General features: G+C 41.0%; 4 protein-coding genes across 4 annotated transcripts; all 4 read right to left on the reverse strand.

Annotated features, from left to right (window-relative positions):
- Positions 1 to 13812: 13812 nt before the first annotated feature.
- Positions 13813 to 19323, reverse strand: LOC138189336 (uncharacterized). The gene is made up of 2 exons (XM_069131398.1): positions 18459 to 19323; positions 13813 to 17669 (listed from the first exon to the last, which is right to left on the reverse strand). The coding sequence occupies exons 1-2, from the start codon at positions 19321 to 19323 to the stop codon at positions 13813 to 13815; spliced, it is 4722 nt and encodes a 1573-aa protein (XP_068987499.1).
- Positions 19324 to 20475: 1152 nt separating this feature from the next.
- Positions 20476 to 25986, reverse strand: LOC138189337 (uncharacterized). Its single transcript, XM_069131399.1, has 2 exons — positions 25122 to 25986; positions 20476 to 24332 (listed from the first exon to the last, which is right to left on the reverse strand). The coding sequence occupies exons 1-2, from the start codon at positions 25984 to 25986 to the stop codon at positions 20476 to 20478; spliced, it is 4722 nt and encodes a 1573-aa protein (XP_068987500.1).
- Positions 25987 to 27138: 1152 nt separating this feature from the next.
- LOC138189338 (uncharacterized) lies at positions 27139 to 32649 on the reverse strand. The gene is made up of 2 exons (XM_069131400.1): positions 31785 to 32649; positions 27139 to 30995 (listed from the first exon to the last, which is right to left on the reverse strand). The coding sequence occupies exons 1-2, from the start codon at positions 32647 to 32649 to the stop codon at positions 27139 to 27141; spliced, it is 4722 nt and encodes a 1573-aa protein (XP_068987501.1).
- Positions 32650 to 48970: 16321 nt separating this feature from the next.
- LOC138189339 (uncharacterized) lies at positions 48971 to 54481 on the reverse strand. The gene is made up of 2 exons (XM_069131401.1): positions 53617 to 54481; positions 48971 to 52827 (listed from the first exon to the last, which is right to left on the reverse strand). The coding sequence occupies exons 1-2, from the start codon at positions 54479 to 54481 to the stop codon at positions 48971 to 48973; spliced, it is 4722 nt and encodes a 1573-aa protein (XP_068987502.1).
- Between the last annotated feature and the right edge of the window lie 17608 nt (positions 54482 to 72089).

Genomic DNA, 72089 nt, shown 5'->3' on the forward strand with positions numbered 1-72089 from the left:
GTCAGGGACCAGCAATTTCACGTCCTCCGTAATCCTGTTCGGCCCCGCGGGAGTGGACCCCACTGTTCAGTTGAGGTATTGCCTTCGTAATCCTGTTCAGCGGTCCCTCCCCGTGAGTGGACCCCACTGTTCAGTTGGGGCCTCGTGCCTTGGTAATCCTGTTCAGCGGTCCCTCCCTGTGAGTGGACCCCACTGTTCAGTTGGGGCCTCTTGCCTTCGTAATCCTGTTCAGCGGTCCCTCCCCGGGTTCCACTTGTTCAGTTGGAGTGTGTCAAGTTGCTGGCCTATGTGCTGGATCCACGGCTGAATTACTAGTCGATCACTGGCATCATCTGTCGGCGCCATCGACCGCGACTCGTGTAAGTTTCGAACGGCGAAACAGGAATCGAGTTACGGCCAATTCTTGGGCTTTCCGTTGAACCTCGGGGTTATCTCGTGTACGGGGGTACGTCGCGTAGGTTTGTTAGTTCTTTCGAGAGATCGCGATCTCGTCCGTTTCGGGACAGTGTCAGTAGCTTCATCTTCTTCTTTTCGCTCCAAGTTAGATAAATGTGTCTTTGATACCGAATGTTGCCAGTAGGGATGCGAATTATTGTTTATTTGTACTGATCGATGTAATCGTTGTGTGGGAGATAGATGATGCGTTACGTATGCCTTGTTCTACGTTTGTAAAGATTCATGTTAGCGCTGCGTTGGAGATATGTGTTTCGCAGTTAGACTACGAAACAACTATTTCTTTACGCAGGCCCATGGTCAAGTAGTGTCAAAACTGGACATTCTGCCATAGGTTGAATGTCGAGATCGATGTGTAGTGTTAAATAACCCATGGGCGGGTCTCGTGCGTAGTCACCTCCTCGTGGTGAGACCTGGTAATTGGCATCGTTTTCCAAAAATTAATCAGTCGATTAATCTTTGGAAAACGATACCAAGCCAAGAACTACGCAACAGTCCAGTTTGGACCACCAAAAGCCCCTAAGATCATTTTGGATGATCTACACTGGACTGCACTATTAATTTATAACATTTAAGCCATTAATTTACAATATTTACGTCATGAATTTACAACAATAAGTCACAAATTCATAACATTTAAGCTATTAATTTTTACATTCATACCATTAATTCCTAACACTCAAACTATTAATTTATAACACTTAAGCTATTAATTTATAACATTTAAGCAAATAATTAACAACGATTAAACTATTAATTTATAACAATTGAAACAATAATTGGCACATTTAAAACATTAATTTATAAGAATCAAACCATTCCTCGAGGAATCAGTATGTCTCGCGCTAATAGCCCAATACATCGATAGATTTAACGAAGAAATACGTAACCGCGATTACAACCAATTAGATCATATTATTTGCTACATAATTAATAACTGTATCACGTACAGCGATGCAGGCGGTATTGAAGAAATAAAGCCATTTTATGTTACAACTATAACGAGTAAATTTAATCGTTTAACTTGTGAAGAATTAAAAAGGTACCTGACTTCTAAATAAGCATTAAATAAGAATCTTAAATATCGCAAACAGTGATGTAGGTGTTACTCAAGAAAAAAGAACGTTTTATTTTTTAATTAGCACGAGTAAATGAACGAATATCGATAATATAATATAACGCTTAATATGAATTTTATCTGTCTGATTATTTAATAGCATAACTAATTTCACAGTAACGTCATCGACTGCCCTTAGGCTCTTTTCCCTTTTTGTCCGAACTAAACGATAGTCGAAAACTAGTATCATGTAGGTGTGAATATAGTCTTAGTTTGTAGAAACTATTAAAATGATAAAAATGGATATCGTATTAAATCGTAAAAGATGCCAATTTACGATAAAAATTAAGAAATCGTTCAATTTGATTTTGTTACAATGGAAAAACCGTCTCCTGCTATGTCAAAAAATCGTTACCGTTTGATTAACAAACCGACGCCTTGTTAAGTTATATAAGGAACACGGAAGTCGCGCGCGAGCTCTTTTGTGCCTGAAATTCCGGAGAGTGAACATCGAAGAAGAACATAAATATCAGGTAAGTAAGAAAAAATATCAAACAACAACATTGTAACTAGTAATTTATAACGTCTAAACCATTAATTTACAACACTTAAGCTATTAATTTATAACATTCAAGCCATTAATTTATAACATTTAAGGAATTAATTTATAACGTCTAAACTATTAATTTATAACATTTATGCTATTAATTTATAACATTTAAGCCATTAATTTCTAACTTTAGAACTGTTATTTTATACATTTAGCCATTAATTTATAACATTTAAACTATTAATTTATATCATCTAAGCCATCAAATTATAACATTCAAGCTATTAATTTATAACATTTAAACTGTTAATTTATAACATTTAAACCATTAATTTACAGCATTTAAAGTGTTATTTTATACATTTAAGCCATTAATTTATAACATTTAAGCTATTAATTTATAACATTTAAGCCATTAATTTCTAACGTTTGAACTGTTATTTTATACATTTTGCCAATAATTTATAACATTTAAACTTTTAATTTATATCATCTAAGCCATTAAATTATAACATTTAAGCTATTAATTTACAACATCTAAGCCACTAATTTACAATATTTAAACTATTAATTTATATCATCTAAGCCATTAATTTATAATATTTAAGCCATTAATCTAAAACAATTCCTCCATTAATTCTTAACAACTATACCAATAATTTATAACCATATTCTCCCATTAATTCAAAGTAATTGTGCTCTTAATTTATAACAGTTGTACCATTAATCGGAAGCAACTCTACATTCATTGATTTAAATCAGTACCATCAATGTGAGTGAATTAATGATTTATATTGTATTATTTTATTAACGAAATCTTTCAGGTCCCTGGATTGCTATTTTATTTCTATATAGCATTATTTTTTAATTTTAAATACAGTACTTAATTTCTCATTTCACTATTTTGTATAAAAGCAGTGGCAACGCAGAGTGTAATTTTAAGATGTAATTTTCCATGTCTGCTAAAAACCAAGGAAACAACACCATATTCATGGAATCAAGGAAGCAAGTGTAGTTTAACCGAAGGCAACGACATCTTATCTGTAGCTGCACATGAGTCATAGGACATTTCAAATAGTGTCGTTGTTTTGCCTCGGAGTACCAAAACCGTTAGATTACAAGTAATTTAAAAACAAATAAACTCCGGACAAAACAATGCCGCCGCTACAATGTCGCTTTATTATAAAATAATTTTACATCTCTGTTACGTCGCCTGAAACATCTGCGCTGCAGCTCTCGCGACCGGCCAGCCGACGGCCTGCGTAACGTCATTTCGACCCTCAATAAACCTGAGGACCAACCATAACTTTCTCTTGCATTGTGTACACGTGTATCTGCATTCCATCCGTCGTCCTGAAAGCTTTCTTAAGAAAGAAATATTAGAAATATTTGCGACGCACATCTGGTTTTTAGAGAGGTCCTTGGGTTTATTAGGTGCAATTAAAAACACGGAGAAAGCGGGTACGCGCCCATTAGGAAAAATCGAACATCTGTCTAATAGAACAGGCTGGGTTTTCCCATGCACAAGGTCACTCACGAACCACGTTGGTCGGAGGTTTCCTACTCGTCACTTCTCCTACGACTCTCGGAGAGTCAAGTCGCAGACTTCTCCTGCTACATCAGGAGGGTCAAGTCAACTTACTTCTTCTACATACGACAACGTCGAAGTCTAACATCAAAATCTAGTGTCTATCAAGTATCCTCTAGTGCTACGTCCACTAACATACGAAATTCGATTGTACGAACCTTGCTCTATTAGTCATATCTATCTCATATTCGTGCGACAAGGTGTTATCGACAATTTGTATCTACTCAACAGTGTAGTTTAAGTGTTGGAAATATATATTTTATAATTCTGTGAATCACAGTGTTATATAAACTTAATCACCCCTATTATCTTAACGGAAATCAAGGGATCGATCAACTCGTGGTGTCGATTAGTATAATCGTAACGGGAATTTACGACTCCCGTTGACGTCTCTCCTCGCGATTGCGTCTCCCCGCGATTGGTCGAAATAACATGGTCCTTCGAGCCGGATTTTGCGCCATTAAAAAGTGCATTGACCAGTGACTATACAGTGTCGCGTGAAATCCACATTCCAACGACTTAGGCAACTAGCAAAAGGAGCTGCCATCGGAAAGGAACTCCTTCCTCGCTCAGCACATACGCGAGCCCACACCGCACTGTAACGAGTAGCTACCGATTCCTAGATCAACGTCCATTTGATTAAGGTAAACTCGTTCCTGCCATTAGACTCAAATATGGCCCACGCTGAACCGATCAGCACACTGCGGCGGAGACGAAGCATCTTAGTCCGCCGACTCGCGACCACGAAGCGTCAACTCGACGAATATGAAGCGTCTGGACGGGTAGAAAAGAACTCCCTCATAGCATGCCGTAACTTCTTCGACGAGAATTGGAGGAAGATAATCGAGGTTCAGGACGAGCTGGAAGCGTTAGATGAGGGGGAAATTGCTCATGCAGACTCTTTATTGCGAGAGCATTTTAAGATTGACGTACGGATCCTGGACCTCTTTGACCTACTACCATCAACAAGCCCTTCGACATTAAAAGCACGCGATTCATGCGTGAAACGCCAGCCGACGGAGAATATCGCGTCGAACCTAGCGCCGATACCGTCGCCTGACATGCGGAGCTCATCGAGTGATACTCACAACGTGTCCCCCATACGCGACCTGACGACGACCACGTTCACATCGTCAGCATCACAACAATCTGATTCAACGACACAAAACGCCTTGAATCAGCAAACCGCTCAAGATACTCTGGACCAGAAGGAACTCAATCCCGTCCAGGACAACAGCGGCCATACTCCGCCGGCAGAAAACAACGCGTCGAATCCAACGTCGATATCGTCGCCTGACACGCGGATCTCATCGCCTAATCCGCGCGGCACATTGCGTGAAACTCGCACCTCATCGCCTACACGCGTCCTGAAGACAACACTTCACGATTCTCTGGATCAACAGAGAGAGAAAACCTCACCAGGCGACAAGATGTCGCAAACATTCTTTCCGAAGCTGTTACAGGATGGGCGATGCCCTGCAACTGTAATTCAAAACGACGAGAGTAGCGGGTCAAATCCCGTCAAGGATACCGAAGCCAATCTAGAAGCGAAACCTACAGAAGACTCTCCGAAATTCACGATGATAGAATTATCTGGGAACAGACGTTCCTTTATCAACACTTCGACGGTTAATAACCTGTTCTGCATACCGTCACACGCAACATTTGGCATAAACATCGTATCGGAGACTCTCATTCATTCTCCGGGACATTCCGTGAAGAGTCCTCACTCTCCATGGCCGACAGGGGCCACAGCTGCGAATAACCCGAAGCGAAATAATATCTACGTTATTGCTACCGTGAATAATTACGTAATTGATATTGATAGTTTTCAGAACACTCCTTCGGATCCGGCCACAGAGCGCTGCCTCGAACAAGTCTCTGATTTTGCCTTTTGCGGATAATTGGTCCACGCCGGTCCAACCACCACGCATCATCAAGACGGCGCGACACGAATGGGTCAGCGGGGGGAGTCCTGTTCCCCAACCAACCATAGATCTTCTTCACGTTTCCACAACGCATCTACATGCGAATTTCACTTTCCGTTGTGAAATCGGAGAGATATATAACGACACCTCCTGGGACGAGGTGTTCCACGACACTTCATGGGCCGAGCTGTTTCACGACACGTCCTGGTTCGTGAACTTCAACAGAAACTATCTAAGCAATGCCGAGGACCACGACGATCCAGAACGCAAGGAAGACAACATATCCTCAACGCAACGGTCTCTCGGCCGTATTATCGAATACATTCTGGCGGAGACGGCCTCATCCAGACAATCACAATCCACACGACAACGAGCCTCGCGGATCGAGGTGCCACGCAGCACGTCCTACGCTCGAGCTGACCCCATCCAGCAGACCACGGACAATCAGCAATCAACAAAGAGTTGGGCGGCAGCTCCAAGTAACTCTACCTACCAGAAATTTTGATCGGTACCCTCTCAACGGAGGGAGGATGTTACGTCGCCTAAAACATCTGCGCTGCAGCTCTCGCGACCGGCCAGCCGACGGCCTGCGTAACGTCATTTCGACCCTCAATAAATCTGAGGACCAACCATAACTTTCTCTTGCATTGTGTACACATGTACCTGCATTCCATCCGTCGTCCTGAAAGCTTTCTTAAGGCTAGAAATATTTGCGACGCACATCTGGTTTTTAGAGAGGTCCTTGGGTTTATTAGGCGCAATTAAAAACACGGAGAAAGCGGGTACGCGCCCATTAGGAAAAATCGAACATCTGTCTAATAGAACAGGCTGGGTTTTCCCATGCACAAGGTCACTCACGAACCACGTTGGTCGGAGGTTTCCTACTCGTCACTTCTCCTACGACTCTCGGAGAGTCAAGTCGCAGACTTCTCCTGCTACATCAGGAGGGTCAAGTCAACTTACTTCTTCTACATACGACAACGTCGAAGTCTAACATCAAAATCTAGTGTCTATCAAGTATCCTCTAGTGCTACGTCCACTAACATACGAAATTCGATTGTACGAACCTTGCTCTATTAGTCATATCTATCTCATATTCGTGCGACAAGGTGTTATCGACGATTTGTATCTACTCAACAGTGTAGTTTAAGTGTTGGAAATGTATATTTTATAATTCTGTGAATCACAGTGTTATATAAACTTAATCACCCCTATTATCTTAACGGAAATCAGGGGATCGATCAACTCGTGGTGTCGATTAGTATAATCGTAACGGGAATTTACGACTCCCGTTGACGTCTCTCCTCGCGATTGCGTCTCCCCGCGATTGGTCGAAATAACAATCTCTGCTTCCAATGCGTAAAAACTCATATGTAAATGGGACCCGAGCGTAGTTACCTCCTCGTGGTGGGTCCCGGTAATTGGTATCGTTTTCCAAACAATAATACACCAAGTACTATTTCGAATATTAGTATTATTATTCGAAAACGATATCAGGCTAAAAACTACTTGAATATAGTCTGGTCTTGATCACCCAAAATAGTTTTGGTGATCTAAACTGGACTAATACCCCCCCGCGGGGGCAACGTGGGACATCGTGGGACATCGCAGGACACCGTGGGATGCGAGCGTATTAGCTTTAATTAATCATAAGATAGATACCTATGTTATGTACATTGTAAGCTCATTCTGTACAAAGATACTTATCTATCTTGGAACGACAAATAAAGATCTCGTCTCTCTTGATCCCCTCGCTTACCATACTGGAAAAATTGTTCCCACGATATATCGGTTCGCGATCACTCAGTTCTTTCAAACTATCGCGTGGCGTACTCGCTCGCGTGTATTTCGGGTGCGTGCGGGTCAATGTGCTCTAGACAACTCTACGGATTCGTAAGTCGCCCAAGGACAGCTCTGTCTTGGTGACTGCTCAACGTTTGCATCGGATCACGGGAGTTGTCGTCGTGCCGGTGATGCTTGCTGATCTGTTGGGGATTCACTCGTGGATCTACAGTCCTGTCCGATTGGTACTTCGGTACTCGGTCAGGGACCAGCAATTTCACGTCCTCCGTAATCCTGTTCGGCCCCGCGGGAGTGGACCCCACTGTTCAGTTGAGGTATTGCCTTCGTAATCCTGTTCAGCGGTCCCTCCCCGTGAGTGGACCCCACTGTTCAGTTGGGGCCTCGTGCCTTGGTAATCCTGTTCAGCGGTCCCTCCCTGTGAGTGGACCCCACTGTTCAGTTGGGGCCTCTTGCCTTCGTAATCCTGTTCAGCGGTCCCTCCCCGGGTTCCACTTGTTCAGTTGGAGTGTGTCAAGTTGCTGGCCTATGTGCTGGATGCACGGCTGAATTACTAGTGGATCACTGGCATCATCTGTCGGCGCCATCGACCGCGACTCGTGTAAGTTTCGAACGGCGAAACAGGAATCGAGTTACGGCTAATTCTTGGGCTTTCCGTTGAACCTCGTGGTTATCTCGTGTACGGGGGTACGTCGCGTAGGTTTGTTAGTTCTTTCGAGAGATCGCGATCTCGTCCGTTTCGGGACAGTGTCAGTAGCTTCATCTTCTTCTTTTCGTTCCAAGTTAGATAAATGTGTCTTTGATACCGAATGTTGCCAGTAGGGATGCGAATTATTGTATATTTGTACTGATCGATGTAATCGTTGTGTGGGAGATAGATGATGCGTTACGTATGCCTTGTTCTACGTTTGTAAAGATTCATGTTCGCGCTGCGTTGGAGATATGTGTTTCGCAGTTAGACTACGAAACAACTATTTCTTTACGCAGGCCCATGGTCAAGTAGTGTCAAAACTGATCGATGTGTAGTGTTAAATAACCCATGGGCGGGTCTCGTGCGTAGTCACCTCCTCGTGGTGAGACCTGGTAATTGGCATCGTTTTCCAAAAATTAATCATTCGACTAATCTTTGGAAAACGATACCAAGCCAAGAACTACGCAACAGTCCAGTTTGGATCACCAAAAGCCCCTAACATCATTTTGGATGATCTACACTGGACTGCACTATTAATTTATAACGTTTAAGCCATTAATTTACAACATTTACGTCATGAATTTACAACAATAAGTCACAAATTCATAACATTTAAGCTCTTAATTTTTACATTTATACCATTAATTCCTAACACTCAAACTATTAATTTATAGCACTTAAGCTATTAATTTATAACATTTAAGCAAATAATTAACAACGATTAAACCATTAATTTATAACAATTGAAACAATAATTTGCACATTTAAAACATTAATTTATAAGAATCAAACCATTCCTCGAGGAATCAGTAAGTCTCGCGCTAATAGCCCAATACATCGATAGATTTAACGAAGAAATACGTAACCGCGATTACAACCAATTAGATCATATTATTTGCTACATAATTAATAACTGTATCACGTACATTGATGCAGGCGGTATTGAAGAAATAAAGCCATTTTATGTTACAACTATAACGAGTAAATTTAATCGTTTAACTTGTGAAGAATTAAAAAGGTACCTGACTTCTAAATAAGCATTAAATAAGAATCTTAAATATCGCAAACAGTGATGTAGGTGTTACTCAAGAAAAAAGAACGTTTTATTTTTTAATTAGCACGAGTAAATGAACTAATATCGATAATATAATATAACGCTTAATATGAATTTTATCTGTCTGATTATTTAATAGCTTAACTTATTTCACAGTAACGTCATTGACTGCACTTAGGCTCTTTTCCCTTTTTGTCCAAACTAATCGATAGTCGAAAACTAGTATCATGTAGGTGTGAATATAGTCTTAGTTTGTAGAAACTATTAAAATGATAAAAATGGATATCGTATTAAATCGTAAAAGATGCCAATTTACGATAAAAATTAAGAAATCGTTCAATTTGATTTTGTTACAATGGAAAAACCGTCTCCTGCTATGTCAAAAAATCGTTACCGTTTGATTAACAAACCGACGCCTTGTTAAGTTATATAAGGAACACGGAAGTCGCGCGCGAGCTCTTTTGTGCCTGAAATTCCGGAGAGTGAACATCGAAGAAAAACATAAATATCAGGTAAGTAAGAAAAAATATCAAACAACAACATTGTAACTAGTAATTTATAACGTCTAAACCATTAATTTACAACACTTAAGCTATTAATTTATAACATTCAAGCCATTAATTTATAACATTTAAGGAATTAATTTATAACGTCTAAACTATTAATTTATAACATTTATGCTATTAATTTATAACATTTAAGCCATTAATTTCTAACTTTTGAACTGTTATTTTATACATTTAGCCATTAATTGATAACATTTAAACTATTAATTTATATCATCTAAGCCATTAAATTATAACATTCAAGCTATTAATTTATAACATTTAAACTGTTAATTTATAACATTTAAACCATTAATTTACAGCATTTAAAGTGGTATTTTATACATTTAAGCCATTAATTTATAACATTTAAGCAATTAATTTATAACATTTAAACTATTAATTTCTAACATTTAAGCCATTAATTTCTAACATTTAAGCAATTAATTGACAACATCTGAGCCACTAATTTACAACATTTAAACTGTTGTTTTATACATTTAAGCTATTATTTTATAACATTTAAGCTATTAATTAACAACATCTAAGTCATCAATTTACAACATTTAAAGTGTTATTTTATACATTTAAGCTATTAATTTATAACATTTAAGCTATTAATTTATAACATTTAAGCTATTAATTTATAACATTTAAGCCATTAATTTCCAACTTTTGAACTGTTATTTTATACATTTAGCCATTAATTTATAACATTTAAACTATTAATTTATATCATCTATGGCATTAAATTATAACATTTAAGCTATTAATTTACAACATCTAAGCCACTAATTTACAATATTTAAACTATTAATTTATATCATCTAAGCCATTAATTTATAATATTTAAGCCATTAATCTAAAACAATTCCTCCATTAATTCCTAACAACTATTCCAATAATTTATATCCATATTCTCCCATTAATTCAAAGTAATTGTGCTCTTAATTTATAACAGTTGTACCATTAATCGGAAGCAACTCTACATTCATTGATTTAAATCAGTACCATCAATGTGAGTGAATTAATGATTTATATTGTATTATTTTATTAACGAAATCTTTCAGGTCCCTGGATTGCTATTTTATTTCTATATAGCATTATTTTTTAATTTTAAATACAGTACTTAATTTCCCATTTCACTATTTTGTATAAAAGCAGTGGTAACGCAGAGTGTAATTTTAAGATGTAATTTTCCATGTCTGCTAAAAACCAAGGAAACAACACCATATTCATGGAATCAAGGAAGCAAGTGTAGTTTAACCGAAGGCAACGACATCTTATCTGTAGCTGCACATGAGTCATAGGACATTTCAAATAGTGTTGTTGTTTTGCCTCGGAGTACCAAAACCGTTAGATTACAAGTAATTTAAAAACAAATAAACTCCGGACAAAACAATGCCGCCGCTACAATGTCGCTTTATTATAAAATAATTTTACGTCTCTGCTTCCAATGCGTAAAAACTCATATGTAAATGGGACCCGAGCGTAGTTACCTCCTCGTGGTGGGTCCCGGTAATTGGTATCGTTTTCCAAATAATAATACACCAAGTACTATTTCGAATATTAGTATTATTATTCGAAAACGATATCAAGCTAAAAACTACATGAATATAGTCTGGTCTTGATCACCCAAAATAGTTTTGGTGATCTAAACTGGACTAATACCCCCCGCGGGGGCAACGTGGGACATCGTGGAACATCGCAGGACACCGTGGGATGCGTGCGTATTAGCTTTAATTAATCATAAGATAGATACCTATGTTATGTACATTGTAAGCTCATTCTGTACAAAGATACTTATCTATCTTGGAACGACAAATAAAGATCTCGTCTCTCTTGATCCCCTCGCTTACCATACTGAAAAAATTGTTCCCACGATATATCGGTTCGCGATCAGTCAGTTCTTTCAAACTGTCGCTTGGCGTACTCGCTCGCGTTTATTTCGGGTGCGTGCGGGTCAATGTGCTCTAGACAACTCTTCGGATTCGTAAGTCGCCCAAGGACAGCTCTGTCTTGGTGACTGCTCAACGTTTGCATCGGATCACGGGAGTTGTCGCCGTGCCGGTGTTGCTTGCTAATCTGTTGGGGATTCACTCGTGGATCTGCAGTCCTGTCCGATTGGTACTTGGGTACTCGATCAGAGACCACCAATTTCACGTCCTCCGTAATCCTGTTCGGCCCCGCGGGAGTGGACCCCACTGTTCAGTTGAGGTATTGCCTTCGTAATCCTGTTAAGCGGTCCCTACCCGTGAGTGGACCCCACTGTTCAGTTGGGGCCTCGTGCCTTGGTAATCCTGTTCAGCGGTCCCTCCCTGTGAGTGGACCCCACTGTTCAGTTGGGGCCTCTTGCCTTCGTAATCCTGTTCAGCGGTCCCTCCCCGGGTTCCACTTGTTCAGTTGGAGTGTGTCAAGTTGCTGGCCTATGTGCTGGATCCACGGCTGAATTACTAGTGGATCACTGGCATCATCTGTCGGCGCCATCGACCGCGACTCGTGTAAGTTTCGAACGGCGAAACAGGAATCGAGTTACGGCCAATTCTTGGGCTTTCCGTTGAACCTCGGGGTTATCTCGTGTACGGGGGTACGTCGCGTAGGTTTGTTAGTTCTTTCGAGAGATCGCGATCTCGTCCGTTTCGGGACAGTGTCAGTAGCTTCATCTTCTTCTTTTCGTTCCAAGTTAGATAAATGTGTCTTTGATACCGAATGTTGCCAGTAGGGATGCGAATTACTGTATATTTGTACTGATCGATGTAATCGTTGCATGGGAGATAGATGATGCGTTACGTATGCCTTGTTCTACGTTTGTAAAGATTCATGTTAGCGCTGCGTTGGAGATATGTGTTTCGCAGTTAGACTACGAAACAACTATTTCTTTACGCAGGCCCATGGTCAAGTAGTGTCAAAACTGGACATTCTGCCAATAGGTTGAATGTCGAGATCGATGTGTAGTGTTAAATAACCCATGGGCGGGTCTCGTGCGTAGTCACCTCCTCGTGGTGAGACCTGGTAATTGGCATCGTTTTCCAAAAATTAATCAGTCGATTAATCTTTGGAAAACGATACCAAGCCAAGAACTACGCAACAGTCCAGTTTGGATCACCAAAAGCCCCTAAGATCATTTTGGATGATCTACACTGGACTGCACTATTAATTTATAACATTTAAGCCATTAATTTAGAATATTTACGTCATGAATTTACAACAATAAGTCACAAATTCATAACATTTATGTAAATTCGGCCAATCGCGGGGAGACGCAATCGCGAGGAGAGACGTCAACGGGAGTCGTAAATTCCCGTTACGATTATATTAATCGACACCACGAGTTGATCGATCCCCTGATTTCCGTTAAGATAATAGGGGTGATTAAGTTTATATAACACTGTGATTCACAGAATTATAAAATATATATTTCCAACACTTAAACTACACTGTTGAGTAGATACAAATCGTCAGTAACAACTTGTCGCACGAATATGAGATAGACACGAATAATAGAGCAAAGTTCGTACAGTCGAATTTCGTATGTTAGTGGACGGGAGAGTTAGATGCTACACGTCGACGTTGTTTTTCTTTCTACTAATTGTCGCCCTTAGGCTAGCACGGAAGAAAGCTCGGTGTGGGTGTGCCCTTTGCATGAAGAACGCGGATTCGTTATTCACGTTGTTCGTCAGGAAAAGTGAGGGCAACGATCCGCGATGTCGATTGGCTGTGACCCATGCTGAAACCTGAAGGAGTGAGTCGGAGTCCTCCTACCAACGTGGTTCATAAATGACCTTGCACATGGGAAAACTCAGCCTGTTCTGTTAGACAGATGTTTGGTTTTTCCTAATGGGCGCGTACCCGCTTTCTCCGCATTTTTGATTGCGCCTAATAAACCCAAGGACCTCTCTAAAAAACCAGATGTGCGTCGCAAATATTTCTAGCCTTAAGAAAACTTTCAGGACGACGGATGGAATGCAGATACATGTGTACAGAATGCAAGAGAAAGTTATGGTCGGTCCTCAGGTTTATTGAGGGTCGAAATGACGTTACGCAGGCCGTCGGCTGGCCGGTCGCGAGAGATGCAGCGCAGATGTTTTAGGCGACGTAACATCCTCCCCCCGTTGAGAGGGCACCGATCAAATTCTGCCTGTGGAGTCAGGTGCGTCGTTTGTCCATTTCCTTCGCTCCGGGTTGATGCTCGGATTCATCTGTTTCTGGTTGAATGGGTAAGGGGACCAATCTTTTGACACCACGGTCCAGGATACTCGTTGCCGTCTGCACGGTAGCGGTCCGTATGATTCCGTCGGCTCCTGGATGGACTTTGATTACGCGGCCCAAAGGCCACTGCATGGATGGGACGTTATCCTCCCTGAGGATTACGACGGTGCCTTCACGGATGTCGTGTTTTCCCTTGTCCCATTTGTTGCGGCGGGTCAGCTCGTTGAGGTACTCTCGATTCCACCTGCTCCAGAAGTACTGCTTGATCTGGTGGATGCGCTGCCAACTAGATAGCCGGCCTGATGGAACTGTCCTGAAATCACGCTCCCGTAAACTCGTTAATGTATCGCCGATTAGAAAGTGACCGGGAGTGAGGACAGGGGGTTCTTTCGGATCGGACGAGATGGGAGTCAGTGGACGTGAATTGAGAATTGCTTCAATCTCAATCACAAGGGTGTTAAGGTGTTCAAAGGTCAAGAGCTCCGTGCCGACGACGCGGATGAGGTGACGTTTGAACGATTTTACGGCGGCTTCCCATAAACCGCCAAAATGTGGTGAGTTTGGGGGGTTGAAACGCCATTGTATCTGTCGGTCGGCGAGAAAATTCTGCACCTTTTCCTTGTGGTCGTCGGACTGTAATAGGGTTCGGAGTTCTTGTAATTCCCGATTAGCTCCGACGAAATTGGTGCCATTGTCGGTGAGGATGGTTGCGCAGTATCCTCTTCGGGAGATGAATCGGCGTAGAACGGCTAGGAATGCGTCGGTAGTTAGATCGCTGACTAACTCGATGTGGACGGCTTTTGTTGCTAGACATACGAATATGGCAACGTATACCTTGACTTTACTGCGGTTACGATTCCTTCTCTCTTTGATATAGAGCGGACCGCAGTAGTCGATTCCGACGTTCGTAAACGGGCGCGATTCGGTAATACGCGCCTCTGGTAAATCCCCCATCAAGTACTCTACTGGTGGAGGATTAGCTCTGCAGCAACGGACGCACCTTTTGATAGTGCGCCACACTTGGCTACGGCCGTCGATCGGCCAATAGCGTAGTCTCACGGCGTATAATGTAGCTTGTGTCCCTGTGTGGTGGTTGTTTCGATGTTCTTCGTTTATAATGATCTCGGTAATTGTCGATTTCGGCAAAATAATTGGATGCTTTTGCCTGAATGGGATAGCAGAGTTGGTCAGTCGTCCTCCGACGCGTAGTATCCCCTCTTCGTCGAGGAATGGATTTAGTGGCTGTAGTTTTCCTCCAACATCCTTGCTTCGATCTTTCTGCAGTATCCGAATCTCCGCTGCGAAGTGTCGGGATTGGATTATCTTGATCAATTTATTATGTGCGGTGGTTAATTCGTCCGTTGTTAGATGGGAGGATCGGTTCTGCTTATATTTCCATCGAAGACACCAAGAGACGACTCTTATTAGTCTTGTCCAGGATGAATATCCATGGAGGAGTGTGTTGTCGATGGTACTAGTTGTTAGACATATCGTCTTCTTTTGTTCTGGGAGTTCTCCCAGCGTCGTGGGTATCCAGATCGGCCAGTTTTCCTCTTGTTGTTTGAGCCATTCGGGTCCGTTTTTCCAGATGGTCGGGCGCAGAAATTCCTTGGGAGTCTGCCCGCGGGAGATGAGATCTGCTGGATTATCGTTGGTGGGCACATGACGCCAATCGTCGATGTTTGTTTTCGTCTGGATCTCGGCTACGCGGTTCGCCACGAAGGTTTTCAACATGTGTGGCGAGGACTTGATCCACTGAAGCACTATAGTAGAATCCGTCCAATACACAGTGCGAGAAATCTTTATATTGAGGGACTTCTTTATCAGGGACATAAGTGAGGCGAGGAGTAATGCTCCGCTTAACTCGAGTCGTGGGATTGTCAACGATTTTAGTGGCGCGACCTTAGATCGAGCCGTGAGTATCTGAGTTTGTGTGTGTCCCTCCGGATTGGTGCTGCGTAGATAGACACATGCTCCGTATGCCCTTTCACTGGCGTCGCAGAAACCGTGCAGCTCTATATGATTAGCTGCCTTGATTATGGTTTTACGAGGGAACCGAATATCATTAAGCAAGGGTAGTTGGATATGATATCGATCCCATTCAGTATGCAACTCTGCTGGTAGGGATTCGTCCCAATCAATTTTTAATGCCCAGACGCGTTGAAGCAATATTTTTGCTTTGACAATCACTGGCGCGAGCAAACCAAGTGGATCATAGATTCGGGCTATCACCGAACTCATTGATCGTTTAGTGACTCGAGTGATGGTCGCTGTGGGTTCAACTGAGTAAAGGATTGCGTCTTCCTGAGAATCCCAATAAATGCCTAAGGTCTTCAACGTCTGTGACTCGCCCAATTGTAGCCTTCTATTGGTATCTCTTTCTGTTAGTCCTCGCAATATGTCCTTGTCATTGGATGCCCATTCCCGGATATGTAAGCCGGCCGATCTGAGAAGGTCTGTGAGTTCGTGTCTTACCGATAGTAATTCTTCTTTTGTGTCGGCTCCAGTGAGGGCATCGTCGACATAAAAATCGCGCTGCACAACCGCTGCTGCTCGCGGGAATCGATGTCCTTCGTCTTCTGCTAATTGTTTGAGGCATCGGAGGGCCAAGTATGGGGCAGCTGATAGTCCGAACGTCACGGTGTTAAGTTGATATGTATCGACCTCCCCGTTGGAATTACGCCATAGAATGAGTTGATATTTACGATCTTCTGGACGTACGAGGATTTGTCGATACATCTTCTCAATGTCACCCGTTAGAACATATTGATGCGACCGGAATCTCAATAGAATTTCAATTAGATCTTCCTGTAATTTAGGTCCTGTATGTAGCATGTCGTTGAGGGATACTCTGGTAGTGCTGATTGCTGATCCGTCGAAAACAACTCGGAGTTTCGTAGTATCACTCGATTCCTTTATCACGCCGTGATGAGGCAAATAATAACCGTTGGTTGTGGGAAGGTCAGGCGTGATCTTCGTCATATGACCCAAGTCTAGATACTCTTGGATCACCGCACTATACGCGGCTTCGAATTGCTTGTCGCGTTGGAATCGGCGATGGAGCGAGGCGAGTCTACTCATGGCAACGGACCTTGACGTCCCCAGCGTGGGAAGCTTCTCGTTGAATGGCAGGGCGACGACGTATCGCCCTTCCTTGTTGCGTTGGACATGGTTGCGGAAATGCTCCTCACATTGTAATTCCGCCTCTGAGAAATGCGTGGTAGGTGGTCCCTCATCGATTTCCCAAAAACGTGCGAGATCCGCTTGTAGGTCGGTGGTGGTGACGTGAAAGGAATGGATCCCCGCGCGAGCTGGCGGGCTCCCCCCGATAACCCAACCGAATCGAGTCTTTTGCAAACACAGCTCCGTATCGGTGGATTGGGATAGTTTGATCTGTCCGACACAAAAGGATGCTAAGGTTGGTCCCGAACTCAATAATATGTCGATCGGGCCTGGTCGATGAAATGCTGGGTCGGCTAATTTTATATTTTTGGGTAGCTGGATGACGGACCTATCGATTGGTTGATCTGGAACGACTGCCGATATTATTGGGATTACTAAGAACGTTACTATGCGTTTATATTTGCCATCCATAGAAACAATGGTGGCCGTGATCTGGCTCTTGGCAATTGTCGTCAAATCATCGAGGGTGCCGATTGGGACTGAACATCTCCTTCGTTTCATACCGAGGGATTTTGCGAATTTCTCACTCATGAAATTCATACTAGATCCGGTATCTAGCAATGCTCTGGCTCGGATTGGTGAGGCCCTTTTGTCTAGCACATCGATCTGTGCTGTGACCAGTAGATCGTGATGTAGTATGCCGTTTGGAGATGTATTTTCCCATTCGGTCCACCCTTTTGTAGTTTGTTGAGCTAGTCAGTTTAGCTCGGGTTGGGACTTGGATAAGGTGTGTATGGCGGTGCCCTTGGTCCGTGGGGAGCTTGACTCAGGAACTTTCGAGTCTTTAGGAGCCGAATATGTATGCTTCCGGGATGATTCGGTTGTCCGTCTGGACTTATGATACGAACGTGACTTCGATGATCCCGGGGGGGATTGTCTCTTAGATCGTTTATGCGATGAACGACTGCCCGGCGACCGACCGCTCGATGAACGACTGCGCGACGACCGACCGCTCGACGACCGACCGCTCGATGACCGACCGCTCGAGGACCGACCGCTCGATGACCGACCGCTAGACGACCGACTGCTGGACGACCGATTGCTAGATGACTGACTACTCGACGAACGTGGAATTATCTGCGTTTGCTCTCGGTGTAGGTAGGTGTTGTGTCGTTGCCCGCAGATATGACACGAACCCGCTGTGCACTGTGTCAGCGAATGTCCGCTGCCTAGGCAGTTTATACATAACGCTGCCCCTTTTACGATTTGAAAGCGTTCTACCGCCGATTTGGCTTTGAAGACCTTACAATGTCTGAGTACGTGGGGTCCGCTGCAGGTCGGGCGCACTAATGTCTTGCTGGTTGTGGCAAAGGTTCGGCCGCGCGGTACGTTTTGTCGATGACGATGTTTTTTGTGGGTTGATCCTTTCGTTTCCTTTGATTTAGAAAGGAGTTGATTACCGTTTGCCCGTGTTTTCAGAAATTCCATCAGATGTTGATAGGAAGGCACGTCTTGGTTTGGCAACGTGCGCTGCCATTTACGCATGCTGGACGAAGGTAATTTCGATGCAAGCAACTCGATAATCACTATATCTGATGTTACAGGCTGCCCTAATTTTTCGAGCGCTTTCAAATTTACGCTGACGGTTTCCAGCAAATCTTCAATGGCTTCTGGAGTTTCCCTTTTTATTTCGGGATAACTGCGCAGTAATTCCCAATGACGCATACAGATCCGGAGGGCACAATTAAATTTCTCCTTCAGTGTGTTGAGCGTGATGGGATAGTTGGCCTCTGTGAGTTCTAAGGATTGTATGCTCCGTGCGGCCCGTCCAGTTACAGAGGAGCGTAGATGTTGAAACCTTTGGACGTTAGTTAAGTTCTCATTGCGATCCACTGTGGATAAGAACGTGTCGTAGAAATAGGTCCAGTTCTCGAGGGCACCGTCGAATTGAGGTAAACGGACCTCTGGCAAAGTGATTGGTCTCGTCTCCGGTTTCACGCATGGATCGCGGGTCTTTGTTGGCGAAGGGGTTACTGATGGTAGTCGGTCGAAGAGGTCCATGATCTGTACGTCAATCCTATGATGCTCTCGCAATAAAGAATCTGCACGAGCTATTTCCCCCTCATCTAACACTTCTAATTCCTCTTGCACCGCGCAGATTTTTCGCCAATTTTCGTCGAACGAATTACGGCAAGCTGTTAGATAGTTTTTGTCTACCCGTTCAGACTCTTCATATTCCTCGAGTTGACGCTTCGTGGTTGCAAATCGGCTGACTAAGGCACTTCGTCTACGCCGCAACGTGCTGATCGATTCAGCTTGAGCCATATTTGAATTTAATAATCGGAATGGGCTTACCTTAATCAAATGGACGTTGATCTAGGAATCGGTAGCTACTCGTTACAGTGCGGTGTGGGCTCGCGTATGTGCTGAGCGATGAAGGAGTTCCTTTCCGAGGGCAGCTCCTTTGGTTAGTTGCTTAAGTCGTTGGAATGTGGATTTCACGCGACACTGTATAGTCACGGGTCAATGCACTTTTTAATGGCGCAAAATCCGGCTCGAAGGACCATGTAAATTCGGCCAATCGCGGGGAGACGCAATCGCGAGGAGAGACGTCAACGGGAGTCGTAAATTCCCGTTACGATTATATTAATCGACACCACGAGTTGATCGATCCCCTGATTTCCGTTAAGATAATAGGGGTGATTAAGTTTATATAACACTGTGATTCACAGAATTATAAAATATATATTTCCAACACTTAAACTACACTGTTGAGTAGATACAAATCGTCAGTAACAACTTGTCGCACGAATATGAGATAGACACGAATAATAGAGCAAAGTTCGTACAGTCGAATTTCGTATGTTAGTGGACGGGAGAGTTAGATGCTACACGTCGACGTTGTTTTTCTTTCTACTAATTGTCGCCCTTAGGCTAGCACGGAAGAAAGCTCGGTGTGGGTGTGCCCTTTGCATGAAGAACGCGGATTCGTTATTCACGTTGTTCGTCAGGAAAAGTGAGGGCAACGATCCGCGATGTCGATTGGCTGTGACCCATGCTGAAACCTGAAGGAGTGAGTCGGAGTCCTCCTACCAACGTGGTTCATAAATGACCTTGCACATGGGAAAACTCAGCCTGTTCTGTTAGACAGATGTTTGGTTTTTCCTAATGGGCGCGTACCCGCTTTCTCCGCATTTTTGATTGCGCCTAATAAACCCAAGGACCTCTCTAAAAAACCAGATGTGCGTCGCAAATATTTCTAGCCTTAAGAAAACTTTCAGGACGACGGATGGAATGCAGATACATGTGTACAGAATGCAAGAGAAAGTTATGGTCGGTCCTCAGGTTTATTGAGGGTCGAAATGACGTTACGCAGGCCGTCGGCTGGCCGGTCGCGAGAGATGCAGCGCAGATGTTTTAGGCGACGTAACATCCTCCCCCCGTTGAGAGGGCACCGATCAAATTCTGCCTGTGGAGTCAGGTGCGTCGTTTGTCCATTTCCTTCGCTCCGGGTTGATGCTCGGATTCATCTGTTTCTGGTTGAATGGGTAAGGGGACCAATCTTTTGACACCACGGTCCAGGATACTCGTTGCCGTCTGCACGGTAGCGGTCCGTATGATTCCGTCGGCTCCTGGATGGACTTTGATTACGCGGCCCAAAGGCCACTGCATGGATGGGACGTTATCCTCCCTGAGGATTACGACGGTGCCTTCACGGATGTCGTGTTTTCCCTTGTCCCATTTGTTGCGGCGGGTCAGCTCTTTGAGGTACTCTCGATTCCACCTGCTCCAGAAGTACTGCTTGATCTGGTGGATGCGCTGCCAACTAGATAGCCGGCCTGATGGAACTGTCCTGAAATCACGCTCCCGTAAACTCGTTAATGTATCGCCGATTAGAAAGTGACCGGGAGTGAGGACAGGGGGATCTTTCGGATCGGACGAGATGGGAGTCAGTGGACGTGAATTGAGAATTGCTTCAATCTCAATCACAAGGGTGTTAAGGTGTTCAAAGGTCAAGAGCTCCGTGCCGACGACGCGGATGAGGTGACGTTTGAACGATTTTACGGCGGCTTCCCATAAACCGCCAAAATGTGGTGAGTTTGGGGGGTTGAAACGCCATTGTATCTGTCGGTCGGCGAGAAAATTCTGCACCTTTTCCTTGTGGTCGTCGGACTGTAATAGGGTTCGGAGTTCTTGTAATTCCCGATTAGCTCCGACGAAATTGGTGCCATTGTCGGTGAGGATGGTTGCGCAGTATCCTCTTCGGGAGATGAATCGGCGTAGAACGGCTAGGAATGCGTCGGTAGTTAGATCGCTGACTAACTCGATGTGGACGGCTTTTGTTGCTAGACATACGAATATGGCAACGTATACCTTGACTTTACTGCGGTTACGATTCCTTCTCTCTTTGATATAGAGCGGACCGCAGTAGTCGATTCCGACGTTCGTAAACGGGCGCGATTCGGTAATACGCGCCTCTGGTAAATCCCCCATCAAGTACTCTACTGGTGGAGGATTAGCTCTGCAGCAACGGACGCACCTTTTGATAGTGCGCCACACTTGGCTACGGCCGTCGATCGGCCAATAGCGTAGTCTCACGGCGTATAATGTAGCTTGTGTCCCTGTGTGGTGGTTGTTTCGATGTTCTTCGTTTATAATGATCTCGGTAATTGTCGATTTCGGCAAAATAATTGGATGCTTTTGCCTGAATGGGATAGCAGAGTTGGTCAGTCGTCCTCCGACGCGTAGTATCCCCTCTTCGCCGAGGAATGGATTTAGTGGCTGTAGTTTTCCTCCAACATCCTTGCTTCGATCTTTCTGCAGTATCCGAATCTCCGCTGCGAAGTGTCGGGATTGGATTATCTTGATCAATTTATTATGTGCGGTGGTTAATTCGTCCGTTGTTAGATGGGAGGATCGGTTCTGCTTATATTTCCATCGAAGACACCAAGAGACGACTCTTATTAGTCTTGTCCAGGATGAATATCCATGGAGGAGTGTGTTGTCGATGGTACTAGTTGTTAGACATATCGTCTTCTTTTGTTCTGGGAGTTCTCCCAGCGTCGTGGGTATCCAGATCGGCCAGTTTTCCTCTTGTTGTTTGAGCCATTCGGGTCCGTTTTTCCAGATGGTCGGGCGCAGAAATTCCTTGGGAGTCTGCCCGCGGGAGATGAGATCTGCTGGATTATCGTTGGTGGGCACATGACGCCAATCGTCGATGTTTGTTTTCGTCTGGATCTCGGCTACGCGGTTCGCCACGAAGGTTTTCAACATGTGTGGCGAGGACTTGATCCACTGAAGCACTATAGTAGAATCCGTCCAATACACAGTGCGAGAAATCTTTATATTGAGGGACTTCTTTATCAGGGACATAAGTGAGGCGAGGAGTAATGCTCCGCTTAACTCGAGTCGTGGGATTGTCAACGATTTTAGTGGCGCGACCTTAGATCGAGCCGTGAGTATCTGAGTTTGTGTGTGTCCCTCCGGATTGGTGCTGCGTAGATAGACACATGCTCCGTATGCCCTTTCACTGGCGTCGCAGAAACCGTGCAGCTCTATATGATTAGCTGCCTTGATTATGGTTTTACGAGGGAACCGAATATCATTAAGCAAGGGTAGTTGGATATGATATCGATCCCATTCAGTATGCAACTCTGCTGGTAGGGATTCGTCCCAATCAATTTTTAATGCCCAGACGCGTTGAAGCAATATTTTTGCTTTGACAATCACTGGCGCGAGCAAACCAAGTGGATCATAGATTCGGGCTATCACCGAACTCATTGATCGTTTAGTGACTCGAGTGATGGTCGCTGTGGGTTCAACTGAGTAAAGGATTGCGTCTTCCTGAGAATCCCAATAAATGCCTAAGGTCTTCAACGTCTGTGACTCGCCCAATTGTAGCCTTCTATTGGTATCTCTTTCTGTTAGTCCTCGCAATATGTCCTTGTCATTGGATGCCCATTCCCGGATATGTAAGCCGGCCGATCTGAGAAGGTCTGTGAGTTCGTGTCTTACCGATAGTAATTCTTCTTTTGTGTCGGCTCCAGTGAGGGCATCGTCGACATAAAAATCGCGCTGCACAACCGCTGCTGCTCGCGGGAATCGATGTCCTTCGTCTTCTGCTAATTGTTTGAGGCATCGGAGGGCCAAGTATGGGGCAGCTGATAGTCCGAACGTCACGGTGTTAAGTTGATATGTATCGACCTCCCCGTTGGAATTACGCCATAGAATGAGTTGATATTTACGATCTTCTGGACGTACGAGGATTTGTCGATACATCTTCTCAATGTCACCCGTTAGAACATATTGATGCGACCGGAATCTCAATAGAATTTCAATTAGATCTTCCTGTAATTTAGGTCCTGTATGTAGCATGTCGTTGAGGGATACTCTGGTAGTGCTGATTGCTGATCCGTCGAAAACAACTCGGAGTTTCGTAGTATCACTCGATTCCTTTATCACGCCGTGATGAGGCAAATAATAACCGTTGGTTGTGGGAAGGTCAGGCGTGATCTTCGTCATATGACCCAAGTCTAGATACTCTTGGATCACCGCACTATACGCGGCTTCGAATTGCTTGTCGCGTTGGAATCGGCGATGGAGCGAGGCGAGTCTACTCATGGCAACGGACCTTGACGTCCCCAGCGTGGGAAGCTTCTCGTTGAATGGCAGGGCGACGACGTATCGCCCTTCCTTGTTGCGTTGGACATGGTTGCGGAAATGCTCCTCACATTGTAATTCCGCCTCTGAGAAATGCGTGGTAGGTGGTCCCTCATCGATTTCCCAAAAACGTGCGAGATCCGCTTGTAGGTCGGTGGTGGTGACGTGAAAGGAATGGATCCCCGCGCGAGCTGGCGGGCTCCCCCCGATAACCCAACCGAATCGAGTCTTTTGCAAACACAGCTCCGTATCGGTGGATTGGGATAGTTTGATCTGTCCGACACAAAAGGATGCTAAGGTTGGTCCCGAACTCAATAATATGTCGATCGGGCCTGGTCGATGAAATGCTGGGTCGGCTAATTTTATATTTTTGGGTAGCTGGATGACGGACCTATCGATTGGTTGATCTGGAACGACTGCCGATATTATTGGGATTACTAAGAACGTTACTATGCGTTTATATTTGCCATCCATAGAAACAATGGTGGCCGTGATCTGGCTCTTGGCAATTGTCGTCAAATCATCGAGGGTGCCGATTGGGACTGAACATCTCCTTCGTTTCATACCGAGGGATTTTGCGAATTTCTCACTCATGAAATTCATACTAGATCCGGTATCTAGCAATGCTCTGGCTCGGATTGGTGAGGCCCTTTTGTCTAGCACATCGATCTGTGCTGTGACCAGTAGATCGTGATGTAGTATGCCGTTTGGAGATGTATTTTCCCATTCGGTCCACCCTTTTGTAGTTTGTTGAGCTAGTCAGTTTAGCTCGGGTTGGGACTTGGATAAGGTGTGTATGGCGGTGCCCTTGGTCCGTGGGGAGCTTGACTCAGGAACTTTCGAGTCTTTAGGAGCCGAATATGTATGCTTCCGGGATGATTCGGTTGTCCGTCTGGACTTATGATACGAACGTGACTTCGATGATCCCGGGGGGGATTGTCTCTTAGATCGTTTATGCGATGAACGACTGCCCGGCGACCGACCGCTCGATGAACGACTGCGCGACGACCGACCGCTCGACGACCGACCGCTCGATGACCGACCGCTCGAGGACCGACCGCTCGATGACCGACCGCTAGACGACCGACTGCTGGACGACCGATTGCTAGATGACTGACTACTCGACGAACGTGGAATTATCTGCGTTTGCTCTCGGTGTAGGTAGGTGTTGTGTCGTTGCCCGCAGATATGACACGAACCCGCTGTGCACTGTGTCAGCGAATGTCCGCTGCCTAGGCAGTTTATACATAACGCTGCCCCTTTTACGATTTGAAAGCGTTCTACCGCCGATTTGGCTTTGAAGACCTTACAATGTCTGAGTACGTGGGGTCCGCTGCAGGTCGGGCGCACTAATGTCTTGCTGGTTGTGGCAAAGGTTCGGCCGCGCGGTACGTTTTGTCGATGACGATGTTTTTTGTGGGTTGATCCTTTCGTTTCCTTTGATTTAGAAAGGAGTTGATTACCGTTTGCCCGTGTTTTCAGAAATTCCATCAGATGTTGATAGGAAGGCACGTCTTGGTTTGGCAACGTGCGCTGCCATTTACGCATGCTGGACGAAGGTAATTTCGATGCAAGCAACTCGATAATCACTATATCTGATGTTACAGGCTGCCCTAATTTTTCGAGCGCTTTCAAATTTACGCTGACGGTTTCCAGCAAATCTTCAATAGCTTCTGGAGTTTCCCTTTTTATTTCGGGATAACTGCGCAGTAATTCCCAATGACGCATACAGATCCGGAGGGCACAATTAAATTTCTCCTTCAGTGTGTTGAGCGCGATGGGATAGTTGGCCTCTGTGAGTTCTAAGGATTGTATGCTCCGTGCGGCCCGTCCAGTTACAGAGGAGCGTAGATGTTGAAACCTTTGGACGTTAGTTAAGTTCTCATTGCGATCCACTGTGGATAAGAACGTGTCGTAGAAATAGGTCCAGTTCTCGAGGGCACCGTCGAATTGAGGTAAACGGACCTCTGGCAAAGTGATTGGTCTCGTCTCCGGTTTCACGCATGGATCGCGGGTCTTTGTTGGCGAAGGGGTTACTGATGGTAGTCGGTCGAAGAGGTCCATGATCTGTACGTCAATCCTATGATGCTCTCGCAATAAAGAATCTGCACGAGCTATTTCCCCCTCATCTAACACTTCTAATTCCTCTTGCACCGCGCAGATTTTTCGCCAATTTTCGTCGAACGAATTACGGCAAGCTGTTAGATAGTTTTTGTCTACCCGTTCAGACTCTTCATATTCCTCGAGTTGACGCTTCGTGGTTGCAAATCGGCTGACTAAGGCACTTCGTCTACGCCGCAACGTGCTGATCGATTCAGCTTGAGCCATATTTGAATTTAATAATCGGAATGGGCTTACCTTAATCAAATGGACGTTGATCTAGGAATCGGTAGCTACTCGTTACAGTGCGGTGTGGGCTCGCGTATGTGCTGAGCGATGAAGGAGTTCCTTTCCGAGGGCAGCTCCTTTGGTTAGTTGCTTAAGTCGTTGGAATGTGGATTTCACGCGACACTGTATAGTCACGGGTCAATGCACTTTTTAATGGCGCAAAATCCGGCTCGAAGGACCATGTAAATTCGGCCAATCGCGGGGAGACGCAATCGCGAGGAGAGACGTCAACGGGAGTCGTAAATTCCCGTTACGATTATATTAATCGACACCACGAGTTGATCGATCCCCTGATTTCCGTTAAGATAATAGGGGTGATTAAGTTTATATAACACTGTGATTCACAGAATTATAAAATATATATTTCCAACACTTAAACTACACTGTTGAGTAGATACAAATCGTCAGTAACAACTTGTCGCACGAATATGAGATAGACACGAATAATAGAGCAAAGTTCGTACAGTCGAATTTCGTATGTTAGTGGACGGGAGAGTTAGATGCTACACGTCGACGTTGTTTTTCTTTCTACTAATTGTCGCCCTTAGGCTAGCACGGAAGAAAGCTCGGTGTGGGTGTGCCCTTTGCATGAAGAACGCGGATTCGTTATTCACGTTGTTCGTCAGGAAAAGTGAGGGCAACGATCCGCGATGTCGATTGGCTGTGACCCATGCTGAAACCTGAAGGAGTGAGTCGGAGTCCTCCTACCAACGTGGTTCATAAATGACCTTGCACATGGGAAAACTCAGCCTGTTCTGTTAGACAGATGTTTGGTTTTTCCTAATGGGCGCGTACCCGCTTTCTCCGCATTTTTGATTGCGCCTAATAAACCCAAGGACCTCTCTAAAAAACCAGATGTGCGTCGCAAATATTTCTAGCCTTAAGAAAACTTTCAGGACGACGGATGGAATGCAGATACATGTGTACAGAATGCAAGAGAAAGTTATGGTCGGTCCTCAGGTTTATTGAGGGTCGAAATGACGTTACGCAGGCCGTCGGCTGGCCGGTCGCGAGAGATGCAGCGCAGATGTTTTAGGCGACGTAACATCCTCCCCCCGTTGAGAGGGCACCGATCAAATTCTGCCTGTGGAGTCAGGTGCGTCGTTTGTCCATTTCCTTCGCTCCGGGTTGATGCTCGGATTCATCTGTTTCTGGTTGAATGGGTAAGGGGACCAATCTTTTGACACCACGGTCCAGGATACTCGTTGCCGTCTGCACGGTAGCGGTCCGTATGATTCCGTCGGCTCCTGGATGGACTTTGATTACGCGGCCCAAAGGCCACTGCATGGATGGGACGTTATCCTCCCTGAGGATTACGACGGTGCCTTCACGGATGTCGTGTTTTCCCTTGTCCCATTTGTTGCGGCGGGTCAGCTCGTTGAGGTACTCTCGATTCCACCTGCTCCAGAAGTACTGCTTGATCTGGTGGATGCGCTGCCAACTAGATAGCCGGCCTGATGGAACTGTCCTGAAATCACGCTCCCGTAAACTCGTTAATGTATCGCCGATTAGAAAGTGACCGGGAGTGAGGACAGGGGGATCTTTCGGATCGGACGAGATGGGAGTCAGTGGACGTGAATTGAGAATTGCTTCAATCTCAATCACAAGGGTGTTAAGGTGTTCAAAGGTCAAGAGCTCCGTGCCGACGACGCGGATGAGGTGACGTTTGAACGATTTTACGGCGGCTTCCCATAAACCGCCAAAATGTGGTGAGTTTGGGGGGTTGAAACGCCATTGTATCTGTCGGTCGGCGAGAAAATTCTGCACCTTTTCCTTGTGGTCGTCGGACTGTAATAGGGTTCGGAGTTCTTGTAATTCCCGATTAGCTCCGACGAAATTGGTGCCATTGTCGGTGAGGATGGTTGCGCAGTATCCTCTTCGGGAGATGAATCGGCGTAGAACGGCTAGGAATGCGTCGGTAGTTAGATCGCTGACTAACTCGATGTGGACGGCTTTTGTTGCTAGACATACGAATATGGCAACGTATACCTTGACTTTACTGCGGTTACGATTCCTTCTCTCTTTGATATAGAGCGGACCGCAGTAGTCGATTCCGACGTTCGTAAACGGGCGCGATTCGGTAATACGCGCCTCTGGTAAATCCCCCATCAAGTACTCTACTGGTGGAGGATTAGCTCTGCAGCAACGGACGCACCTTTTGATAGTGCGCCACACTTGGCTACGGCCGTCGATCGGCCAATAGCGTAGTCTCACGGCGTATAATGTAGCTTGTGTCCCTGTGTGGTGGTTGTTTCGATGTTCTTCGTTTATAATGATCTCGGTAATTGTCGATTTCGGCAAAATAATTGGATGCTTTTGCCTGAATGGGATAGCAGAGTTGGTCAGTCGTCCTCCGACGCGTAGTATCCCCTCTTCGTCGAGGAATGGATTTAGTGGCTGTAGTTTTCCTCCAACATCCTTGCTTCGATCTTTCTGCAGTATCCGAATCTCCGCTGCGAAGTGTCGGGATTGGATTATCTTGATCAATTTATTATGTGCGGTGGTTAATTCGTCCGTTGTTAGATGGGAGGATCGGTTCTGCTTATATTTCCATCGAAGACACCAAGAGACGACTCTTATTAGTCTTGTCCAGGATGAATATCCATGGAGGAGTGTGTTGTCGATGGTACTAGTTGTTAGACATATCGTCTTCTTTTGTTCTGGGAGTTCTCCCAGCGTCGTGGGTATCCAGATCGGCCAGTTTTCCTCTTGTTGTTTGAGCCATTCGGGTCCGTTTTTCCAGATGGTCGGGCGCAGAAATTCCTTGGGAGTCTGCCCGCGGGAGATGAGATCTGCTGGATTATCGTTGGTGGGCACATGACGCCAATCGTCGATGTTTGTTTTCGTCTGGATCTCGGCTACGCGGTTCGCCACGAAGGTTTTCAACATGTGTGGCGAGGACTTGATCCACTGAAGCACTATAGTAGAATCCGTCCAATACACAGTGCGAGAAATCTTTATATTGAGGGACTTCTTTATCAGGGACATAAGTGAGGCGAGGAGTAATGCTCCGCTTAACTCGAGTCGTGGGATTGTCAACGATTTTAGTGGCGCGACCTTAGATCGAGCCGTGAGTATCTGAGTTTGTGTGTGTCCCTCCGGATTGGTGCTGCGTAGATAGACACATGCTCCGTATGCCCTTTCACTGGCGTCGCAGAAACCGTGCAGCTCTATATGATTAGCTGCCTTGATTATGGTTTTACGAGGGAACCGAATATCATTAAGCAAGGGTAGTTGGATATGATATCGATCCCATTCAGTATGCAACTCTGCTGGTAGGGATTCGTCCCAATCAATTTTTAATGCCCAGACGCGTTGAAGCAATATTTTTGCTTTGACAATCACTGGCGCGAGCAAACCAAGTGGATCATAGATTCGGGCTATCACCGAACTCATTGATCGTTTAGTGACTCGAGTGATGGTCGCTGTGGGTTCAACTGAGTAAAGGATTGCGTCTTCCTGAGAATCCCAATAAATGCCTAAGGTCTTCAACGTCTGTGACTCGCCCAATTGTAGCCTTCTATTGGTATCTCTTTCTGTTAGTCCTCGCAATATGTCCTTGTCATTGGATGCCCATTCCCGGATATGTAAGCCGGCCGATCTGAGAAGGTCTGTGAGTTCGTGTCTTACCGATAGTAATTCTTCTTTTGTGTCGGCTCCAGTGAGGGCATCGTCGACATAAAAATCGCGCTGCACAACCGCTGCTGCTCGCGGGAATCGATGTCCTTCGTCTTCTGCTAATTGTTTGAGGCATCGGAGGGCCAAGTATGGGGCAGCTGATAGTCCGAACGTCACGGTGTTAAGTTGATATGTATCGACCTCCCCGTTGGAATTACGCCATAGAATGAGTTGATATTTACGATCTTCTGGACGTACGAGGATTTGTCGATACATCTTCTCAATGTCACCCGTTAGAACATATTGATGCGACCGGAATCTCAATAGAATTTCAATTAGATCTTCCTGTAATTTAGGTCCTGTATGTAGCATGTCGTTGAGGGATACTCTGGTAGTGCTGATTGCTGATCCGTCGAAAACAACTCGGAGTTTCGTAGTATCACTCGATTCCTTTATCACGCCGTGATGAGGCAAATAATAACCGTTGGTTGTGGGAAGGTCAGGCGTGATCTTCGTCATATGACCCAAGTCTAGATACTCTTGGATCACCGCACTATACGCGGCTTCGAATTGCTTGTCGCGTTGGAATCGGCGATGGAGCGAGGCGAGTCTACTCATGGCAACGGACCTTGACGTCCCCAGCGTGGGAAGCTTCTCGTTGAATGGCAGGGCGACGACGTATCGCCCTTCCTTGTTGCGTTGGACATGGTTGCGGAAATGCTCCTCACATTGTAATTCCGCCTCTGAGAAATGCGTGGTAGGTGGTCCCTCATCGATTTCCCAAAAACGTGCGAGATCCGCTTGTAGGTCGGTGGTGGTGACGTGAAAGGAATGGATCCCCGCGCGAGCTGGCGGGCTCCCCCCGATAACCCAACCGAATCGAGTCTTTTGCAAACACAGCTCCGTATCGGTGGATTGGGATAGTTTGATCTGTCCGACACAAAAGGATGCTAAGGTTGGTCCCGAACTCAATAATATGTCGATCGGGCCTGGTCGATGAAATGCTGGGTCGGCTAATTTTATATTTTTGGGTAGCTGGATGACGGACCTATCGATTGGTTGATCTGGAACGACTGCCGATATTATTGGGATTACTAAGAACGTTACTATGCGTTTATATTTGCCATCCATAGAAACAATGGTGGCCGTGATCTGGCTCTTGGCAATTGTCGTCAAATCATCGAGGGTGCCGATTGGGACTGAACATCTCCTTCGTTTCATACCGAGGGATTTTGCGAACTTCTCACTCATGAAATTCATACTAGATCCGGTATCTAGCAATGCTCTGGCTCGGATTGGTGAGGCCCTTTTGTCTAGCACATCGATCTGTGCTGTGACCAGTAGATCGTGATGTAGTATGCCGTTTGGAGATGTATTTTCCCATTCGGTCCACCCTTTTGTAGTTTGTTGAGCTAGTCAGTTTAGCTCGGGTTGGGACTTGGATAAGGTGTGTATGGCGGTGCCCTTGGTCCGTGGGGAGCTTGACTCAGGAACTTTCGAGTCTTTAGGAGCCGAATATGTATGCTTCCGGGATGATTCGGTTGTCCGTCTGGACTTATGATACGAACGTGACTTCGATGATCCCGGGGGGGATTGTCTCTTAGATCGTTTATGCGATGAACGACTGCCCGGCGACCGACCGCTCGATGAACGACTGCGCGACGACCGACCGCTCGACGACCGACCGCTCGATGACCGACCGCTCGAGGACCGACCGCTCGATGACCGACCGCTAGACGACCGACTGCTGGACGACCGATTGCTAGATGACTGACTACTCGACGAACGTGGAATTATCTGCGTTTGCTCTCGGTGTAGGTAGGTGTTGTGTCGTTGCCCGCAGATATGACACGAACCCGCTGTGCACTGTGTCAGCGAATGTCCGCTGCCTAGGCAGTTTATACATAACGCTGCCCCTTTTACGATTTGAAAGCGTTCTACCGCCGATTTGGCTTTGAAGACCTTACAATGTCTGAGTACGTGGGGTCCGCTGCAGGTCGGGCACACTAATGTCTTGCTGGTTGTGGCAAAGGTTCGGCCGCGCGGTACGTTTTGTCGATGACGATGTTTTTTGTGGGTTGATCCTTTCGTTTCCTTTGATTTAGAAAGGAGTTGATTACCGTTTGCCCGTGTTTTCAGAAATTCCATCAGATGTTGATAGGAAGGCACGTCTTGGTTTGGCAACGTGCGCTGCCATTTACGCATGCTGGACGAAGGTAATTTCGATGCAAGCAACTCGATAATCACTATATCTGATGTTACAGGCTGCCCTAATTTTTCGAGCGCTTTCAAATTTACGCTGACGGTTTCCAGCAAATCTTCAATGGCTTCTGGAGTTTCCCTTTTTATTTCGGGATAACTGCGCAGTAATTCCCAATGACGCATACAGATCCGGAGGGCACAATTAAATTTCTCCTTCAGTGTGTTGAGCGCGATGGGATAGTTGGCCTCTGTGAGTTCTAAGGATTGTATGCTCCGTGCGGCCCGTCCAGTTACAGAGGAGCGTAGATGTTGAAACCTTTGGACGTTAGTTAAGTTCTCATTGCGATCCACTGTGGATAAGAACGTGTCGTAGAAATAGGTCCAGTTCTCGAGGGCACCGTCGAATTGAGGTAAACGGACCTCTGGCAAAGTGATTGGTCTCGTCTCCGGTTTCACGCATGGATCGCGGGTCTTTGTTGGCGAAGGGGTTACTGATGGTAGTCGGTCGAAGAGGTCCATGATCTGTACGTCAATCCTATGATGCTCTCGCAATAAAGAATCTGCACGAGCTATTTCCCCCTCATCTAACACTTCTAATTCCTCTTGCACCGCGCAGATTTTTCGCCAATTTTCGTCGAACGAATTACGGCAAGCTGTTAGATAGTTTTTGTCTACCCGTTCAGACTCTTCATATTCCTCGAGTTGACGCTTCGTGGTTGCAAATCGGCTGACTAAGGCACTTCGTCTACGCCGCAACGTGCTGATCGATTCAGCTTGAGCCATATTTGAATTTAATAATCGGAATGGGCTTACCTTAATCAAATGGACGTTGATCTAGGAATCGGTAGCTACTCGTTACAGTGCGGTGTGGGCTCGTGTATGTGCTGAGCGATGAAGGAGTTCCTTTCCGAGGGCAGCTCCTTTGGTTAGTTGCTTAAGTCGTTGGAATGTGGATTTCACGCGACACTGTATAGTCACGGGTCAATGCACTTTTTAATGGCGCAAAATCCGGCTCGAAGGACCATGTAAATTCGGCCAATCGCGGGGAGACGCAATCGCGAGGAGAGACGTCAACGGGAGTCGTAAATTCCCGTTACGATTATATTAATCGACACCACGAGTTGATCGATCCCCTGATTTCCGTTAAGATAATAGGGGTGATTAAGTTTATATAACACTGTGATTCACAGAATTATAAAATATATATTTCCAACACTTAAACTACACTGTTGAGTAGATACAAATCGTCAGTAACAACTTGTCGCACGAATATGAGATAGACACGAATAATAGAGCAAAGTTCGTACAGTCGAATTTCGTATGTTAGTGGACGGAGAGTTAGATGCTACACGTCGACGTTGTTTTTCTTTCTACTAATTGTCGCCCTTAGGCTAGCACGGAAGAAAGCTCGGTGTGGGTGTGCCCTTTGCATGAAGAACGCGGATTCGTTATTCACGTTGTTCGTCAGGAAAAGTGAGGGCAACGATCCGCGATGTCGATTGGCTGTGACCCATGCTGAAACCTGAAGGAGTGAGTCGGAGTCCTCCTACCAACGTGGTTCATAAATGACCTTGCACATGGGAAAACTCAGCCTGTTCTGTTAGACAGATGTTTGGTTTTTCCTAATGGGCGCGTACCCGCTTTCTCCGCATTTTTGATTGCGCCTAATAAACCCAAGGACCTCTCTAAAAAACCAGATGTGCGTCGCAAATATTTCTAGCCTTAAGAAAACTTTCAGGACGACGGATGGAATGCGGATACATGTGTACAGAATGCAAGAGAAAGTTATGGTCGGTCCTCAGGTTTATTGAGGGTCGAAATGACGTTACGCAGGCCGTCGGCTGGCCGATCGCGAGAGATGCAGCGCAGATGTTTTAGGCGACGTAACAATTTAAGCTATTAATTTTTACATTTATACCATTAATTCCTAACATTCAAACTATTAATTTATAACACTTAAGCTATTAATTTATAACATTTAAGCAAATAATTAACAACGATTAAACTATTAATTTATAACAATTGAAACATTAATTGGCACATTTAAAACATTAATTTATAAGAATCAAACCATTCCTCGGGGAATCAGTAAGTCTCGCGCTAATAGCCCAATACATCGATAGATTTAACGAAGAAATACGTAACCGCGATTACAGCCAATTAGATCATATTATTTGCTACATAATTAATAACTGTATCACGTACAGCGATGCAGACGGTATTGAAGAAATAAAGCCATTTTATGTTACAACTATAACCAGTAAATTTAATCGTTTAACTTGTGAAGAATTAAAAAGGTACCTGACTTCTAAATAAGCATTAAATAAGAATCTTAAATATCGCAAACAGTGATGTAGGTGTTACTCAAGAAAAAAGAACGTTTTATTTTTTAATTAGCACGAGTAAATGAACGAATATCGATAATATAATATAACGCTTAATATGAATTTTATCTGTCTGATTATTTAATAGCTTAACTTATTTCACAGTAACGTCATCGACTGCCCTTAGGCTCTTTTCCTTTTTGTCCAAACTAATCGATAGTCGAAAACTAGTATCATGTAGGTGTGAATTTAGTCTTAGTTTGTAGAAACTATTAAAATGATAAAAATGGATATCGTATTAAATCGTAAAAGATGCCAATTTACGATAAACATTAAGAAATCGTTCAATTTGATTTTGTTACAATGGAAAAACCGTCTCCTGCTATGTCAAAAAATCGTTACCGTTTGATTAACAAACCGACGCCTTGATAAGTTATATAAGGTACACGGAAGTCGCGCGCGAGCTCTTTTGTGCCTGAAGTTCCGGAGAGTTAACATCGAAGAAGAACATAAATATCAGGTAAGTAAGAAAAAATATCAAACAACAACATTGTAACTAGTTATTTATAATGTCTAAACCATTAATTTACAACACTTAAGCTATTAATTTATAACATTCAAGCCATTAATTTATAACATTTAAGGAATTAATTTATAACGTCTAAACTATTAATTTATAACATTTATGCTATTAATTTATAACATTTAAGCCATTAATTTCTAACTTTTGAACTGTTATTTTATACATTTAGCCATTAATTTATAACATTTAAACTATTAATTTATATCATCTAAGACATTAAATTATAACATTCAAGCTATTAATTTATAACATTTAAACTGTTACTTTATAACATTTAAACCATTAATTTACAGCATTTAAAGTGTTATTTTATACATTTATGCCATTAACTTATAACATTTAAGCAATTAATTTATAACATTCAAACTATTAGTTTCTAACATTTAAGCCATTGATTTCTAACTTTTGAACTGTTATTTTATACATTTAGCCATTAATTTATAACATTTAAACTATTAATTTATATCATCTAAGCCATTAAATTATAACATTCAAGCTATTAATTTATAACATTTAAACAGTTAATTTATAACATTTAAACCATTAATTTACAGCATTTAAAGTGTTATTTTATACATTTAAGCCATTAATTTATAACATTTAAGCAATTAATTTATAACATTTAAACTATTAATTTCTAACATATAAGCCATTAATTTCTAACATTTAAGCAATTAATTGACAACATCTGAGCCACTAATTTACAACATTTAAACTGTTGTTTTATACATTTAAGCTATTATTTTATAACATTTAAGCTATTAATTAACAACATCTAAGCCATTAATTTACAACATTTAAAGTGTTATTTTATACATTTGAGCTATTAATTTATAACATTTAAGCTATTAATTTATAACATTTAAGCCATTAATTTCTAACTTTTGAACTGTTATTTTATACATTTAGCCTTTAATTTATAACATTTAAACTATTAATTTATATCATCTAAGCCATTAAATTATAACATTTAAGCTATTAATTTACAACATCTAAGCCACTAATTTACAATATTTAAACTACTAATTTATATCATCTAAGCCATTAATTTATAATATTTAAGCCATTAATCTAAAACAATTCCTCCATTAATTCTTAACAACTATACCAATAATTTATAACCATATTCTTCCATTAATTCAAAGTAATTGTGCTCTTAATTTATAACAGTTGTACCATTAATCGGAAGCAACTCTACACTCATTGATTTAAATCAGTACCATCAATGTGAGTGAATTAATGATTTATATTGTATTATTTTATTAACGAAATCTTTCAGGTCCCTGGATTGCTATTTTATTTCTATATAGCATTATTTTTTAATTTTAAATACAGTACTTAATTTCTCATTTCACTATTTTGTATAAAAGCAGTGGTAACGCAGAGTGTAATTTTAAGATGTAATTTTCCATGTCTGCTAAAAACCAAGGAAACAACACCATATTCATGGAATCAAGGAAGCAAGTGTAGTTTAACCGAAGGCAACGACATCTTATCTGTAGCTGCACATGAGTCATAGGACATTTCAAATAGTGTTGTTGTTTTGCCTCGGAGTACCAAAACCGTTAGATTACAAGTAATTTAAAAACAAATAAACTCCGGACAAAACAATGCCGCCGCTACAATGTCGCTTTATTATAAAATAATTTTACATCTCTGTTACGTCGCCTAAAACATCTGCGCTGCAGCTCTCGCGACCGGCCAGCCGACGGCCTGCGTAACGTCATTTCGACCCTCAATAAACCTGAGGACCAACCATAACTTTCTCTTGCATTGTGTACACATGTATCTGCATTCCATCCGTCGTCCTGAAAGCTTTCTTAAGGCTAGAAATATTTGCGACGCACATCTGGTTTTTAGAGACGTCCTTGGGTTTATTAGGCGCAATTAAAAACACGGAGAAAGCGGGTACGCGCCCATTAGGAAAAATCGAACATCTGTCTAATAGAACAGGCTGGGTTTTCCCATGCACAAGGTCACTCACGAACCACGTTGGTCGGAGGTTTCCTACTCGTCACTTCTCCTACGACTCTCGGAGAGTCAAGTCGCAGACTTCTCCTGCTACATCAGGAGGGTCAAGTCAACTTACTTCTTCTACATACGACAACGTCGAATTCTAACATCAAAATCTAGTGTCTATCAAGTATCCTCTAGTGCTACGTCCACTAACATACGAAATTCGATTGTACGAACCTTGCTCTATTAGTCATATCTATCTCATATTCGTGCGACAAGGTGTTATCGACGATTTGTTTCTACTCAACAGTGTAGTTTAAGTGTTGGAAATATATATTTTATAATTCTGTGAATCACAGTGTTATATAAACTTAATCACCCCTATTATCTTAACGGAAATCAGGGGATCGATCAACACGTGATGTCGATTAGTATAATCGTAACGGGAATTTACGACTCCCGTTGACGTCTCTCCTCGCGATTGCGTCTCCCCGCGATTGGTCGAAATAACAATCTCTGCTGCCAATGCGTAAAGCTCATATGTAAATGGGACCCGAGCGTAGTTACCTCCTCGTGGTGGGTCCCGGTAATTGGTATCGTTTTCCAAATAATAATACACCAAGTACTATTTCGAATATTAGTATTATTATTCGAAAACGATATCAAGCTAAAAACTACTTGAATATAGTCTGGTCTTGATCACCCAAACTAGTTTTGGTGATCTAAACTGGACTAATACCCCCCCGCGGGGGCAACGTGGGACATCGTGGGACATCGCAGGACACCGTGGGATGCGAGCGTATTAGCTTTAATTAATCATAAGATAGATACCTATGTTATGTACATTGTAAGCTCATTCTGTACAAAGATACTTATCTATCTTGGAGCGACAAATAAAGATCTCGTCTCTCTTGATCCCCTCGCTTACCATACTGGAAAAATTGTTCCCACGATATATCGGTTCGCGATCACTCAGTTCTTTCAAACTGTCGCGTGGCGTACTCGCTCGCGTGTATTTCGGGTGCGTGCGGGTCAATGTGCTCTAGACAACTCTTCGGATTCGTAAGTCGCCCAAGGACAGCTCTGTCTTGGTGACTGCTCAACGTTTGCATCGGATCACGGGAGTTGTCGTCGTGCCGGTGATGCTTGCTAATCTGTTGGGGATTCAGTCGTGGATCTGCAGTCCTGTCCGATTGGTACTTCGGTACTCGGTCAGGGACCAGCAATTTCACGTCCTCCGTTATCCTGTTCGGCCCCGCGGGAGTGGACCCCACTGTTCAGTTGAGGTATTGCCTTCGTAATCCTGTTCAGCGGTCCCTCCCCGGGTTCCACTTGTTCAGTTGAAGTGTGTCAAGTTGCTGGCCTATGTGCTGGATCCACGGCTGAATTACTAGTGGATCACTGGCATCATCTGTCGGCGCCATCGACCGCGACTCGTGTAAGTTTCGAACGGCGAAACAGGAATCGAGTTACGGCCAATTCTTGGGCTTTCCGTTGAACCTCGGGGTTATCTCGTGTACGGGGGTACGTTTCGTAGGTTTGTTAGTTCTTTCGAGAGATCGCGATCTCGTCCGTTTCGGGACAGTGTCACTAGCTTCATCTTCTTCTTTTCGCTCCAAGTTAGATAAATGTGTCTTTGATACCGAATGTTGCCAGTAGGGATGCGAATTATTGTTTATTTGTACTGATCGACGTAATCGTTGTGTGGGAGATAGATGATGCGTTACGTATGCCTTGTTCTACGTTTGTAAAGATTCATGTTAGCGCTGCGTTGGAGATATGTGTTTCGCAGTTAGACTACGAAACAACTATTTCTTTACGCAGGCCCATGGTCAAGTAGTGTCAAAACTGGACATTCTGCCAATAGGTTGAATGTCGAGATCGATGTGTAGTGTTAAATAACCCATGGGCGGGTCTCGTGCGTAGTCACCTCCTCGTGGTGAGACCTGGTAATTGGCATCGTTTTCCAAAAATTAATCAGTCGATTAATCTTTGGAAAACGATACCAAGCCAAGAACTACGCAACAGTCCAGTTTGGATCACCAAAAGCCCCTAAGATCATTTTGGATGATCTACACTGGTCTGCACTATTAATTTATAACATTTAAGCCATTAGTTTACAATATTTACGTCATGAATTTACAACAATAAGTCACAAATTCATAACATTTAAGCTATTAATTTTTACATTTATACCATTAATTCCTAACACTCAAACTATTAATTTATAACACTTAAGCTATTAATTTATAACATTTAAGCAAATAATTAACAACGATTAAACTATTAATTTATAACAATTGAAACAATAATGGGCACATTTAAAACATTAATTTATAAGAATCAAACCATTCCTCGAGGAATCAGTAAGTCTCGCGCTAATAGCCCAATACATCGATAGATTTAACGAAGAAATACGTAACCGCGATTACAACCAATTAGATCATATTATTTGCTACATAATTAATAACTGTATCACGTACAGCGATGCAGGCGGTATTGAAGAAATAAAGCCATTTTATGTTACAACTATAACGAGTAAATTTAATCGTTTAACTTGTGAAGAATTAAAAAGGTACCTGACTTCTAAATAAGCATTAAATAAGAATCTTAAATATCGCAAACAGTGATGTAGGTGTTACTCAAGAAAAAAGAACGTTTTATTTTTTAATTAGCACGAGTAAATGAACGAATATCGATAATACAATATAACGCTTAATATGAATTTTATCTGTCTGATTATTTAATAGCTTAACTTATTTCACATTAACGTCATCGACTGCCCTTAGGCTCTTTTCCCTTTTTGTCCAAACTAATCGATACTCGAAAACTAGTATCATGCAGGTGTGAATTTAGTCTTAGTTTGTAGAAACTATTAAAATGATAAAAATGGATATCGTATTAATTCGTAAAAGATGCCAATTTTCGATAAAAATTAAGAAATCGTTCAATTTGATTTTGTTACAATGGAAAAACCGTCTCCTGCTATGTCAAAAAATTGTTACCGTTTGATTAACAAACCAACGCCTTGTTAAGTTATATAAGGAACACGGAAGTCGCGCGCGAGCTCTTTTGTGCCTGAAATTCCGGAGAGTGAACATCGAAGAAGAACATAAATATCAGGTAAGTAAGAAAAAATATCAAACAACAACATTGTAACTAGTAATTTATAACGTCTAAACCATTAATTTACAACACTTAAGCTATTCATTTATAACATTCAAGCCATTAATTTATAACATTTAAGGAATTAATTTATAACGTCTAAACTATTAATTTATAACATTTATGCTATTAATTTATAACATTTAAGCCATTAATTTCTAACTTTTGAACTGTTATTTTATACATTTAGCCATTAATTTATAACATTTAAACTATTAATTTATATCATCTAAGCCATTAAATTATAACATTCAAGCTATTAATTTATAACATTTGAACTGTTAATTTATAACATTTAAACCATTAATTTACAGCATTTAAAGTGGTATTTTATACATTTAAGCCATTAATTTATAACATTTAAGCAATTGATTTATAACATTTAAACTATTAATTTCTAACTTTTGAACTGTTATTTTATACATTTTGCCAATAATTTATAACATTGAAAATATTAATTTATATCATCTAAGCCATTAAATTATAACATTTAAGCTATTAATTTACAACATCTAAGCCACTAATTTACAATATTTAAACTATTAATTTATATCATCTAAGCCATTAATTTATAATATTTAAGCCATTAATCTAAAACAATTCCTCCATTAATTCTTAACAACTATACCAATAATTTATAACCATATTCTCCCATTAATTCAAAGTAATTGTGCTCTTAATTTATAACAGTTGTACCATTAATCGGAAGCAACTCTACATTCATTGATTTAAATCAGTACCATCAATGTGAGTGAATTAATGATTTATATTGTATTATTTTATTAACGAAATCTTTCAGGTCCCTGGATTGCTATTTTATTTCTATATAGCATTATTTTTTAATTTTAAATACAGTACTTAATTTCTCATTTCACTATTTTGTATAAAAGCAGTGGTAACGCAGAGTGTAATTTTAAGATGTAATTTTCCATGTCTGCTAAAAACCAAGGAAACAACACCATATTCATGGAATCAAGGAAGCAAGTGTAGTTTAACCGAAGGTAACGACATCTTATCTGTAGCTACACATGAGTCATAGGACATTTCAAATAGTGTTGTTGTTTTGCCTCGGAGTACCAAAACCGTTAGATTACAAGTAATTTAAAAACAAATAAACTCCGGACAAAACAATGCCGCCGCTACAATGTCGCTTTATTATAAAATAATTTTACATCTCTGCTTCCAATGCGTAAAAACTCATATGTAAATGGGACCCGAGCGTAGTTACCTCCTCGTGGTGGGTCCCGGTAATATGTATCGTTTTCCAAATAATAATACACCAAGTACTATTTCGAATATTAGTATTATTATTCGAAAACGATATCAAGCTAAAAACTACTTGAATATAGTCTGGTCTTGATCACCCAAAATAGTTTTGGTGATCTAAACTGGACTAATACCCCCCGCGGGGGCAACGTGGGACATCGTGGGACATCGCAGGACACCGTGGGTTGCGAGCGTATTAGCTTTAATTAATCATAAGATAGATACCTATGTTATGTACATTGTAAGCTCATTCTGTACAAACATACTTATCTTTCTTGGAACGACAAATAAAGATCTCGTCTCTCTTGATCCCCTCGCTTACCATACTGGAAAAATTGTTCCCACGATATATCGGTTCGCGATCACTCAGTTCTTTCAAACTGTCGCGTGGCGTACTCGCTCGCGTGTATTTCGGGTGCGTGCGGGTCAATGTGCTCTAGACAACTCTTCGGATTCGTAAGTCGCCCAAGGACAGCTCTGTCTTGGTGACTGCTCAACGTTTGCATCGGATCACGGGAGTTGTCGTCGTGCCGGTGATGCTTGCTAATCTGTTGGGGATTCACTCGTGGATCTGCAGTTCTGTCCGATTGGTACTTGGGTACTCGATCAGAGACCACCAATTTCACGTCCTCCGTAATCCTGTTCGGCCCCGCTGGAGTGGACCCCACTGTTCAGTTGAGGTATTGCCTTCGTAATCCTGCTCAGCGGTCCCGCCCCGTGAGTGGACCCCACTGTTCAGTTGAGGTATTGCCTTCGTAATCCTGTTCAGCGATCCCGCCCCGTGAGTGGACCCCACTGTTCAGTTGGGGCCTCGTGCCTCGGTAATCCTGTTCAGCGGTCCCTCCCTGTGAGTGGACCCCACTGTTCAGTTGGGGCCTCTTGCCTTCGTAATCCAGTTCAGCGGTCCCTCCCCGGGTTCCACTTGTTCAGTTGGAGTGTGTCAAGTTGCTGGCCTATGTGCTGGATCCACGGCTGAATTACTAGTGGATGACTGGCATCATCTGTCGGCGCCATCGACGGCGACTCGTGTAAGTTTCGAACGGCGAAACAGGAATCGAGTTACGGCCAATTCTTGGGCTTTCCGTTGAACCTCGGGGTTATCTCGTGTACGGGGGTACGCCGCGTAGGTTTGTTAGTTCTTTCGAGAGATCGCGATCTCGTCCGTTTCGGGACAGTGTCAGTAGCTTCATCTTCTTCTTTTCGTTCCAAGTTAGATAAATGTGTCTTTGATACCGAATGTTACCAGTAGGGATGCGAATTATTGTATATTTGTACTGATCGATGTAATCGTTGTGTGGGAGATAGATGATGCGTTACGTACGCCTTGTTCTACGTTTGTAAAGATTCATGTTAGCGCTGCGTTGGAGATATGTGTTTCGCAGTTAGACTACGAAACAACTATTTCTTTACGCAGGCCGATGGTCAAGTAGTGTCAAAACTGGACATTCTGCCAATAGGTTGAATGTCGAGATCGTTGTGTAGTGTTAAATAACCCATGGGCGGGTCTCGTGCGTAGTCACCTCCTCGTGGTGAGACCTGGTAATTGGCATCGTTTTCCAAAAATTAATCAGTCGATTAATCTTTGGAAAACGATACCAAGCCAAGAACTACGCAACAGTCCAGTTTGGATCACCAAAAGCCCCTAAGATCATTTTGGATGATCTACACTGGTCTGCACTATTAATTTATAACATTTAAGCCATTAATTTACAATATTTACGTCATGAATTTACAACAATAAGTCACAAATTCATAACATTTAAGCTATTAATTTTTACATTTATACCATTATTTCCTAACATTCAAACTATTAATTTATGACACTTAAGCTATTAATTTATAACATTTAAGCAAATAATTAACAACGATTAAACTATTAATTTATAACAATTGAAACATTAATTGGCTCATTTAAAACATTAATTTATAAGAATCAAACCATTCCTCGAGGAATCAGTAAGTCTCGCGCTAATAGCCCAATACATCGATAGATTTAACGAAGAAATACGTAACCGCGATTACAGCCAATTAGATCATATTATTTGCTACATAATTAATAACTGTATCACGTACAGCGATGCAGGCGGTATTGAAGAAATAAAGCCATTTTATGTTACAACTATAACGAGTAAATTTAATCGTTTAACTTGTGAAGAATTAAAAAGGTACCTGACTTCTAAATAAGCATTAAATAAGAATCTTAAATATCGCAAACAGTGATGTAGGTGTTACTCAAGAAAAAAGAACGTTTTATTTTTTAATTAGCACGAGTAAATGAACGAATATCGATAATATAATATAACGCTTAATATGAATTTTATCTGTCTGATTATTTAATAGCTTAACTTATTTCACAGTAACGTCATCGACTGCCCTTAGGCTCTTTTCCCTTTTTGTCCAAACTAATCGATAGTCGAAAACTAGTATCATGTAGGTGTGAATTTAGTCTTAGTTTGTAGAAACTATTAAAATGATAAACATGGATATCGTATTAAATCGTAAAAGATGCCAATTTACGATAAAAATTAAGAAATCGTTCAATTTGATTTTGTTACAATGGAAAAACCGTCTCCTGCTATGTCAAAAAATCGTTACCGTTTGATTAACAAACCGACGCCTTGTTAAGTTATATAAGGAACACGGAAGTCGCGCGCGAGTTCTTTTGTGCCTGAAATTCCGGAGAGTGAACATCGAAGAAGAACATAAATATCAGGTAAGTAAGAAAAAATATCAAACAACAACATTGTAACTAGTAATTTATAACGTCTAAACCATTAATTTACAACACTTAAGCTATTAATTTATAACATTCAAGCCATTAATTTATAACATTTAAGGAATTAATTTATAACGTCTAAACTATTAATTTATAACATTTATGCTATTAATTTATAACATTTAAGCCATTAATTTACAGCATTTAAAGTGTTATTTTATACATTTAAGCCATTAATTTATAACATTTAAGCAATTAATTTATAACATTTAAACTATTAATTTCTAACATTTAAGCCATTAATTTCTAACATTTAAGCAATTAATTGACAACATCTGAGCCACTAATTTACAACATTTAAACTGTTGTTTTATACATTTAAGCTATTACTTTATAACATTTAAGCAATTAATTTATAACATTTAAACTATTAATTTCTAACATTTAAACCATTAATTTCTAACATTTAAGCAATTAATTGACAACATCTGAGCCACTAATTTACAACATTTAAAGTGTTATTTTATACATTTAAGCTATTAATTTATAACATTTAAACTATTAATTTATATCATCTAAGCCATTAAATTATAACATTCAAGCTATTAATTTATAACATTTAAACTCTTAATTTATAACATTTAAACCATTAATTTACAGCATTTAAAGTGTTATTTTATACATTTAAGCCACTAATTTATAACATTTAAGCAATTAATTTATAACATTTAAACTATTAATTTCTAACATTTAAACCATTAATTTCTAACATTTAAGCAATTAATTGACAACATCTGAGCCACTAATTTACAACATTTAAACTGTTGTTTTATACATTTAAGCTATTATTTTATAACATTTAAGCTATTAATTAACAACATGTAAGCCATTAATTTACAACATTTAAAGTGTTATTTTATACATTTAAGCTATTAATTTATAACATTTAAGCTATTAATTTATAACATTTAAGCCATTAATTTCTAACTTTTGAACTGTTATTTTATACATTTAGCCATTAATTTATAACATTTAAACTATTAATTTATATCATCTAAGCCATTAAATTATAACATTCAAGCTATTAATTTATAACATTTAAACTGTTAATTTCTAACATTTAAACCATTAATTTACAGCATTTAAAGTGTTATTTTATACATTTAAGCCATTAATTTATAACATTTAAGCAATTAATTTATAACATTTAAACTATTAATTTCTAACATTTAAGCCATCAATTTCTAACATTTAAGCAATTAATTGACAACATCTGAGCCACTAATTTACAACGTTTAAACTGTTGTTTTATACATTTAAGCTATTATTTTATAACATTTAAGCTATTAATTAACAACATCTAAGCCATTAATTTACAACATTTAAAGTGTTATTTTATACATTTAAGCTATTAATTTAAAACATTTAAACTATTAATTTATATCATCTAAGCCATTAAATTATAACATTCAAGCAATTAATTTATAACATTTAAACTGTTAACTTATAACATTTAAACCATTAATTTACAGCATTTAATGTGTTATCTTATACATTTAAGCCATTAATTTATAACATTTAAGCTATTGATTTATAACATTTAAGCCATTAATTTCTAACTTTTGAACTGTTATTTTATACATTTAGCCATTAATTTATAACATTTAAACTATTAATTTATATCATCTAAGCCATTAAATTATAACATTTAAGCTATTAATTTACAACATCTAAGCCACTAATTTACAATATTTAAACTATTAATTTATATCATCTAAGCCATTAATTTATAATATTTAAGCCATTAATCTAAAACAACTCCTCCATTAATTCTTAACAACTATACCAATAATTTATAACCATATTCTCCCATTAATTCAAAGTAATTGTGCTCTTAATTTATAACAGTTGTACCATTAATCGGAAGCAACTCTACATTCATTGATTTAAATCAGTACCATCAATGTGAGTGAATTAATGATTTATATTGTATTATTTCATTAACGAAATCTTTCAGGTCCCTGGATTGCTATTTTATTTCTATATAGCATTATTTTTTAATTTTAAATACAGTACTTAATTTCCCATTTCACTATTTTGTATAAAAGCAGTGGTAACGCAGAGTGTAATTTTAAGATGTAATTTTCCATGTCTGCTAAAAACCAAGGAAACAACACCATATTCATGGAATCAAGGAAGCAAGTGTAGTTTAACCGAAGGCAACGACATCTTATCTGTAGCTGCACATGAGTCATAGGACATTTCAAATAGTGTTGTTGTTTTGCCTCGGAGTACCAAAACCGTTAGATTACAAGTAATTTAAAAACAAATAAACTCCGGACAAAACAATGCCGCCGCTACAATGTCGCTTTATTATAAAATAATTTTACATCTCTGCTTCCAATGCGTAAAAACTCATATGTAAATGGGACCCGAGCGTAGTTACCTCCTCGTGGTGGGTCCCGGTAATTGGTATCGTTTTCCAAATATTAATACACCAAGTACTATTTCGAATATTAGTATTATTATTCGAAAACGATATCAAGCTAAAAACTACTTGAATATAGTCTGGTCTTGATCACCCAAAATAGTTTTGGTGATCTAAACTGGACTAATACCCCCCCGCGGGGGCAACGTGGGACATCGTGGGACATCGCAGGACACCGTGGGATGCGAGCGTATTAGCTTTAATTAATCATAAGATAGATACCTATGTTATGTACATTGTAAGCTCATTCTGTACAAAGATAATTATCTATCTTGGAACGACAAATAAAGATCTCGTCTCTCTTGATCCCCTCGCTTACCATACTGGAAAAATTGTTCTAACGATATATCGGTTCGCGATCACTCAGTTCTTTCAAACTGTCGCGTGGCGTACTCGCTCGCGTGTATTTCGGGTGCGTGCGGGTCAATGTGCTCTAGACAACTCTTCGGATTCGTAAGTCGCCCAAGGACAGCTCTGTCTTGGTGACTGCTCAACGTTTGCATCGGATCACGGGAGTTGTCGTCGTGCCGGTGATGCTTGCTAATCTGTTGGGGATTCACTCGTGCATCTGCAGTCCTGTCCGATTGGTACTTGGGTACTCGATCAGAGACCACCAATTTCACGTCCTCCGTAATCCTGTTCGGCCCCGCGGGAGTGGACCCCACTGTTCAGTTGAGGTATTGCCTTCGTAATCCTGTTAAGCGGTCCCTACCCGTGAGTGGACCCCACTGTTCAGTTGGGGCCTCGTGCCTTGGTAATCCTGTTCAGCGGTCCCTCCCTGTGAGTGGACCCCACTGTTCAGTTGGGGCCTCTTGCCTTCGTAATCCTGTTCAGCGGTCCCTCCCCGGGTTCCACTTGTTCAGTTGGAGTGTGTCAAGTTGCTGGCCTATGTGCTGGATCCACGGCTGAATTACTAGTGGATCACTGGCATCATCTGTCGGCGCCATCGACCGCGACTCGTGTAAGTTTCGAACGGCGAAACAGGAATCGAGTTACGGCCAATTCTTGGGCTTTCCGTTGAACCTCGGGGTTATCTCGTGTACGGGGGTACGTCGCGTAGGTTTGTTAGTTCTTTCGAGAGATCGCGATCTCGTCCGTTTCGGGACAGTGTCAGTAGCTTCATCTTCTTCTTTTCGTTCCAAGTTAGATAAATGTGTCTTTGATACCGAATGTTGCCAGTAGGGATGCGAATTACTGTATATTTGTACTGATCGATGTAATCGTTGCATGGGAGATAGATGATGCGTTACGTATGCCTTGTTCTACGTTTGTAAAGATTCATGTTAGCGCTGCGTTGGAGATATGTGTTTCGCAGTTAGACTACGAAACAACTATTTCTTTACGCAGGCCCATGGTCAAGTAGTGTCAAAACTGGACATTCTGCCAATAGGTTGAATGTCGAGATCGATGTGTAGTGTTAAATAACCCATGGGCGGGTCTCGTGCGTAGTCACCTCCTCGTGGTGAGACCTGGTAATTGGCATCGTTTTCCAAAAATTAATCAGTCGATTAATCTTTGGAAAACGATACCAAGCCAAGAACTACGCAACAGTCCAGTTTGGATCACCAAAAGCCCCTAAGATCATTTTGGATGATCTACACTGGACTGCACTATTAATTTATAACATTTAAGCCATTAATTTAGAATATTTACGTCATGAATTTACAACAATAAGTCACAAATTCATAACATTTATGTAAATTCGGCCAATCGCGGGGAGACGCAATCGCGAGGAGAGACGTCAACGGGAGTCGTAAATTCCCGTTACGATTATATTAATCGACACCACGAGTTGATCGATCCCCTGATTTCCGTTAAGATAATAGGGGTGATTAAGTTTATATAACACTGTGATTCACAGAATTATAAAATATATATTTCCAACACTTAAACTACACTGTTGAGTAGATACAAATCGTCAGTAACAACTTGTCGCACGAATATGAGATAGACACGAATAATAGAGCAAGGTTCGTACAGTCTAATTTCGTATGTTAGTGGACGGGAGAGTTAGATGCTACACGTCGACGTTGTTTTTCTTTCTACTAATTGTCGCCCTTAGGCTAGCACGGAAGAAAGCTCGGTGTGGGTGTGCCCTTTGCATGAAGAACGCGGATTCGTTATTCACGTTGTTCGTCAGGAAAAGTGAGGGCAACGATCCGCGATGTCGATTGGCTGTGACCCATGCTGAAACCTGAAGGAGTGAGTCGGAGTCCTCCTACCAACGTGGTTCATAAATGACCTTGCACATGGGAAAACTCAGCCTGTTCTGTTAGACAGATGTTTGGTTTTTCCTAATGGGCGCGTACCCGCTTTCTCCGCATTTTTGATTGCGCCTAATAAACCCAAGGACCTCTCTAAAAAACCAGATGTGCGTCGCAAATATTTCTAGCCTTAAGAAAACTTTCAGGACGACGGATGGAATGCAGATACATGTGTACAGAATGCAAGAGAAAGTTATGGTCGGTCCTCAGGTTTATTGAGGGTCGAAATGACGTTACGCAGGCCGTCGGCTGGCCGGTCGCGAGAGATGCAGCGCAGATGTTTTAGGCGACGTAACATCCTCCCCCCGGTGAGAGGGCACCGATCAAATTCTGCCTGTGGAGTCAGGTGCGTCGTTTGTCCATTTCCTTCGCTCCGGGTTGATGCTCGGATTCATCTGTTTCTGGTTGAATGGGTAAGGGGACCAATCTTTTGACACCACGGTCCAGGATACTCGTTGCCGTCTGCACGGTAGCGGTCCGTATGATTCCGTCGGCTCCTGGATGGACTTTGATTACGCGGCCCAAAGGCCACTGCATGGATGGGACGTTATCCTCCCTGAGGATTACGACGGTGCCTTCACGGATGTCGTGTTTTCCCTTGTCCCATTTGTTGCGGCGGGTCAGCTCGTTGAGGTACTCTCGATTCCACCTGCTCCAGAAGTACTGCTTGATCTGGTGGATGCGCTGCCAACTAGATAGCCGGCCTGATGGAACTGTCCTGAAATCACGCTCCCGTAAACTCGTTAATGTATCGCCGATTAGAAAGTGACCGGGAGTGAGGACAGGGGGATCTTTCGGATCGGACGAGATGGGAGTCAGTGGACGTGAATTGAGAATTGCTTCAATCTCAATCACAAGGGTGTTAAGGTGTTCAAAGGTCAAGAGCTCCGTGCCGACGTCGCGGATGAGGTGACGTTTGAACGATTTTACGGCGGCTTCCCATAAACCGCCAAAATGTGGTGAGTTTGGGCGGTTGAAACGCCATTGTATCTGTCGGTCGGCGAGAAAATTCTGCACCTTTTCCTTGTGGTCGTCGGACTGTAATAGGGTTTGGAGTTCTTGTAATTCCCGATTAGCTCCGACGAAATTGGTGCCATTGTCGGTGAGGATGGTTGCGCAGTATCCTCTTCGGGAGATGAATCGGCGTAGAACGGCTAGGAATGCGTCGGTAGTTAGATCGCTGACTAACTCGATGTGGACGGCTTTTGTTGCTAGACATACGAATATGGCAACGTATACCTTGACTTTACTGCGGTTACGATTCCTTCTCTCTTTGATATAGAGCGGACCGCAGTAGTCGATTCCGACGTTCGTAAACGGGCGCGATTCGGTAATACGCGCCTCTGGTAAATCCCCCATCAAGTACTCTACTGGTGGAGGATTACCTCTGCAGCAACGGACGCACCTTTTGATAGTGCGCCATACTTGGCTACGGCCGTCGATCGGCCAATAGCGTAGTCTCACGGCGTATAATGTAGCTTGTGTCCCTGTGTGGTGGTTGTTTCGATGTTCTTCGTTTATAATGATCTCGGTAATTGTCGATTTCGGCAAAATAATTGGATGCTTTTGCCTGAATGGGATAGCAGAGTTGGTCAGTCGTCCTCCGACGCGTAGTATCCCCTCTTCGTCGAGGAATGGATTTAGTGGCTGTAGTTTTCCTCCAACATCCTTGCTTCGATCTTTCTGCAGTATCCGAATCTCCGCTGCGAAGTGTCGGGATTGGATTATCTTGATCAATTTATTATGTGCGGTGGTTAATTCGTCCGTTGTTAGATGGGAGGATCGGTTCTGCTTATATTTCCATCGAAGACACCAAGAGACGACTCTTATTAGTCTTGTCCAGGATGAATATCCATGGAGGAGTGTGTTGTCGATGGTACTAGTTGTTAGACATATCGTCTTCTTTTGTTCTGGGAGTTCTCCCAGCGTCGTGGGTATCCAGATCGGCCAGTTTTCCTCTTGTTGTTTGAGCCATTCGGGTCCGTTTTTCCAGATGGTCGGGCGCAGAAATTCCTTGGGAGTCTGCCCGCGGGAGATGAGATCTGCTGGATTATCGTTGGTGGGCACATGACGCCAATCGTCGATGTTTGTTTTCGTCTGGATCTCGGCTACGCGGTTCGCCACGAAGGTTTTCAACATGTGTGGCGAGGACTTGATCCACTGAAGCACTATAGTAGAATCCGTCCAATACACAGTGCGAGAAATCTTTATATTGAGGGACTTCTTTATCAAGGACATAAGTGAGGCGAGGAGTAATGCTCCGCTTAACTCGAGTCGTGGGATTGTCAACGATTTTAGTGGCGCGACCTTAGATCGAGCCGTGAGTATCTGAGTTTGTGTGTGTCCCTCCGGATTGGTGCTGCGTAGATAGACACATGCTCCGTATGCCCTTTCACTGGCGTCGCAGAAACCGTGCAGCTCTATATGATTAGCTGCCTTGATTATGGTTTTACGAGGGAACCGAATATCATTAAGCAAGGGTAGTTGGATATGATATCGATCCCATTCAGTATGCAACTCTGCTGGTAGGGATTCGTCCCAATCAATTTTTAATGCCCAGACGCGTTGAAGCAATATTTTTGCTTTGACAATCACTGGCGCGAGCAAACCAAGTGGATCATAGATTCGGGCTATCACCGAACTCATTGATCGTTTAGTGACTCGAGTGATGGTCGCTGTGGGTTCAACTGAGTAAAGGATTGCGTCTTCCTGAGAATCCCAATAAATGCCTAAGGTCTTCAACGTCTGTGACTCGCCCAATTGTAGCCTTCTATTGGTATCTCTTTCTGTTAGTCCTCGCAATATGTCCTTGTCATTGGATGCCCATTCCCGGATATGTAAGCCGGCCGATCTGAGAAGGTCTGTGAGTTCGTGTCTTACCGATAGTAATTCTTCTTTTGTGTCGGCTCCAGTGAGGGCATCGTCGACATAAAAATCGCGCTGCACAACCGCTGCTGCTCGCGGGAATCGATGTCCTTCGTCTTCTGCTAATTGTTTGAGGCATCGGAGGGCCAAGTATGGGGCAGCTGATAGTCCGAACGTCACGGTGTTAAGTTGATATGTATCGACCTCCCCGTTGGAATTACGCCATAGAATGAGTTGATATTTACGATCTTCTGGACGTACGAGGATTTGTCGATACATCTTCTCAATGTCACCCGTTAGAACATATTGATGCGACCGGAATCTCAATAGAATTTCAATTAGATCTTCCTGTAATTTAGGTCCTGTATGTAGCATGTCGTTGAGGGATACTCTGGTAGTGCTGATTGCTGATCCGTCGAAAACAACTCGGAGTTTCGTAGTATCACTCGATTCCTTTATCACGCCGTGATGAGGCAAATAATAACTGTTGGTTGTGGGAAGGTCAGGCGTGATCTTCGTCATATGACCCAAGTCTAGATACTCTTGGATCACCGCACTATACGCGGCTTCGAATTGCTTGTCGCGTTGGAATCGGCGATGGAGCGAGGCGAGTCTACTCATGGCAACGGACCTTGACGTCCCCAGCGTGGGAAGCTTCTCGTTGAATGGCAGGGCCACGACGTATCGCCCTTCCTTGTTGCGTTGGACATGGTTGCGGAAATGCTCCTCACATTGTAATTCCGCCTCTGAGAAATGCGTGGTAGGTGGTCCCTCATCGATTTCCCAAAAACGTGCGAGATCCGCTTGTAGGTCGGTGGTGGTGACGTGAAAGGAATGGATCCCCGCGCGAGCTGGCGGGCTCCCCCCGATAACCCAACCGAATCGAGTCTTTTGCAAACACAGCTCCGTATCGGTGGATTGGGATAATTTGATCTGTCCGACACAAAAGGATGCTAAGGTTGGTCCCGAACTCAATAATATGTCGATCGGGCCTGGTCGATGAAATGCTGGGTCGGCTAATTTTATATTTTTGGGTAGCTGGATGACGGACCTATCGATTGGTTGATCTGGAACGACTGCCGATATTATTGGGATTACTAAGAACGTTACTATGCGTTTATATTTGCCATCCATAGAAACAATGGTGGCCGTGATCTGGCTCTTGGCAATTGTCGTCAAATCATCGAGGGTGCCGATTGGGACTGAACATCTCCTTCGTTTCATACCGAGGGATTTTGCGAATTTCTCACTCATGAAATTCATACTAGATCCGGTATCTAGCAATGCTCTGGCTCGGATTGGTGAGGCCCTTTTGTCTAGCACATCGATCTGTGCTGTGACCAGTAGATCGTGATGTAGTATGCCGTTTGGAGATGTATTTTCCCATTCGGTCCACCCTTTTGTAGTTTGTTGAGCTAGTCAGTTTAGCTCGGGTTGGGACTTGGATAAGGTGTGTATGGCGGTGCCCTTGGTCCGTGGGGAGCTTGACTCAGGAACTTTCGAGTCTTTAGGAGCCGAATATGTATGCTTCCGGGATGATTCGGTTGTCCGTCTGGACTTATGATACGAACGTGACTTCGATGATCCCGGGGGGGATTGTCTCTTAGATCGTTTATGCGATGAACGACTGCCCGGCGACCGACCGCTCGATGAACGACTGCGCGACGACCGACCGCTCGACGACCGACCGCTCGATGACCGACCGCTCGAGGACCGACCGCTCGATGACCGACCGCTAGACGACCGACTGCTGGACGACCGATTGCTAGATGACTGACTACTCGACGAACGTGGAATTATCTGCGTTTGCTCTCGGTGTAGGTAGGTGTTGTGTCGTTGCCCGCAGATATGACACGAACCCGCTGTGCACTGTGTCAGCGAATGTCCGCTGCCTAGGCAGTTTATACATAACGCTGCCCCTTTTACGATTTGAAAGCGTTCTACCGCCGATTTGGCTTTGAAGACCTTACAATGTCTGAGTACGTGGGGTCCGCTGCAGGTCGGGCGCACTAATGTCTTGCTGGTTGTGGCAAAGGTTCGGCCGCGCGGTACGTTTTGTCGATGACGATGTTTTTTGTGGGTTGATCCTTTCGTTTCCTTTGATTTAGAAAGGAGTTGATTACCGTTTGCCCGTGTTTTCAGAAATTCCATCAGATGTTGATAGGAAGGCACGTCTTGGTTTGGCAACGTGCGCTGCCATTTACGCATGCTGGACGAAGGTAATTTCGATGCAAGCAACTCGATAATCACTATATCTGATGTTACAGGCTGCCCTAATTTTTCGAGCGCTTTCAAATTTACGCTGACGGTTTCCAGCAAATCTTCAATAGCTTCTGGAGTTTCCCTTTTTATTTCGGGATAACTGCGCAGTAATTCCCAATGACGCATACAGATCCGGAGGGCACAATTAAATTTCTCCTTCAGTGTGTTGAGCGCGATGGGATAGTTGGCCTCTGTGAGTTCTAAGGATTGTATGCTCCGTGCGGCCCGTCCAGTTACAGAGGAGCGTAGATGTTGAAACCTTTGGACGTTAGTTAAGTTCTCATTGCGATCCACTGTGGATAAGAACGTGTCGTAGAAATAGGTCCAGTTCTCGAGGGCACCGTCGAATTGAGGTAAACGGACCTCTGGCAAAGTGATTGGTCTCGTCTCCGGTTTCACGCATGGATCGCGGGTCTTTGTTGGCGAAGGGGTTACTGATGGTAGTCGGTCGAAGAGGTCCATGATCTGTACGTCAATCCTATGATGCTCTCGCAATAAAGAATCTGCACGAGCTATTTCCCCCTCATCTAACACTTCTAATTCCTCTTGCACCGCGCAGATTTTTCGCCAATTTTCGTCGAACGAATTACGGCAAGCTGTTAGATAGTTTTTGTCTACCCGTTCAGACTCTTCATATTCCTCGAGTTGACGCTTCGTGGTTGCAAATCGGCTGACTAAGGCACTTCGTCTACGCCGCAACGTGCTGATCGATTCAGCTTGAGCCATATTTGAATTTAATAATCGGAATGGGCTTACCTTAATCAAATGGACGTTGATCTAGGAATCGGTAGCTACTCGTTACAGTGCGGTGTGGGCTCGCGTATGTGCTGAGCGATGAAGGAGTTCCTTTCCGAGGGCAGCTCCTTTGGTTAGTTGCTTAAGTCGTTGGAATGTGGATTTCACGCGACACTGTATAGTCACGGGTCAATGCACTTTTTAATGGCGCAAAATCCGGCTCGAAGGACCATGTAAATTCGGCCAATCGCGGGGAGACGCAATCGCGAGGAGAGACGTCAACGGGAGTCGTAAATTCCCGTTACGATTATATTAATCGACACCACGAGTTGATCGATCCCCTGATTTCCGTTAAGATAATAGGGGTGATTAAGTTTATATAACACTGTGATTCACAGAATTATAAAATATATATTTCCAACACTTAAACTACACTGTTGAGTAGATACAAATCGTCAGTAACAACTTGTCGCACGAATATGAGATAGATATGACTAATAGAGCAAGGTTCGTACAATCGAATTTCGTATGTTAGTGGACGGGAGAGTTAGATGCTACACGTCGACGTTGTTTTTCTTTCTACTAATTGTCGCCCTTAGGCTAGCACGGAAGAAAGCTCGGTGTGGGTGTGCCCTTTGCATGAAGAACGCGGATTCGTTATTCACGTTGTTCGTCAGGAAAAGTGAGGGCAACGATCCGCGATGTCGATTGGCTGTGACCCATGCTGAAACCTGAAGGAGTGAGTCGGAGTCCTCCTACCAACGTGGTTCATAAATGACCTTGCACATGGGAAAACTCAGCCTGTTCTGTTAGACAGATGTTTGGTTTTTCCTAATGGGCGCGTACCCGCTTTCTCCGCATTTTTGATTGCGCCTAATAAACCCAAGGACCTCTCTAAAAAACCAGATGTGCGTCGCAAATATTTCTAGCCTTAAGAAAACTTTCAGGACGACGGATGGAATGCGGATACATGTGTACAGAATGCAAGAGAAAGTTATGGTCGGTCCTCAGGTTTATTGAGGGTCGAAATGACGTTACGCAGGCCGTCGGCTGGCCGGTCGCGAGAGATGCAGCGCAGATGTTTTAGGCGACGTAACAATTTAAGCTATTAATTTTTACATTTATACCATTAATTCCTAACATTCAAACTATTAATTTATAACACTTAAGCTATTAATTTATAACATTTAAGCAAATAATTAACAACGATTAAACTATTAATTTATAACAATTGAAACATTAATTGGCACATTTAAAACATTAATTTATAAGAATCAAACCATTCCTCGGGGAATCAGTAAGTCTCGCGCTAATAGCCCAATACATCGATAGATTTAACGAAGAAATACGTAACCGCGATTACAGCCAATTAGATCATATTATTTGCTACATAATTAATAACTGTATCACGTACAGCGATGCAGACGGTATTGAAGAAATAAAGCCATTTTATGTTACAACTATAACCAGTAAATTTAATCGTTTAACTTGTGAAGAATTAAAAAGGTACCTGACTTCTAAATAAGCATTAAATAAGAATCTTAAATATCGCAAACAGTGATGTAGGTGTTACTCAAGAAAAAAGAACGTTTTATTTTTTAATTAGCACGAGTAAATGAACGAATATCGATAATATAATATAACGCTTAATATGAATTTTATCTGTCTGATTATTTAATAGCTTAACTTATTTCACAGTAACGTCATCGACTGCCCTTAGGCTCTTTTCCCTTTTTGTCCAAACTAATCGATAGTCGAAAACTAGTATCATGTAGGTGTGAATTTAGTCTTAGTTTGTAGAAACTATTAAAATGATAAAAATGGATATCGTATTAAATCGTAAAAGATGCCAATTTACGATAAACATTAAGAAATCGTTCAATTTGATTTTGTTACAATGGAAAAACCGTCTCCTGCTATGTCAAAAAATCGTTACCGTTTGATTAACAAACCGACGCCTTGATAAGTTATATAAGGTACACGGAAGTCGCGCGCGAGCTCTTTTGTGCCTGAAGTTCCGGAGAGTTAACATCGAAGAAGAACATAAATATCAGGTAAGTAAGAAAAAATATCAAACAACAACATTGTAACTAGTTATTTATAATGTCTAAACCATTAATTTACAACACTTAAGCTATTAATTTATAAAATTCAAGCCATTAATTTATAACATTTAAGGAATTAATTTATAACGTCTAAACTATTAATTTATAACATTTATGCTATTAATTTATAACATTTAAGCCATTAATTTCTAACTTTTGAACTGTTATTTTATACATTTAGCCATTAATTTATAACATTTAAACTATTAATTTATATCATCTAAGACATTAAATTATAACATTCAAGCTATTAATTTATAACATTTAAACTGTTACTTTATAACATTTAAACCATTAATTTACAGCATTTAAAGTGTTATTTTATACATTTATGCCATTAACTTATAACATTTAAGCAATTAATTTATAACATTCAAACTATTAGTTTCTAACATTTAAGCCATTAATTTCTAACTTTTGAACTGTTATTTTATACATTTAGCCATTAATTTATAACATTTAAACTATTAATTTATATCATCTAAGCCATTAAATTATAACATTCAAGCTATTAATTTATAACATTTAAACAGTTAATTTATAACATTTAAACCATTAATTTACAGCATTTAAAGTGTTATTTTATACATTTAAGCCATTAATTTATAACATTTAAGCAATTAATTTATAACATTTAAACTATTAATTTCTAACATATAAGCCATTAATTTCTAACATTTAAGCAATTAATTGACAACATCTGAGCCACTAATTTACAACATTTAAACTGTTGTTTTATACATTTAAGCTATTATTTTATAACATTTAAGCTATTAATTAACAACATCTAAGCCATTAATTTACAACATTTAAAGTGTTATTTTATACATTTGAGCTATTAATTTATAACATTTAAGCTATTAATTTATAACATTTAAGCCATTAATTTCTAACTTTTGAACTGTTATTTTATACATTTAGCCTTTAATTTATAACATTTAAACTATTAATTTATATCATCTAAGCCATTAAATTATAACATTTAAGCTATTAATTTACAACATCTAAGCCACTAATTTACAATATTTAAACTACTAATTTATATCATCTAAGCCATTAATTTATAATATTTAAGCCATTAATCTAAAACAATTCCTCCATTAATTCTTAACAACTATACCAATAATTTATAACCATATTCTTCCATTAATTCAAAGTAATTGTGCTCTTAATTTATAACAGTTGTACCATTAATCGGAAGCAACTCTACACTCATTGATTTAAATCAGTACCATCAATGTGAGTGAATTAATGATTTATATTGTATTATTTTATTAACGAAATCTTTCAGGTCCCTGGATTGCTATTTTATTTCTATATAGCATTATTTTTTAATTTTAAATACAGTACTTAATTTCTCATTTCACTATTTTGTATAAAAACAGTGGTAACGCAGAGTGTAGTTTTAAGATGTAATTTTCCATGTCTGCTAAAAACCAAGGAAACAACACCATATTCATGAAATCAAGGAAGCAAGTGTAGTTTAACCGAAGGCAACGACATCTTATCTGTAGCTGCACATGAGTCATAGGACATTTCAAATAGTGTTGTTGTTTTGCCTCGGAGTACCAAAACCGTTAGATTACAAGAAATTTAAAAACAAATAAACTCCGGACAAAACAATGCCGCCGCTACAATGTCGCTTTATTATAAAATAATTTTACATCTCTGCTTCCAATGCGTAAAAACTCATATGTAAATAGGACCCGAGCGTAGTTACCTCCTCGTGGTGGGTCCCGGTAATTGGTATCGTTTTCCAAATAATAATACACCAAGTACTATTTCGAATATTAGTATTATTATTCGAAAACGATATCAAGCTAAAAACTACTTGAATATAGTCTGGTCACGATCACCCAAAATAGTTTTGGTGATCGAAACTGGACTAATACCCCCCGCGGGGGCAACGTGGGACATCGTGGGACATCGCAGGATACCGTGGGATGCGAGCGTATTAGCTTTAATTAATCATAAGATAGATACCTATGTTATGTACATTGTAAGCTCATTCTGTACAAAGATACTTATCTATCTTGGAACGACAAATGAAGATCTCGTCTCTCTTGATCCCCTCGCTTACCATACTAGAAAAATTGTTCCCACGATATATCGGTTCGCGATCACTCAGTTCTTTCAAACTGTCGCGTGGCGTACTCGCTCGCGTGTATTTCGGGTGCGTGCGGGTCAATGTGCTCTAGACAACTCTTCGGATTCGTAAGTCGCCCAAGGACAGCTCTGTCTTGGTGACTGCTCAACGTTTGCATCGGATCACGGGAGTTGTCGTCGTGCCGGTGATGCTTGCTAATCTGTTGGGGATTCAGTCGTGGATCTGCAGTCCTGTCCGATTGGTACTTCGGTACTCGGTCAGGGACCAGCAATTTCACGTCCTCCGTAATCCTGTTCGGCCCCGCGGGAGTGGACCCCACTGTTCAGTTGAGGTATTGCCTTCGTAATCCTGTTCAGCGGTCCCTCCCCGTGAGTGGACCCCACTGTTCAGTTGGGGCCTCGTGCCTTGGTAATCCTGTTCAGCGGTCCCTCCCTGTGAGTGGACCCCACTTTTCACTTGGGGCCTCTTGCCTTCGTAATCCTGTTCAGCGGTCCCTCCCCGGGTTCCACTTGTTCAGTTGGAGTGTGTCAAGTTGCTGGCCTATGTGCTGGATCCACGGCTGAATTACTAGTGGATCACTGGCAACATCTGTCGGCGCCATCGACCGCGACTCGTGTAAGTTTCGAACGGCGAAACAGGAATCGAGTTACGGCCAATTCTTGGGCTTTCCGTTGAACCTCGGGGTTATCTCGTGTACGGGGGTACGTTTCGTAGGTTTGTTAGTTCTTTCGAGAGATCGCGATCTCGTCCGTTTCGGGACAGTGTCAGTAGCTTCATCTTCTTCTTTTCGCTCCAAGTTAGATAAATGTGTCTTTGATACCGAATGTTGCCAGTAGGGATGCGAATTATTGTTTATTTGTACTGATCGATGTAATCGTTGTGTGGGAGATAGATGATGCGTTACGTATGCCTTGTTCTACGTTTGTAAAGATTCATGTTAGCGCTGCGTTGGAGATATGTGTTTCGCAGTTAGACTACGAAACAACTATTTCTTTACGCAGGCCCATGGTCAAGTAGTGTCAAAACTGGACATTCTGCCAATTGGTTGAATGTCGAGATCGATGTGTAGTGTTAAATAACCCATGGGCGGGTCTCGTGCGTAGTCACCTCCTCGTGGTGAGACCTGGTAATTGGCATCGTTTTCCAAAAATTGATCAGTCGATTAATCTTTGGAAAACGATACCAAGCCAAGAACTACGCAACAGTCCAGTTTGGATCAACAAAAGCCCCTAAGATCATTTTGGATGATCTACACTGGACTGCACTATTAATTTATAACATTTAAGCCGTTAATTTACAATATTTACGTCATGAATTTACAACAATAAGTCACAAATTCATAACATTTAAGCTATTAATTTTTACATTTATACCATTAATTCCTAACACTCAAACTATTAATTTATAACACTTAAGCTATTAATTTATAACATTTAAGCAAATAATTAACAACGATTAAACTATTAATTTATAACAATTGAAACAATAATGGGCACATTTAAAAACATTAATTTATAAGAATCAAACCATTCCTCGAGGAATCAGTAAGTCTCGCGCTAATAGCCCAATACATCGATAGATTTAACGAAGAAATACGTAACCGCGATTACAACCAATTAGATCATATTATTTGCTACATAATTAATAACTGTATCACGTACAGCGATGCAGGCGGTATTGAAGAAATAAAGCCATTTTATGTTACAACTATAACGAGTAAATTTAATCGTTTAACTTGTGAAGAATTAAAAAGGTACCTGACTTCTAAATAAGCATTAAATAAGAATCTTAAATATCGCAAACAGTGATGTAGGTGTTACTCAAGAAAAAAGAACGTTTTATTTTTTAATTAGCACGAGTAAATGAACGAATATCGATAATACAATATAACGCTTAATATGAATTTTATCTGTCTGATTATTTAATAGCTTAATTTATTTCACAGTAACGTCATCGACTGCACTTAGGCTCTTTTCCCTTTTTGTCCAAACTAATCGATAGTCGAAAACTAGTATCATGTAGGTGTGAATATAGTTTTAGTTTGTAGAAACTATTAAAATGATAAAAATGGATATCGTATTAAATCGTAAAAGATGCCAATTTACGATAAAAATTAAGAAATCGTTCAATTTGATTTTGTTACAATGGAAAAACCGTCTCCTGCTATGTCAAAAAATCGTTACCGTTTGATTAACAAACCGACGCCTTGTTAAGTTATATAAGGAACACGGAAGTCGCGCGCGAGCTCTTTTGTGCCTGAAATTCCGGAGAGTGAACATCGAAGAAGAACATAAATATCAGGTAAGTAAGAAAAAATATCAAACAACAACATTGTAACTAGTAATTTATAACGTCTATACCATTAATTTACAACACTTAAGCTATTAATTTATAACATTCAAGCCATTAATTTATAACATTTAAGGAATTAATTTATAACGTCTAAACTATTAATTTATAACATTTATGCTATTAATTTATAACATTTAAGCTATTAATTTCTAACTTTTGAACTGTTATATTATACATTTAGCCATTAATTTATAACATTTAAACTATTAATTTATATCATCTAAGCCATTAAATTATAACATTCAAGCTATTAATTTATAACATTTAAACTGTTAATTTATAACATTTAAACCATTAATTTACAGCATTTAAAGTGTTATTTTATACATTTAAGCCATTAATTTATAACATTTAAGCTATTAATTTATAACATTTAAGCCATTAATTTCTAACTTTTGAACAGTTATTTAATACATTTTGCCAATAATTTATAACATTTAAACTATTAATTTATATCATCTAAGCCATTAAATTATAACATCCAAGCTATTAATTTATAACATTTAAACTGTTAATTTATAACATTTAAACCATTAATTTACAGCATTTAAAGTGTTATTTTATACATTTAAGCCATTAATTTATAACATTTAAGCAATTAGTTTCTAACATTTAAACTATTAATTTCTAACATTTAAGCCATTAATTTCTAACATTTAAGCAATTAATTGACAACATCTGAGCCACTAATTTACAACATTTAAACTGTTGTTTTATACATTTAAGCTATTATTTTATAACATTTAAGCTATTAATTAACAACATCTAAGCCATTAATTTACAACATTTAAAGTGTAATTTTATACATTTAAGCTATTAATTTATAACATTTAAGCTATTAATTTATAACATTCAAGCCATTAATTTATAACATTTAAGGAATTAATTTATAACGTCTAAACTATTAATTTATAACATTTATGCTATTAATTTATAACATTTAAGCCATTAATTCTACTTTTGAACTGTTATTTTATACATTTTGCCAATAATTTATAACATTCAAACTATTAATTTATATCATCTAAGCCATTAAATTATAACATTTAAGCTATTAATTTACAACATCTAAGCCACTAATTTACAATATTTAAACTATTAATTTATATCATCTAAGCCATTAATTTATAATATTTAAGCCATTAATCTAAAACAAATCCTCCATTAATTCTTAACAACTATACCAATAATTTATAACCATATTCTCCCATTAATTCAAAGTAATTGTGCTCTTAATTTATAACAGTTGTACCATTAATCGGAAGCAACTCTACATTCATTGATTTAAATCAGTACCATCAAGGTGAGTGAATTAATGATTTATATTGTATTATTTTATTAACGAAATCTTTCAGGTCCCTGGATTGCTATTTTATTTCTATATAGCATTATTTTTTAATTTTAAATACAGTACTTAATTTCTCATTTCACTATTTTGTATAAAAGCAGTGGTAACGCAGAGTGTAATTTTAAGATGTAATTTTCCATGTCTGCTAAAAACCAAGGAAACAACACCATATTCATGGAATCAAGGAAGCAAGTGTAGTTTAACCGAAGGCAACGACATCTTATCTGTAGCTGCACATGAGTCATAGGACATTTCAAATAGTGTTGTTGTTTTGCCTCGGAGTACCAAAACCGTTAGATTACAAGTAATTTAAAAACAAATAAACTCCGGACAAAACAATGCCGCCGCTGCAATGTCGCTTTATTATAAAATAATTTTACATCTCTGCTTCCAATGCGTAAAAACTCATATGTAAATGGGACCCGAGCGTAGTTACCTCCTCGTGGTGGGTCCCGGTAATTGGTATCGTTTTCCAAATAATAATACACCAAGTACTATTTCGAATATTAGTATTATTATTCGAAAACGATATCAAGCTAAAAACTACTTGAATATAGTCTGGTCTTGATCACCCAAAATAGTTTTGGCGATCTAAACTGGACTAATACCCCCCGCGGGGGCAACGTGGGACATCGTGGGACATCGCAGGACACCGTGGGATGCGAGCGTATTAGCTTTAATTAATCATAAGGTAGATACCTATGTTATGTACATTGTAAGCTCATTCTGTACAAAGATACTTATCTATCTTGGAACGACAAATAAAGATCTCGTCTCTCTTGATCCCCTCGCTTACCATACTGGAAAAATTGTTCCCACGATATATCGGTTCGCGATCACTCAGTTCTTTCAAACTGTCGCGTGGCGTACTCGCTCGCGTGTATTTCGGGTGCGTGCGGGTCAATGTGCTCTAGACAACTCTTCGGATTCGTAAGTCGCCCAAGGACAGCTCTGTCTTGGTGACTGCTCAACGTTTGCATCGGATCACGGGAGTTGACGTCGTGCCGGTGATGCTTGCTAATCTGTTGGGGATTCAGTCGTGGATCTGCAGTCCTGTCCGATTGGTACTTCGGTACTCGGTCAGGGACCAGCAATTTCACGTCCTCCGTAATCCTGTTCGGCCCCGCGGGAGTGGACCCCACTGTTCAGTTGAGGTATTGCCTTCGTAATCCTGTTCAGCGGTCCCTCCCCGTGAGTGGACCCCACTGTTCAGTTGGGGCCTCGTGCCTTGGTAATCCTGTTCAGCGGTCCCTCCCTGTGAGTGGACCCCACTGTTCAGTAGGGGCCTCTTGCCTTCGTAATCCTGTTCAGCGGTCCCTCCCCGGCTTCCACTTGTTCAGTTGGAGTGTGTCAAGTTGCTGGCCTATGTGCTGGATCCACGGCTGAATTACTAGTGGATCACTGGCATCATCTGTCGGCGCCATCGACCGCGACTCGTGTAAGTTTCGAACGGCGAAACAGGAATCGAGTTACGGCCAATTCTTGGGCTTTCCGTTGAACCTCGGGGTTATCTCGTGTACGGGGGTACGTCGCGTAGGTTTGTTAGTTCTTTCGAGAGATCGCGATCTCGTCCGTTTCGGGACAGTGTCAGTAGCTTCATCTTCTTCTTTTCGCTCCAAGTTAGATAAATGTGTCTTTGATACCGAATGTTGCCAGTAGGGATGCAAATTATTGTTTATTTGTACTGATCGATGCAATCGTTGTGTGGGAGATAGATGATGCGTTACGTATGCCTTGTTCTACGTTTGTAAAGATTCATGATAGCGCTGCGTTGGAGATATGTGTTTCGCAGTTAGACTACGAAACAACTATTTCTTTACGCAGGCCCATGGTCAAGTAGTGTCAAAACTGGACATTCTGCCAATAGGTTGAATGTCGAGATCGATGTGTAGTGTTAAATAACCCATGGGCGGGTCTCGTGCGTAGTCACCTCCTCGTGGTGAGACCCGGTAATTGGCATCGTTTTCCAAAAATTAATCAGTCGATTAATCTTTGGAAAACGATACCAAGCCAAGAACTACGCAACAGTCCAGTTTGGATCAACAAAAGCCCCTAAGATCATTTTGGATGATCTACACTGGACTGCACTATTAATTTATAACATTTAAGCCATTAATTTACAATATTTACGTCATGAATTTACAACAATAAGTCACAAATTCATAACATTTAATCTATTAATTTTTACATTTATACCATTAATTCCTAACACTCAAACTATTAATTTATAACACTTAAGCTATCAATTTATAACATTTAAGCAAATAATTAACAACGATTAAACTATTAATTTATAACAATTGAAACAATAATTGGCACATTTAAAACATTAATTTATAAGAATCAAACCATTCCTCGAGGAATCAGTAAGTCTCGCGCTAATAGCCCAATACATCGATAGATTTAACGAAGAAATACGTAACCGCGATTACAACCAATTAGATCATATTATTTGCTACATAATTAATAACTGTATCACGTACAGCGATGCAGGCGGTATTGAAGAAATAAAGCCATTTTATGTTACAACTATAACGAGTAAATTTAATCGTTTAACTTGTGAAGAATTAAAAAGGTACCTGACTTCTAAATAAGCATTAAATAAGAATCTTAAATATCGCAAACAGTGATGTAGGTGTTACTCAAGAAAAAAGAACGTTTTATTTTTTAATTAGCACGAGTAAATGAACGAATATCGATAATATAATATAACGCTTAATATGAATTTTGTCTGTCTGATTATTTAATAGCTTAACTTATTTCACAGTAACGTCATCGACTGCCCCTAGGCTCTTTTCCCTTTTTGTCCAAACTAATCGATAGTCGAAAACTAGAATCATGTAGGTGTGAATTTAGTCTTAGTTTGTAGAAGCTATTAAAATGATAAAAATGGATATCGTATTAAATCGTAAAAGATGCCAATTTACGATAAAAATTAAGAAATCGTTCAATTTGATTTTGTTACAATGGAAAAACCGTCTCCTGCTATGTCAAAAAATCGTTGCCGTTTGATTAACAAACCGACGCCTTGTTAAGTTATATAAGGAACACGGAAGTCGCGCGCGAGCTCTTTTGTACCTGAAATTCCGGAGAGTGAACATCGAAGAAGAAAATAAATATCAGGTAAGTAAGAAAAAATATCAAACAACAACATTGTAACTAGTAATTTATAACGTCTAAACCATTAATTTACAACACTTAAGCTATTAATTTATAACATTCAAGCCATTAATTTATAACATTTAAGGAATTAATTTATAACCTCTAAACTATTAATTTATAACATTTATGCTATTAATTTATAACATTTAAGCCATTAATTTCTAACTTTTGAACTGTTATTTTATACATTTTGCCAATAATTTATAACATTTAAACTATTAATTTATATCATCTAAGCCATTAAATTACAACATTTAAGCTATTAATTTACAACATCTAAGCCACTAATTTACAATATTTAAACTATTAATTTATATCATCTAAGCCATTAATTTATAATATTTAAGCCATTAATCTAAAACAATTCGACCATTAATTCTTAACAACTATACCAATAATTTATAACCATATTCTCCCATTAATTCAAAGTAATTGTGCTCTTAATTTATAACAGTTGTACCATTAATCGGAAGCAACTCTACATTCATTGATTTAAATCAGTACCATCAATGTGAGTGAATTAATGATTTACATTGTATTATTTTATTAACGAAATCTTTCAGGTCCCTGGATTGCTATTTTATTTCTATATAGCATTATTTTTTAATTTTAAATACAGTACTTAATTTCTCATTTCACTATTTTGTATAAAAGCAGTGGTAACGCAGAGTGTAATTTTAAGATGTAATTTTCCATGTCTGCTAAAAACCAAGGAAACAACACCATATTCATGGAATCAAGGAAGCAAGTGTAGTTTAACCGAAGGCAACGACATCTTATCTGTAGCTGCACATGAGTCATAGGACATTTCAAATAGTGTTGTTGTTTTGCCTCGGAGTCCCAAAACCGTTAGATTACAAGTAATTTAAAAACAAATAAACTCCGGACAAAACAATGCCGCCGCTACAATGTCGCTTTATTATAAAATAATTTTACATCTCTGCTTCCAATGCGTAAAAACTCATATGTAAATGGGACCCGAGCGTAGTTACCTCCTCGTGGTGGGTCCCGGTAATTGGTATCGTTTTCCAAATAATAATACACCAAGTACTATTTCGAATATTAGTATTATTAGTCGAAAACGATATCAAGCTAAAAACTACTTGAATATAGTCTGGTCTTGATCACCCAAAATAGTTTTGGTGATCTAAACTGGACTAATACCCCCCCGCGGGGGCAACGTGGGACATCGTGGGACATCGCAGGACACCGTGGGATGCGAGCGTATTAGCTTTAATTAATCATAAGATAGATACCTATGTTATGTACATTGTAAGCTCATTCTGTACAAAGATACTTATCTATCTTGGAACGACAAATAAAGATCTCGTCTCTCTTGATCCCCTCGCTTACCATACTGGAAAAATTGTTCCCACGATACATCGGTTCGCGATCACTCAGTTCTTTCAAACTGTCGCGTGGCGTACTCGCTCGCGTGTATTTCGGGTGCGTGCGGGTCAATGTGCTCTAGACAACTCTTCGGATTCGTAAGTCGCCCAAGGACAGCTCTGTCTTGGTGACTGCTCAACGTTTGCATCGGATCACGGGAGTTGTCGTCGTGCCGGTGATGCTTGCTAATCTGTTGGGGATTCAGTCGTGGATCTGCAGTCCTGTCCGATTGGTAATTCGGTACTCGGTCAGGGACCAGCAATTTCACGTCCTCCGTAATCCTGTTCGGCCCCGCGGGAGTGGACCCCACAGTTCAGTTGAGGTATTGCCGTCGTAATCCTGTTCAGCGGTCCCTCCCCGTGAGTGGACCCCACTGTTCAGTAGAGGTATTGCCTTCGTAATCCTGTTCAGCGGTCCCGCCCGGTGAGTGGACCCCACTGTTCAGTTGGGGCCTCGTGCCTCGGTAATCCTGTTCAGCGGTCCCTCCCTGTGAGTGGACCCCACTGCTCAGTTGGGGCCTCTTGCCTTCGTAATCCTGTTCAGCGGTCCCTCCCCGGGTTCCACTTGTTCAGTTGGAGTGTGTCTAGTTGCTGGCCTATGTGCTGGATCCACGGCTGAATTACTAGTGGATCACTGGCATCATCTGTCGGCGCCATCGACCGCGTCTCGTGTAAGTTTCGAACGGCGAAACAGGAGTCGAGTTACGGCCAATTGTTGGGCTTTCCGTTGAACCTCGGGGTTATCTCGTGTACGGGGGTACGTCGCGTAGGTTTGTTAGTTCTTTCGAGAGATCGCGATCTCGTCCGTTTCGGGACAGTGTCAGTAGCTTCATCTTCTTCTTTTCGTTCCAAGTTAGATAAATGTGTCTTTGATACCGAATGTTGCCAGTAGGGATGCGAATTATTGTATATTTGCACTGATCGATGTAATCGTTGTGTGGGAGATAGATGATGCGTTACGTATGCCTTGTTCTACGTTTGTAAAGATTCATGTTAGCGCTGCGTTGGAGATATGTGTTTCGCAGTTACACTACGAAACAACTATTTCTTTACGCAGGCCCATGGTCAAGTAGTGTCAAAACTGGACATTCTGCCAATAGGTTGAATGTCGAGATCGATGTGTAGTGTTAAATAACCCATGGGCGGGTCTAGTGCGTAGTCATCTCCTCGTGGTGAGACCTGGTAACTGGCATCGTTTTCCAAAAATTAATCAGTCGATTAATCTTTGGAAAACGATACCAAGCCAAGAACTACGCAACAGTCCAGTTTGGACCACCAAAAGCCCCTAAGATCATTTTGGATGATCTACACTGGACTGCACTATTAATTTATAACATTTAAGCCATTAATTTACAATATTTACGTCATGAATTTACAACAATAAGTCACAAATTCATAACATTTAAGCTATTAATTTTTACATTTATACCATTAACTCCTAACATTCAAACTATTAATTTATAACACTTAAGCTATTAATTTATAACATTTAAGCAAATAATTAACAACGATTAAACTATTAATTTATAACAATTGAAACAATAATTGGCACATTTAAAACATTAATTTATAAGAATCAAACCATTCCTCGAGGAATCAGTAAGTCTCGCGCTAATAGCCCAATACATCGATAGATTTAACGAAGAAATACGTAACCGCGATTACAACAAATTAGATCATATTATTTGCTACATAATTAATAACTGTATCACGTACAGCGATGCAGGCGGTATTGAAGAAATAAAGCCATTTTATGTTACAACTATAACGAGTAAATTTAATCGTTTAACTTGTGAAGAATTAAAAAGGTACCTGACTTCTAAATAAGCATTAAATAAGAATCTTAAATATCGCAAAAAGTGATGTAGGTGTTACTCAAGAAAAAAGAACGTTTTATTTTTTAATTAGCACGAGTAAATGAACGAATATCGATAATATAATATAACGCTTAATATGAATTTTGTCTGTCTGATTATTTAATAGCTTAACTTATTTCACAGTAACGTCATCGACTGCCCCTAGGCTCTTTTCCCTTTTTGTCCAAACTAATCGATAGTCGAAAACTAGAATCATGTAGGTGTGAATTTAGTCTTAGTTTGTAGAAACTATTAAAATGATAAAAATGTATATCGTATTAAATCGTAAAAGATGCCAATTTACGATAAAAATTAAGAAATCGTACAATTTGATTTTGTTACAATGGAAAAACCGTCTCCTGCTATGTCAAAAAATCGTTACCGTTTGATTAACAAACCGACGCCTTGTTAAGTTATATAAGGAACACGGAAGTCGCGCGCGAGCTCTTTTGTGCCTGAAATTCCGGAGAGTGAACATCGAAGAAGAACATAAATATCAGGTAAGTAAGAAAAAATATCAAACAACAACATTGTAACTAGTAATTTATAACGTCTAAACTATTAATTTATAACATTTATGCTATTAATTTATAACATTTAAGCCATTAATTTCTAACTTTTGAACTGTTATTTTATACATTTAGCCATTAATTTATAACATTTAAACTATTAATTTATATCATCTAAGCCATTAAATTATAACATTCAAGCTATTAATTTATAACATTTAAACTGTTAATTTATAACATTTAAACCATTGATTTACAGCATTTAAAGTGTTATTTTATACATTTAAGCCATTAATTTATAACATTTAAGCAATTAATTTATAACATTTAAACTATTAATTTCTAACATTTAAGCCATTAATTTCTAACATTTAAGAAATTAATTGACAACATCTGAGCCACTAATTTACACCATTTAAACTGTTGTTTTATACATTTAAGCTTTTATTTTATAACATTTAAGCTATTAATTAACAACATCTAAGCCATTAATTTACAACATTTAAAGTGTTATTTTATACATTTAAGCTATTAATTTATAACATTTAAGCTATTAATTTATAACATTTAAGCCATTAATTTCTAACTTTTGAACTGTTATTTTATACATTTAGCCATTAATTTATAACATTTAAACTATCAATTTATATCATCTAAGCCATTAAATTATAACATTTAAGCTATTAATTTACAACATCTAAGCCACTAATTTAAAATATTTAAACTATTAATTTATATCATCTAAGCCATTAATTTATAATATTTAAGCCATTAATCTAAAACAATTCCTCCATTAATTCTTAACAACTATACCAATAATTTATAACCATATTCTCCCATTAATTCAATGTAATTGTGCTCTTAATTTATAACAGTTGTGCCATTAATCGGAAGCAACTCTACATTCATTGATTTAAATCAGTACCATCAATGTGAGTGAATTAATGATTTATATTGTATTATTTTATTAACGAAATCTTTCAGGTCCCTGGATTGCTATTTTATTTCTATATTGCATTATTTTTTAATTTTAAATACAGTACTAAATTTCCCATTTCACTATTTTGTATAATAGCAGTGGTAACGCAGAGTGTTATTTTAAGATGTAATTTTCCATGTCTGCTAAAAACCAAGGAAACAACACCATATTCATGGAATCAAGGAAGCAAGTGTAGTTTAACCGAAGGCAACGACATCTTATCTGTAGCTGCACATGAGTCATAGGACATTTCAAATAGTGTTGTTGTTTTGCCTCGGAGTACCAAAACCGTTAGATTACAAGTAATTTAAAAACAAATAAACTCCGGACAAAACAATGCCGCCGCTACAATGTCGCTTTATTATAAAATAATTTTACATCTCTGCTTCCAATGCGTAAAAACTCATATGTAAATGGGACCCGAGCGTAGTTACCTCCTCGTGGTGGGTCCCGGTAATTGGTATCGTTTTCCAAATAATAATACACCAAGTACTATTTCGAATATTAGTATCATTATTCGAAAACGATATCAAGCTAAAAACTACTTGAATATAGTCTGGTCTTGATCACCCAAAATAGTTTTGGTGATCTAAACTGGACTAATACCCCCCCGCGGGGGCAACGTGGGACATCGTGGGACATCGCAGGACACCGTGGGATGCGAGCGTATTAGCTTTAATTAATCATAAGATAGATACCTATGTTATGTACATTGTAAGCTCATTCTGTACAAAGATACTTATCTATCTTGGAACGACAAATAATGATCTCGTCTCTCTTGATCCCCTCGCTTACCATACTGGAAAAATTGTTCCCACGATATATCGGTTCGCGATCACTCAGTTCTTTCAAACTGTCGCGTGGCGTACTCGCTCGCGTGTATTTCGGGTGCGTGCGGGTCAATGTGCTCTAGACAACTCTTCGGATTCGTAAGTCGCCCAAGGACAGCTCTGTCTTGGTGACTGCTCAACGTTTGCATCGGATCACGGGAGTTGTCGTCGTGCCAGTGATGCTTGCTAATCTGTTGGGGATTCAGTCGTGGATCTGCAGTCCTGTCCGATTGGTACTTCGGTACTCGGTCAGGGACCAGCAATTTCACGTCCTCCGTAATCCTGTTCGGCCCCGCGGGAGTGGACCCCACTGTTCAGTTGAGGTATTGCCTTCGTAATCCTGTTCAGCGGTCCCTCCCCGTGAGTGGACCCCACTGTTCAGTTGGGGCCTCGTGCCTTGGTAATCCTGTTCAGCGGTCCCTCCCTGTGAGTGGACCCCACTGTTCAGTTGGGGCCTCTTGCCTTCGTAATCCTGTTCAGCGGTCCCGCCCCGGGTTCCACTTGTTCAGTTGGAGTGTGTCAAGTTGCTGGCCTATGTGCTGGATCCACGGCTGAATTACTAGTGGATCACTGGCATCATCTGTCGGCGCCATCGACCGCGACTCGTGTAAGTTTCGAACGGCGAAACAGGAATCGAGTTACGGCCAATTCTAGGGCTTTCCGTTGAACCTCGGGGTTATCTCGTGTACGGGGGTACGTCGCATAGGTTTGTTAGTTCTTTCGAGAGATCGCGATCTCGTCCGTTTCGGGACAGTGTCAGTAGCTTCATCTTCTTCTTTTCGTTCCAAGTTAGATAAATGTGTCTTTGATACCGAATGTTGCCAGTAGGGATGCGAATTATTGTATATTTATACTGATCGATGTAATCGTTGTGTGGGAGATAGATGATGCGATACGTATGCCTTGTTCTACGTTTGTAAAGATTCATGTTAGCGCTGCGTTGGAGATATGTGTTTCGCAGTT

The sequence above is a fragment of the Bombus flavifrons genome, unplaced genomic scaffold (genome assembly GCF_040668555.2).
Source record: "Bombus flavifrons isolate JBK064 unplaced genomic scaffold, iyBomFlav1_principal scaffold0025, whole genome shotgun sequence".
In the NCBI taxonomy this organism is placed as follows: Eukaryota; Metazoa; Arthropoda; class Insecta; order Hymenoptera; family Apidae; genus Bombus; species Bombus flavifrons.

Coding starts and splice junctions, on each gene's coding strand:
- LOC138189338 (XM_069131400.1), bottom strand. CDS start 32,649: ATGGCTCAAGCTGAATCGATCAGCACGTTGCGGCGTAGACGAAGTGCC. Junction 30,996..31,784: donor TCTGAAAACACGGGCAAACG/GTAATCAACTCC, acceptor TACTGGTCACAG/CACAGATCGATGTGCTAGAC.
- LOC138189337 (XM_069131399.1), bottom strand. CDS start 25,986: ATGGCTCAAGCTGAATCGATCAGCACGTTGCGGCGTAGACGAAGTGCC. Junction 24,333..25,121: donor TCTGAAAACACGGGCAAACG/GTAATCAACTCC, acceptor TACTGGTCACAG/CACAGATCGATGTGCTAGAC.
- LOC138189336 (XM_069131398.1), bottom strand. CDS start 19,323: ATGGCTCAAGCTGAATCGATCAGCACGTTGCGGCGTAGACGAAGTGCC. Junction 17,670..18,458: donor TCTGAAAACACGGGCAAACG/GTAATCAACTCC, acceptor TACTGGTCACAG/CACAGATCGATGTGCTAGAC.
- LOC138189339 (XM_069131401.1), bottom strand. CDS start 54,481: ATGGCTCAAGCTGAATCGATCAGCACGTTGCGGCGTAGACGAAGTGCC. Junction 52,828..53,616: donor TCTGAAAACACGGGCAAACG/GTAATCAACTCC, acceptor TACTGGTCACAG/CACAGATCGATGTGCTAGAC.